Consider the following 72,089-nt stretch of genomic DNA (forward strand, 5'->3'; position numbering starts at 1 on the left):
TCTATCGCTTGTATTATAGAACATTTATATACAATATCTTTTAATATAAATGAAGGTTCATTTTTTGTAAAGGTATTCAAATTTGTTCTGCTACACTTGAAGACAACTTATATAAGTTAAGACCAACTAGAGAATTTTATTTTTTTAAAATACTGAAATGTTTAGAACATTAGAAACTTGGAATAAAAAACAAAAGGTTTCTTCCAACGCCTATCTATGACACCTAAGACTTGGTCACATAAATCTCAATAGGATTGGAAGATTGGCCAAGAGTGGACTTTTAAGTCAGTTAGAAGATAACTCTTTACCTCCATGTGAATCCTGTCTTGAAGGAAAGATGACCAAGAGATCTTTTACTGGAAAAGGTCTCAGAGCCAAAGTACCCTTAGAGCTCGTACATTCGAACCTTTGTGGACTAATGAATGTCAAGGCTCGAGATGGGTATGAATATTTCATCAGTTTTATTGATGATTATTCAGGGTATGGTCATGTTTACCTGCTTCATCAAAAGTCTGATTCTCTTGAAAAGTTCAAAGAATATAAGGCTGAAGTTGAGAATGAATTAGGTAAAACAATAAAGACACTTCGATCAAATCGAGGTGGAGAGTATATGGACATACGATTCCAAGACTATTTGATAGAAAACGGGATCCAGTCACAACTCTCTGTACCTAGTACGCCTCAGCAGAACGGTGTATCAGAAAGAAGAAACCGAACCTTATTAGATATGGTTCGCTCTATGATGAGCTATGCTCAATTGCTTGATTCCTTTTGGGGATATGCACTTGAATTTGCTGTCCATATTTTGAACAATATTCCCTCTAAAAGTATTTCAGAAACACCTTATGAACTATGGAAAGGGCGCAAAAGTAGTTTACTTCACTTTAGAATTTGGTACAAAATCCCAAGAAATTGGAACATCGTTCAAAATTTTGCCTATTTGTAGGTTATCCAAAGGAAACAAGGGGTGGTCTGTTTTACCATCCTCAAGAGAATAATGTTACTGCGTGACATTGTTCTTTACCTCGCTGCCCCAATGCTCCTGAGTTGTTGTGCTGCATACAAGGCGCATTCTTCTTTAATTCCCCCGTAAGCTGATCTATCTGATCTTCTAATTCTTTAAGGGAGTCAGCTTGCGATTGTCTCATTGCCTCACTTTTTTCAATGTAATGTTTTAACGATGATTCCAGAGACGAGGTGTTGCAAGAGGTATCATATAAGAACGGTTGGTCGCAGGGTGGTAGACCTTGAGAATAACCTAGGTTACAGTCTCGAGTAATGAAGACCGGAGGGTTGCCTCTATCCCCTTAATAACTGTTCTGATAGAAACTATGGCTCTCCTGGTTGTGATTCCCGTCCTAACTTGAAGTTGGGTGATCTCATCAACCAGGGTTATAGATGTTGCCAAACGATTCATCATAAATAGAATATACAGGTTGTTGATTCCATAGGCAGACTTCTACTGGATGTCCCTCCCCACATTGGACGCAATTCATTATAGCCACATGAGTCACCGCATTAACTTGCGCTGATCCTTGAGAGAGAGTTTTCTGTTGATTAGCCATCGTCTGGAGGAATGAAGTCACTGTGGTCATTTGATCGACCAGTGCGCTCATCGCATCAGTTGACACATCGGCACTTTCTACTCTTTCTTGCTCTAGACCTCTTACCTCAAGCTCGGTATCAATCCACTCATCAGAATGTCGAGAGATGCGATCCAAGATATTCTTTGCTTCCGTATATGATCTGTTCATTAATCCTCCTTTTGCAGAGGCATCGGCAACTGCTTGCATTGATTGGTCTAAGCCATTGTAAAAGGTTTCCATCATAATACTATTGGGAATCCCGATATGCGGATAGCTCTTCACTAATTGTCAGAATCGCACCTAGGCGGTGCTCAAGGTTTCATAACCCTTTTGCTCAAAATTCAACACATCCCTCCGTCTCCTTGCATTGATGGCAGGAGGGAAGAATCTGTTCATGAACCTATCCACCAACTGTTCTCATGCTTTGATCTCATTCGACACTAATGACGGAGCCCACCTCTTTGCTTCATCCCACAGTGTGTACGGGAAAAGATATAACCTAAGTCTTTCTTGAGTCACATCAGGCATGGAGAATGCGCTGCACATGTCTACAAAATTCATCAAATGCACATGTGGGTCTTCTCCTTGTAATCCTCCAAATTGACCCATATTCTGAATCATCTGCAGCATGATTGGTCTGATTTCAAAGCTTACATTCTCCTCAACCGTTGGGCTTGAGATTCCTAGTGAGAAGTTGTAAAAATCCGATGCTGCATAATCTTTCATTGGGACGTCATGATCAGTAGCAAGAAATATGGAGCCTTGCACTGGCCCATTTTCCCTTTGATTCCCTGCAGGAGCCTCGTTATTATTAGCCATGCTTCTTCACCACTTACTTCGGCCCTGATGAACTCTTGCGCGAATAATACACTTGATCTCTGGGTCCACTTAGAATTTTTGGATCACTCCAGCACTCATAAGCCGCCAGACTGCTCTTCGCGTTGAACAGCCAGTACAAAGAGATCTGTCCTACAAAATACCACAAACGTACTCAAACAATAAACCATTAACCAATCCCTGGCAACGGTGCCATAACTTGTTAATGCAAAAATTGATCTTATGTCACACAACGCATGGATGCATATGATGCAAGTTCATGTCCCCGTAACCAATTCCCTGGCAACGGTGCCATAAACTTGTTACTTAGAATTTGATGAATGAATGTTTCTTATCTTAGGCACACATAGATGCACGCAAGATACAAATCCATGTGATACTACTTCTAGATATGCGTTGATTAACAATGTTCTTGTAGTATGCTAAGTGTTGTCACAAGTTTCCTTGCGTTGAAACCAAGATAATTTCACCGCAAGTTTCTCGGTGTGATCCGAGGTCGAACACAGAGGCTGTTTGAAGTTATTGTGTTATGCTTGTGATACATGCGACCAGGGGTTTTCAATTAATAAAAGTTGTTGTGTACAAGAATATAAACATGCGATAAAGTAAAGTAAAGCGATAAAGATGCGATAATAAAATAAATTGCGTCAAAGTAAATCTAATCTAAGATGATACAAAATACAGGTTTCATGATACAAGATACTGAGGTCAAGGCTGACTGTGAAGATATACAAAAATCGTGTTATGCGGTGGCAAGTTTATGTGTGAAATAGAAAGAGAAAAGATAATTAGTACAAACATCGCAAGTTCCTTAATTGTGTTAAAGGCATAAATACGGTTCCACTTTTCCTTTAACGTACACCTCTCGATGATCGGTCGTGCTCCCACATCTCTGTGGTGAAATAGGGACAAACGTGATGAACACAAGGTTGCTTCTATCTCTAGAAGTACTTTTTTCTTTAGTTAACGCATTCTTCTAACCTTCTCTCGATAGATCAGAATGGCATCTTCACTTCTGCTCTCACAGGTGAAGATGTTGTCTAGCATGCTTTAGCTAAACGTTGTTATTTCTTTAGCACAGAGTAAGTTACTTATTTAATTCATATTAATTACCAAGGGATTAAGAAGACTTTATGAAGAAAGCGATAAACGGAGGAACGGAAATAGACAGAGAATGGGATATAAAAACGATTGAGACATTCAATATTTCTATTCAGCGTCTAATATATGATTTGTGAATGAAGAGATTAGGAAGATGAAATATAGTGATGAATAGAGTTAGAAACAAATACAAATAAATGCCAACGTCTTGGCGCCGATCTAGATGGAGATTTGCTTGCCAATGTTGATGGATCGTGCACATGGATGAGCTTCCCTCTCAGGTTTGCTCAACCGGTAGCAGGGATCTGAGTATAGAGCTTTACGGCGGGGATCTGGTAGAATAGCACTGAGACTCACCTCTCGATCTTGTCTCTTTTCTTCCCTAATTTCTTCCGATCAGTACTCAGCTCAGCCTCTCTCTCAGTAATTTAGCAGCAATTAGCCCTCGTATCAATTATTCCCATATCAAGTATATCTTCTCTGAATTCTATGGGGGTATTTATAGGTGAAAAGCTTTGACTCTTGGCTTGTGGACCCCACTTCTTGTTATGGAAATTCCGAATATGGAGGAATAAATATTCTTTCTATTATGCAATCAGACCGTCAAATCTGCACAAGGGCTAGTTGTACACGTGTCGCAATCCTCCGCCTTTGCATTGCTCAGCTGCATCTTTCGATCGGTTGCTCGCATGCGGTGTTGTTTTTATTACCACATGCGGTTGAAACTCAGCTCAAGATCGACTGTCGCATTGCGTCGTCATTGCGTTAATCGTCTCTTCATTGTTGATTGATGGGCGCAATGTCACAGAGATGCGTTGTTCAGTTTCTCGTTGAGCCTTGATCGCAAGCGGTGACTTGGTTTCCTGCAAAACTGAGTAAAAATATCCTCTTCTACCATTTTGACGATGTTAGTGGGTGTAATTGTGTTAATTATAATTATTGTATTTCTGAGCTAATTTTCATACAATCAACGCATATTCCTTCTCTTTTGGCCGCAATATCTAGATAAGGCAACATAAATAACTTGTATTTCTACAAGTTATCAGGTACTCAAAAAGCCTACCACCACACTCCTCACATTTATGAATTAGCAAAGAAGTATGTCCTTTCATCTGCTAAATCATCATTTCCTTGGAAGCCTAAACGATTGGACTACTCTATTTGCAAAAAGAATTTGTCTTTTGTATTTTATTCGGATGGGCGCAAGGTTAAGATTAATGCAATGCCTCCATCAACGCAAATGCATATTTGCAAAGGACGAGCAACAACGCATGTATCAGTGCAACACACCCCTCAACTCAATGCATTTCTGGAGGACGGGCGCATGGTATTTCTACTAGCACAACACTACCTTGACATAGTGCGTTTTCGCTAAGGCTGGGCAAAAAATACATACGAGTACAACACTCCCCTCAGCGCAATGCATTTATGAAAAATGAACGCAAAGTATATCTTGTTAGCACAAGACGCACCCATCATCGCAATGCATACCAGATGTTGATTTTTATTGTTATTTTATTATTATTGATTATTATATTTTTTTTCATCAACGCAAGCCGCTAGGACTTTGCGGTATTCATTTGTTTTTTTTTAAGCAATCATTCACAAAGAATTTAAAACAACGCAATTAATGCAGAAAGTAAGGAACTTGAAATAACGCATAGAAATTAACGTAATTGAATTAAATGAAAAGTAATTTCATAAAGCAATAAAAGCTAGTTTAAGGAAACAATAAATAAAGAAATTCATGAGGCAATAAAGGAAGCAATTAAAAAAGAAATTAAACATAGATTTTAGAAATGCGGATTGAAAGACAATTTTTTTCATGATTACCGCAATCCACACCTCTGTAGGCGATCAAGCTTGCCTGCACAATGTTATTAAGGACATTGTTCCTTCCCGTGAGATCCCGGGGCTTCTAAATTACTTGGCAGCGTTCCCGGTGTTCTGTTGCGAAGCTCGGCTGCAAGTTGCCCAAATTGGATCTCCAAGTTCCTGATTAAAGACGCCTGCGACTGCATGACAGCATCGTTTTTCTCAATATACTGCTTCATCAGGGACTCCAATGATGATGATTTTCCAGAGGTGTTTGAGGAGGACGGTTGGTTTTGCAGTTGTCTCTGATGACCCTGATTCTAATTCTGATGAAAAGGTGGAGGATTTCCTCGATTCCCGAAATTGTTGCTCTGATGGTTACTCAGCCCCCTTTGGTTGTGATTTCCTCCCCAACCAAAGTTAGGGTGATTCCGCCAACCGGGCTTGTAAGTGTTGCTGTAAGGATTATTTTGGATAGCAAACATTTGTTGCGGGTTTTATGGGCACATTTCTATAGCATGGCCCTCTTCATATTGGACGCAACTTATTGCGGCCACTTGTGCCGGTGCATTGGGTGGCGCTGAACTTTGAGAGAGGGCACCTTGATTAAGTGCCATCGTTTGGAGAAAAGAGGTCACCACGGCCATTTGTGCAGCCAAAGTTGTCATTGTATCTGCTGGTACAATAGCATTATCGTTTCTTCTTCTCTCGGAGCCTCTTCCCCCATACCCATCATCCACTCATTCATCCGTGTTTCGCGAAATGCGATCAAGGATGACCTTGGCTTCTGTGTAGGTCTTATCCATGAATCCTCCCGCTGCGGAGGCATCAACAATGGCTTGTGTTGATCTATTCAGGCCGTTATAAAATGTTTCCATCAGAATGCAATCGAGAATCCCGATATGCGGACAAATTTTCACCAACCTTCTGAAATGCACCCAAACGGTGCTCAAGGTCTCGTTCTCCATTTGCTCAAAATTCAACACATCCTTTCGTCTTCTTGCGTTGATTACTAGAGGGAAGAATTTCTTCATGAACCGTTCCACCAACTGGTCCCATGATGTGATTTCATTTGGCTCCAACGAATGAGCCCACCTCTTAGCCTTATCCCTTAATGTGTATGGGAAGAGGTAAAGTCTGATTTCTTCTAGGGTGATGCTAGGGATGGAGAAAGTACTGCACATTTCCACAAAGCTGGTAAGATGGGCATACATGTCTTCACCTTGTAGACCTTCAAATTGCCCCGTGTTTTGTATCATTTGGAGCATGACCAGCTTTATCTCAAAACGTGTGTTCTCCTCAACCATTGGTCGTGAAATTCCAGGCGAGAAGTCATAAAGATTGGGCGCCGCATAATTCCTTATGGGGATGTTGCAGTCAGCAGCAAGAAATACAGTGGCTTGGGCTGGCCGATTTTCCCCTTGATTTCCTTTAGCCCCCTCGTTATTGTTGTCTACCATATTGACTCTTCTTTGCCTAGCTCTGTTCTGGCATGCCCTTGTGCGAAAAGTACGCTCGATCTCGGGGTCAGCATCGAATTCTGGATCGGTTCCAGTACTCATAAACTGTTACCAATACAAAGTGATATGTCCTGCAAAATACCACAAAAGTATTCAGCACTAACCGTTACCAATCCCCGACAATGGCACCATAAACTTGTGAGGATACGAATGGACTGTTATGTTGTGTTATGTTATGTATCGTTTATACACACCACTGGTGATGAAAATGATTCAAGTTCATGTTGCCATAAACTTGATGACATAAATTTAATCTCTTTATCTACTCTAATGCATGGCTTGTGAGTGAAATGAATGATGTGCTAAATATGCTTAAGTGCTTGCGATAAAGAGAATTTTTATGCGATACTACATCCAAATATATGCGTTGTTAATCATATGCTCATAGTATGCGATGTAGTAGTGCGTGTCACAAGTTTCCTTGCACTGAAACCAAGTATAATTCCAACGCAAGTTTCTCAGAATGATCTGAGGTCGAACACAAGGATTGTTTTCGTTAATGCGTTACTTATGTGATAAATGCGACCGGTTTTTAATAATGAATAAAGAATGTTGATTTATATAGAAATGTAAATTGCGGTGAAAGTAAAAATGTGTTAATAAAATAAATCCTAAACTAATATGATACACGATACAAGATACATGATACATGATACTAAGGTCGAGAACTGACTGTGAAGTTGTACAAAGAATCGATGTATGCAATAGCAAGTCTTTGTGAATGAAGCAGAAAGAGAAAGAGTACGAGTAAAAACATCGCAAGTATGTCAATCATGTTAAGAACGTAAATAAGGTTCCGCTTTCCCTTGGCGTACACCTCTCGGTGATCGGCCGCGTTCCCATATCTCTATGGTGAAATAGGGATGAATGTGATGAATGCAAGGTTGTTTCCATCTCTGGAAGTACTTCTCATTTTAGTTAACGCATTGTTCCAACCTTCTCTCAATAGGTGGAATAACATCTTCACTTTTGCTCTCACAAGTGAAGATTCGTCGAGCATGCTTTAGCTAAACTTAATTATTTCCTTAGCGCAAATTAACTAACTCGTTTAATTCTTGCTATTTACCCAGGGGATTAAGAACACATCATGGAGAAAATAGATTATGGATGTACGGAAAAGGACAGAGAGATGACAATGGAAATTATCATAACATTTAATTCTAAAATTAAGCGTTTGATACATGTTGTGAATGAGAGATTAAAGAAGATGAATACAGATGATGAAAGAGAGATTAGAAAAAAATACAGAAAAAGTGTCAACATCTTGACACAGATCCCGATCAGAGATAGTGCTTGCCGGCGTGTGGAAGTGGTGGAGAGGAAAGCTTCCCTCTCAGGCTTGCTTTCTCGGTAGAATTGACCTTCGCACGGAGCTTCAACTACGGGAATTGGAAGAATTCTCTGCTCGGAGACTCACCTCTCGGCCTTGTCTCGTGGTTCTCCCAGATCTACTCTGGACAGTCGCTTCAGATAAGCCTCTCTCTCAAAATTAGTATATGCACGTCTCTATGTATTCATGTATATTTTTCAGTGAATTTGAAGAAGCTATTTATAGGCGAACTTGGCTCTTTGAATGTGTGGTCCCCACTGTATGGTTATGGTAGTTCTTGAAATGGCAGAATGAGAAATTCCTTCTGTTATGCAATCAACCCATCATAAATGCACAACTGAAAGCTGTACATTTGTCAGAATCTTCCGCAAATGCATTGCTCTTTACATCTTTGATCTATCGCTGCATGCGGTGTTATTTTTTATTACCGCATGCGGTTGAAATTTCGTTGATTGCTAGAGCTCTTGATCGATTGTCGCATGCCCCGTCATTGCATTGATCATCTCTTCGTTCTCGATTGATGGGTGCAATGCGACCTAGATGTGTTGTTCATTTTGTCTTTAAGCCATGAACGTATGCGGTGACTGATTTCCTACAAAACAGAAACTGAAACATTCTATTCTACCATCGCAATGGTGTTAATGGGTGTATTTACGACATTTCATAATTTTCGCATTTCTTAGCCAATTTGTATACTATCGATGCAACTTTCCTTTCTTTTTGCCGCAATATCTAAATAAAACAGTATAAATAACTTGTATTTCTACAAGTTATCAATCAACTGCCTCTTCACTGGGATGAGACATTCTCAACCATTAGGCAGAACCAACTCTTGGAACTGAACCTAACAGCCACCATTTTTCGGTCCAGAATCGTTAACTTTAACTATTCTGCGTAAGTGTAACCCCTCGCTTTCGGTATCAGAGTCCCGCCCTAATGCGCTTACCATAGGGAAAAGATGGATTAGGACAAGAGACTAAGTTACTTTATCCTCTTATAGGAGATCAAATAAAGAAATGCACAAAACTACCATCCTTTAGGGGGACACTCCCAAGGTGCCTCGAGGCGATGCGCAATAACTTTATTCAACATAACGAGGGAGACTGAGGGATATGTTGTCGCACTTCCCCCTCCCACTTACTATGAACATTCTCTCTATCCACCTTGATATTGACCTACCCAAACACCATCCGTTGGGGGGACACGCCAAAGGTGCCGCGAGGCCGAGGATAGATCTCACGGTGCGGACTATTTAGGAGAAAAGTGAAAGGTTTAAGTGAAGCATCTCATGCCCCAAGTGTAACACCCCCGGAGTTTTTTGTTTCAAGAATGAACTTTCGAGGACGAAAGTTCTTTGAGGAAGGAAGAATGTAACATCCCGCACATTTTTTTTCAGTAATAATTTAATTTCAGTAACTTTATTATTTGGAATTTCAGTAATTGTTAGTAGTTAGAGGGAATTTTTGGAATTTTGGACTTCAAGTGTAAGTGCGAGAATTTAATTGTTGGCGTGAAATTATTCAAATTGGAAATTAATGGCAGGAATTAATTTCCTTTTGAAATGGAAAGGAATTTAATAGTATAAAATAGAAAGAAATTAAATGTAATTATATTTATTTTCGTTTTTGTTTTATTATATTATTATCATTGTTTTTTTTTAATAAAAAGTCAAATCCACATTTCCCTTTCTTCCTCACGCATCCGTCGGCACCCCCCCCCCCCCCGCCCCAATTTCTTATTCCTCCAGTCGAGACCCTAGTCGCCGCCCAAAGCTGCCGCGTCAATTCCTTCTTCATGACATCCGTTCACCACTACTCAAACGTCGTTCGCTTTTGCCATCACTGGATCTATCGATTTGGTAAGATTTCTACCGTTTGGGTTTTTTTTCAGTTGATTCTTGAATACTCATTTACTTTTGGCATCAATTAGTTGATACCCATTGTGTTTCAACTTTGGATTCAAGTTTGTGAAGGTATTGAGGTGTTGTTTAGTGAAGTTGGAGTTTGTTTTAGCGATTTTTTGTAAGTTTTATGTTTTGATTACCCTTTTGTGGATTAATTTTGGCTGTTGAGAAATTTTGGTAAAGTCATTTGAAGTGATTTTTTTGACAAGATACATATGGATAATTTATTTGAGACATTGGTTGTGAAGTATGTATTTGATTCAAGCTTTAATCATGTAAGCCTAATTTCAAATTATGATTAGGGGGTTGATTCAAGAATTTCATTCAAGATGAAGAAGAGTTTGGTTTGCTAATTATTTGGGCTTAAAATTGGAGGTTTAGAAGGTGAATTCAAATTTGACCACATCTTAGGTAAGGTTATCTGGAAATATTTTGTAATATTTGGGTGTTTGGAATTTGGCCTTAACTATTAATTTTAAAACTTGGTTTATGTTTAGGCTTGATTAAGAATTCAAGAATTTCACAAAGATTCAATTGCTTTTTGGTTTGACCTAATATCAAGATAAGTAATCTTAGTACTGGAACTGCCCACGGGCCAGGCATTAGATGTATGCTAGTATGTTAAATGAAGGTTATGGCAGAATGACAACATAAAAGATTAATAGTATAACATGATTAAAGTATGTTCTGTTACGAGATCCGAATTATTTATTTATGCACATAAACACTTGAATGCTAGTATGAGATGGTATGTGCTTCCATGGTTGTATTTGATCTGATGATGTTGAGGTATACATGTATGTTGTAGAATCATGATGTTGAGGTATATGTGTATGTTGTAGAGCCATGATGTTGAGGTTTATATGTATGTCATAGATTCGTATAGTAATGATTATGATGTTGAGACTGTGCAAATGTCCTTACCGATTAGTTAGATGCCCATTAGATTTTGTGTTTCCTTCGGGATTCACAAGTTTGTGTTTCCTTCGGGATTCACCAGTTTGTGTCTCCTTCAGGATTCACCAGTTTGTATCTCCTTCAGGATTCACCAGTTTGTGTCTCCTTCGGGATTCACCAGAGGTAGTGGACATACTTAACTACAGTAGGAAAGGACTTGGTCTCCTTCTTGTTTCATGTGCATATGTGTCCCATGAGGACTAGAGCAATTTATATGTTTCACCAGAGGTGGGTATCTAGAGGACATAGATGCCCATCCTGACCCCAGTATTGGGGTTACTTACTGAGTATTTTATACTCATTCTTTCTCATGTTGTTGTTTCAGGTAAGGGTAGAGATGTACCAGCGATGGACTCGTGATCGAGCCACTGGGACTAGTTTTTACGCTTCCGCTCATGAGATTTAGAGTTCTTTTCATGTTTCTCTCAACTTTTAGTTTTGATGTTTAAAACTTAATTTTAAGAATCATTTTTCAGACTTATTTATTATCCTTTATGATTTATGGGTACCCTACTATTGTTTTAATATTTGAATTTAATGAAAGTATTTTGAACTTACGTTATTTAATTAGCATTTATTTCGTCATAACAGAGTATCGTTTTGAGTTTCATGCATGCATGTATTTAGTAACAGCCTAACTTAAGTCCTAGGGGGTCGGGTCGTTACACCAAGTACCTCCCACTGAATATTCTACCTAGGGATTCATTAACCTAGACAATCTGGCTACTGATTTTAGTCTAAGTCATCTTTTTAAACTCTACTCATAAACAACATTTGTCTATGAAATATGAACAAGTTCATGTAGTCACATTTAAACACTTTAATGGACTGTCCTTAACTTGCATGCATGCATCAAATCTATCTAATTCACCTTTCCAAGTAAGTTTCCAGGTAGGGGTGTTATGTTTCTGTCAACTTAAATACTCTAGCCTAGACAGAACTCGCCTTAAACAAAAGGTCCCTTATAGATAGATTTGCTACACTTTAACCTTTTATTAGCCAATTTAATCCTGTTAAACTGATTAAAAGATTAAATCCTTAGGGTTGCTAATCATATTAGAACCGTGATCTTAGGTCTATTTGATCCAAGTTTTAAACATCTTAAAACCATGAATTAAACCTAAGTGAGCATGCATGTCTTTCTTATTTCTTTTAGTTCTAGTTTCTCTTTAACTTTTAAAAAGAAACAACTAAAACCATTGCGCAAAACGAGGTGTTTATAACATTTATAAATTAACCTATGTGTCATGCTTCATGTAATGTCCGGTCATTACTATATATAACTTTTATATATATAACACGTAACAAATAGCAAACATGCTATCATTCACCCTTATACAATAACATTTATAATATAAAGATGATGCATGTCAATGCTTTTTATGCATGCATAAATATAACTCTTATATTATATGATGCATGAGTATGCTCTTACATAATTAAATCATGCTTCTCTAAATTATAACAATTACAATAAAGAGATGATGCATGACTCATAACGGGCAGAAATGCACGTTATCATAGTGCTAAGTTCTTAAACAATGTTGGATTGCATTGATGAAATATGTTAATTTGCGTCCATTAAGCATCGATTTCATAATATTGCGGTCGCATGCATTCAACACATTAGAACAGTTGATTTTTGTATTTTTGTGCAAAATATTTGTTGACGCAATGCAAGAATTGCGATCATAGGAAATCTTTGGTCGAGCGCAACTTCACCATAAGGCTTTGTGATGATTGTGTTCGCAAACATTCGCCCGAGAAGGATCGCCGCAACTTGGTCACCGCAACATGGTGGGTGCATCTAGGTGAAAGGCTAATCAATCACGATGGGACAGAAAGCTGATGACAATCGAATTCGAATTAAGTTGACAGCCGATAACGGTCACAAAATACATTTAGCTTTTCAGTGATAATTATTCGGTGCATCCGTCAGGAATTAAAGCTGTCCCATCTATACAACTATGAGAGAGAAGCCGCCTTTCACCATGGATGCTCTATAAATACCAAGGGCATTCTTCAGATAAGGGGTTGATGAATTAACGAGTTCAACTATTTTTTGTTCCACAAGTTTGCAGTTTTGTTTCATTTTAAGGTGGAGCAAGAGAATAATGGTGGTGCTAAAGATTGCTCAAGGCAACTCGAGAGAGAACCTTGAGGTGAAGAAGCAGAGAGCGGGCTGACTCTCGTGAGAGCGAGATTATCTTTTGAGCACGAGTAGAAATCAATGTAAAAGCCTGGACAACAAGAGATTGCTTCCAGGCCCTTTATTCTATACTTGCATTGTTATTTTGTACTTCATCTTCATATTTATACAATGGAAGTTCTATTTCTTCATCTATTCACTCTCTTAGTTCGCATGAGGAGTTAAACTAGTCGAATGGGTTGAGGAAAACTAAGCTAACATGACCTAGGAAGTTCATTGCTTGTGATTGTCTTGATTTATGTTGTGCCAAATACCCTTTAGAGCTACTCGAGAGAGAGTCTAAAGAAAGAACCTAATGACTCGAGAGAGCTAGGTTAGAATCTGGACTCGAGAGAGCAAGATTAGAACTACATCAACAAGAGATAAGGACTTAGAGATAAGCTCTATTTTTCAACTTGCGTCGCATGCATCCTAGAGATGGGAATGATATTATGTGGTCGCCTTATTTATGTGTGTGTATAAGAATAAAGGCTTATGTGTAGGTCCTATAGACTTAGTGCATATATCGCATGCGTTCTAACCTTAGAAGCCGTGGCATTCGCACCGAGAGGTGGTTTACTGTTGTATGCATGTTGCATGATCGCGTAGCATGAACACATCTTAGTAAGTGTTAGCCAAAACTTTTCTCAACCCGTTCACCGCATACTCATCGCATCTTCTGTTTACCAACTCTTTTCAAACTCCGTCGCATTTATTTATTTTTCATCAACGCAAACAAAAAACCCAACAATTTATTTATTTATCTGGTTACCGTAAAGTACTTCAGAAAAATTACCAACACAATCTGTTTTCACAAGTTCTTGTGTTCGACCTTGGACTTACTAGGAAAGTTAGAGGAATTTACACTTGGATTTCGCTAGGGAAACTTGAGTGCACAACGCAATTTCATCAACACATATCATCCACATTTCCATTTCATAAAATCAAGCATCAAGTTTTTGGCACCGTTGTCGGGGACCTTCGGCAAAATAGAGTGTTAACGGTAATTTTTCTGATTTCTTTGCAGACTCTCAATCTCTAGTGAATTACGACCCAGAGATTGAGAGGACTTTTAGACGAAGATTAAGAGACCGCCAATAGCAACCACAATCTGATAAAGAAGAGATGGCGGAGTAGCCTGTAAATGGAGCACCAAATGATAACAATGTCATGGCGAATCCAATTCTGTTGGAAAACGATCACAATAGGCCCATTAGGGACTATGTATTGCCAAACCTCTATGATTTCTCTCCAGGAATCATGAGGCCTGCCCTCGACGGAAGCAGATTCAAAATGAAACTGGTGATGCTACAGATGATGCAGACTGCAGGTCAATTCAGAGGAAGGCGTGGTGAGGACCCGCACGCCCACCTCCGAAGCTTTATTGAAATCTGCAATACTTTTGTGTTCCCAAATATCTCTAACAAGGAGGTTTGACTAACTTTATTTCCATTTTCTTTGTGTGATCAGGCAAAGAAATGGGCATATTCTCTCGAATCGGGAGAGATTACTTCGTGGGAACAAGTGGTGGAAAAGTTTATGAAGAAGTATTTTCCACCAACAGAGAACGCTAGGAGAAGGAAATTAATAACAAATTTTGAACAAGAAGATCGAATCGCTCAACAATGCTTGGGTGAGGTTTAAGCGGCTGGTAAGAGACTGTCCACACAATGGCTTACCAGATTTCCTACAAATGGAGATTTTCTACCAAGGATTGAATCCCTCTTCGCAGGCCGCTGCCAATGCGGCAGCCGCTGGTGGTCTGCTCGACAAAACATATGAGGAGGTAAAGAGTATACTTGATCGCATTTCTAAAAATCACGAGGATTTGAGGGAAAGCGATCAGAGATTAAGAATCAAAGAAAATGACGAAAACAATGAGGCCATCACATCCCTGCAAAATCAACTGACTGCGATGATGAGTCTGATACAAGGCATCGCAATTAATAATACGAGAGCGAAGAAAGGGCAGGTCAGCGAAATCACTCAAATGATCGCAAGTTGTGTCATTTGCGGAGATGCTCACCCGATGGAGGAATGCCCAACAAACCCGCAGTCGGTATGATTCATGAGAGATAATCCCTATTCCAATACATATAACCCCGGGTGGCGAAACCACCCAAATTTTGCATGGAAAAATCAACAACAAAGCTTTCAACCTGTGGCACAAAAAGGAGGGCCATCCGGATTTTTCCCGCAAAACAATGATCCAGTGCAAAGCCAAGCTAGCAGCTCATAACCACCGCAATCTTCGTCCTTAGAGAGCTTGCTAAAGCAATACATTGAGAAAAACGAATCAGTGCTTCAGAACCAAGCTACATCCATTAGAAATCTCGAAATCCAAATGGGACAAATTACGGGCGAGCTGAAAAACAGACCGCAAAGAGCATTGTCGAGCTCAATTGAGCTCCTTCACAATGCTAGGGGTAACGGGAAGGAACAATGCTTAGCAGTCTTCTTGCTAAGCGACAACATGATTGTGGAAGTAGGGGAAAAGCACATTGCGACCAACTTGAATGCGGCGACAACAGAAGGCCCATTGACCTATAGTTTGGAGAAGCCCGAGAAAATAGACCCTGAAGTTGCACCCACCCTTAAGCCTTTAGATCTTGGAATAGAAGAAGTCCAACCACCAACAACTCGGCAAAGACTGAAAGAGGAACAACATGAGGAAGAAAAGATCGCAATAGTGGCTGTAGCACAAAATGCTATGATCTCACCTAAAATGGGCGACCTAGGAATCTTCACGATCCCATGCTCTATCGGAGGGACCTTCAGTGGCCAAACACTATGCGATCTTGGGGCAAGTATAAACATAATGCCGCTATCAATCTTCAAACAATTGAATGCCAGCACACTTACGCCCACAAAGGAAACTTTCCTGCTCGCAAACAGATCTCGAATACAACCTGAAAGAGAGTTGAAAAATGCCGCAATTTCAATCGATAAATTCATCCTGCCGGCATTTTGGATTATAAAGCGGACGAAGATGCACCCATCATATTGGGACGACCATTCCTTTCAACCGAACGCACTCAAATTGATGTGCGCAAGGGGGAAATTTTAATGAGCATTCATGGGAAGAAACTTCGAATTAAGGCAGTAAAGATCCCAAAGGACAAGGAAAAGAGAGAAAAGCCACATGGATGTGAACAAACCAACCTGGAATAAGAGTCCCTGTGTATTATATGATTCAACCTCGTTAGGGACGCAATCCTTTTGAATATCCTTTTCCTGCATCAAATACTTCATGAACTTTTATCTTACTCGTTATTATCTATTATCGCAATTACTTTGTTTTACTGACTATCTATCTACACTGTTCTATTAAAAAAAAATGGAGATTACGATAACAAGTTTTGTCGTGTTTAAAATAATTTGACCCTCTCTTTGTTTTTCTTGCAACGATCAAGGCCCTGGATTGCGGAGATGATACGCGAAGAAGCCTCTTACCTTACTCCAGGACTGCAATCTAAAGAAGAGAGATCGCCGTAAAGATGGATGCGTCAATACACAATGTGGGCGACAGCGCAAAATTCGGGGGTGTACTCTTCCTTATCTTTATTTCAAATTTTGCACTATCACATTGCATTTTAGTTTTCAAAGTTTTATTACTGCATCCTCTTTGATCACCGCAATCATTTGACATAGATAAATTTAGTAGTTTACCACATTCTGTTTCTTTGTCGAGTATGATTTCAATGATGAAGAATATGCTTCTATTTCTTTCGTATATACTAGAGTCAACTTAGTCTTAAGATAGTCACCTTATGAAATATTTCTAGAAGTTAGGGGTCTGCTAGCTTTCTTTCAAACTTTCTTTACAACGCATTCTACGAACATCGCATGGCTCATTTCAATCTTTTGGCAATGAGGACATTGTCGCATTTTAAATTTGGGGGTAAGGTATTTATTTTCAACCTTGCTATTTTTTCTAAAAAAAAAAATGAGAATAACAACTCCACTGTCAACGCAATGGGAAACCTAAGTTGATGAGTTAAGTTGTGAAAGGCACTTACCCGTAGTTGGATGTCCGTATGACACACGTGGGGGTAAGCCAAAACGAAAGTAAGTCACCAGGATCAACGCATAAATAAATGACCGCAACTCCACTGCCAAATAGGTATAAGTTTAGTCTAAGAAAGAGTGTATTACTCGTAGTTGGATGTTCGCATGACACCCGTGAGGGCAAGCCAAAACGAAGGCAAGGCACTTGGATCAGCGCAAGGCCAGAAAAAATATATATGAAGAAAATTTTTATACAAGGATAAAATCATTTGACACCCTGGTAGAAAATTTTCTTTTTGAAATAAATTATGCGATGTTCTGGAATTTAGTAAGTCCTTTTGAAAGGTAAGCTTGCAGTCCCTAGGTCTTAGAAATATTTCAAGAAGAGACTTGAATAAGACTTGAGGAAATTTTGGTATATAGGATTTGAAGGAAGTATCCTTGAGAAATCTAGGAAAATAACTTTGCGGTTGACTTGCTAAAGGAATCTTTAGCTTATGCTTGAGGACAAGCATTGTTTAAATTAGGGGGTGTGATAATGCGAAGAAATGCACGTTATCATAGTGCTAAGTTCTTAAACAATGTTGGATTGTATTGATGAAATATGTAATTTGCGTCCATTAATCATCAATTTCATAATATTGCGGTCGCATGTGTTCAACGCATTAGAACAGTTAATTTTTGTATTTTTGTGCAGAATATGCGTTGACGCAATGCAAGAATTGCGATCATAGGAAATCTTTGGTCGAGCGTAACTTCACCGCAAGGCTTTGCGATGATCGTGTTCGCAAACATTCGTCCGAGAAGGATCACTGCAACTTGGTCAGCGCAACATGGTGGGTGCATCTGGGTGAAAGGCTAATCAATCGCGATGGGACAGAAAGCTGATGACAGTCGAATCCGAATTAAGTTGACAGACGATAACGGTCACAAAGTACATTCAGCTTTTCGATGACAATTATTCGGCGCATCAGTAAGGAATTAAAGCTGTCTTATTTGTACAACCATGAGAGAGAAGCCACCTTTCATCATGGATGCTCTATAAATACCAAGGGCATTCTTCAGAGAAGGGGTTGACAAATTAACGAGTTCAACTATTCTTTGCTTCACAAGTTCGTAGTTTTCTTTCATTTTAAGGCGGAGCAAGAGAATAGTGGTGACGCTGGAGATCGCTCAGGGAAATTCGAGAGAGAACCTTGAGGCGAAGAAGCAGAGAGCAGGCCGACTCTCGCGAGAGCGAGATTATCTTTTGAGCACGAGTAAAAATTAGTGTAAAAGCCTGGATAGCAAGAGATTGCTTCCAGGCCCTTTATTTTATACTTGCATTGTTATTTTGTACTTCATCTTCATATTTATACAATGGAAGTTCTATTTCTACATCTATTCACTCTCTTAGTTCGCATGAATAGCTAAACTAGTCGAATGGGTTGAGGAAAACTAAGCTAACATGACCTAGGAAGTATATTGCTTGTGATTGTCTTGATTTATGTTGTGCCAAATACCCTTTAGAGCTACTCGAGAGAGAGTCTAAAGAAAGAACCTAATGACTCAAGAGAGCTAGGTTAGAATCTGGACTTAAGAGAGCAAGATTAGAACTACATAAACAAGAGATAGGGACTTAGAGATAAGCTTTGTTTGTCAACTTGCATCGCATGCATCCTAGAGATGGGAATGATATTATGTGGTCGCCTTATTTGTGTGTGTCATTTCGTCATCGTATAAATAAGAATAAAAGCTTATGTGTAGGTCCTATAGAATTAGCGTATATATCGCATGCATTCTAACTTTAAAAGTCGTGGCATTCACACTGAGAGGTGGTTTACTATTGTATGCATGTTGCATGATCGCATAGCATGAACGCATCCTAGGAAGTGTTAGCCGAAACTTTTCTCAACCTGTTCACCGCATACTCATCGCATCTTTTGTTTACGAACTCTTTTCAAACACCGCTGCATTTATTTATTTTTCATCAACGCAAACAACAAACCCAACAATTTATTTATTTATCCGGTTATCGTAAAGTTCTTCACAAAAATTACCAACGCAATCTGTTTTCACTAGTCCCTATGTTCGACCCTGGACTTACCAAGAAACTCAGAGGAATTTACACTTGGATTCCGCTGGGGAAACTTGAGTGCACAACGCAATTTCATCAACGCATATCATCCACATTTCCATTTCATAAAATTAAGCATCAATGACCATTACATAACCTAAGATGGGATTTACTATATGTACATACCATATGACATATAAAAAACATACATCGCATGTAATAAACAAAGGGTTAATGGACCGGGATGAGCCTTTACAAAAATTGGAATGAAAAAACCTTATCTATTAAATTTTTCATCGAGCAAACCAGTTCACAGGTGAACCGAGTCTTGAACCGCCAAGAGGTCGTCATCGTGTAACAAACTCCAACAGGTAGACGATCGTTCAGCACACACTAGACGATAGAAGCATAAGAAAACGATTGTGTAGAAAACGACAAGGCTGCGAAGCCTGATCGTCCATGCGATCGTGTAGCACGACGATAGGTAAACAATTTACCTTGCGTAATGATCGTTTAGTCAGTTACTAAGCGATGAAGCTTGTTGACCTAAACAATCGTCTAGTGCGCCTGCGCGTTAAGCGATCCACGAGCATCTCATTGTCTACACGACACGATACTCAGCGATTGCATACTCGATCGTCAACCTGATGCGACCAACTCTCAATCACATTCACCATCGTTTAACCGATGCGTTCATCAGTGATCGCATACTCCTTCATCTTTACGATGCTATGGACAGCGATCACGTAGAACTTCTTCTGCACGATGCGATCAACCCTAGATCGCATCCTTCCTAGAAGAGCTGCAACGCTTGCCCAAAACTTCGACGAACTACTCAAAACTTCAAAAAAAACTTTGAATACAGACTCGATAACGATTATTAATGCCCTAAAACACAGGGGCCTTTACAAATAATCGCAAACGCAAATGTAAAAGGATCTTAGACAAATTGAGGCTAATCATCCCGAAAACATCCATTAATCCGGCACATCCACAGCAGATTTAACAATTAAACAATGTAGAAATACACCCACCATGAATGTAAAAGTCATTTCGTTGCAACAGATGAAATCGGAGTATCAGAACCTAGCTCTGATACCAACTCAAGGATCTCATACCGAGAGTTCCATGAGCGTGTCGGATCGCTCCGATCTCACCATGACCAAAATATAACATTATACATTCAACACATACAGTTATGCAATCAAAACTTAATTAACAGCATGCTACGAACAAAGATAAATAACAAGGAGACAGAGTTCTATACCAGTTGAAGACTATCTTCAATCTCCGGTACTCTAACGGAGCGGACCCTCCAAATGTTCTACCAACGCCTGGTGGAAAACGTCGACTGTAGCAACACGATCAACGCAAACATGAATGCCACAATGGGGACGACACCACCACTAATGAGCCCCGGGTATTCTTAGAGTGAAAACCCAAAAGGTGGGCTTTGGTGAATTTGGTAGAGGACAGAGGAAAAATGAGTCGTGTAGGCAATATGCAAGTGGGAGAGAAAACAACGCTATCGAATAGCAGAAGTGCTTATCACATAGAGGAGCTACACGATCATGTAGGATATGCTGAACGATCGTTTAGGAAAAGGTGTACGATCGTTTAGTTAAATCGTGAGGTTGACGATCGTTTAGGCGGAGAAGCTACTATCGTATAAGCTCTCGGGCGATTGTTTTAGAAAACACCAACGCGCTTTCACGAAATCTTTTGGGCGGAATCATGGAATATCGATTGCACGATCCAAAATGAAAACTTTTTTCATTTTTAACTCATCGATTACCATAATCGATGCTGTCCACTAACCCACGTCCAAACGTGGAAAAAGGATTAATTATCATATAATTAATTAATTAATCAATATAATCATTTATATTTATATCCTATAGTTTGATATCATATATCTACTATAGTATTTTCTCCTCTACTTGATATAAATCATATTTATATCTAATTTCCTCCATAATAATGTATCTCATATATTTAGCCAATTATATCATATATAATTAACCCGTTCAATTATATCATATATAATCGAACTTCCTCTTGTCAATTTGAATATTTCAAATTAACCCAAATATTGGTTCCCGACTTTATCCAAGCTATCCAAGGGACCTAATGGACCTATGGCTCGAAGCTCCAACGATACATGAATAGCTGACTAAACTCTCTAACCATGAGATCGACCATTCGTTAATTGTCAGGTATTCCACTAAAGACCAACAGTGTGTGAACACCTCTCAGGCGAAGAGAAGGTGTGTGGCACCACATCGTTCAAGCCCCAGAATCAACCCTTAAGGGAGCCATCTATCTACTTACCCCTACCTCAGGGAATGAGTGAATTCCATCTTGTGTAGCTGAGTTCCCAGCTCCCAAATCAAACGAATCTCTAAAATGGTAGGTTTGAATCGACGACCTGGCCACTCGCACCCATACAAATCAAAGGACCGCCCTCAATGGCAAGAGTTCCCAACTCACTCAGGATTGAGGTCATGTTACCTATGGTCATCCTAGTGAAGTGAAGTCTCTGTCATGAATGGTGTTATATAACGAGACGTTAACACTTCGTGGTCAGGTCTTATACAAACTCTTTATATAGGACGCCCATGTTCGCATGTCCCCAACACGAATGATCAGGATCAGACCATCTGTGACAAGTCACAACACTTGTGACCATTCCACAAAGTGGGCCGCATCCGTAGCGTTATCAAGATAAGGTTTCCCTCCTTTATCCATATACTACAGACCATTTTTTGTTATCACTTAAGACATGATCTACTTGTATGTCACCACATACATGCTTGAGTCACATACAAATAACCAGGATTTTATGTTTATTGGTTTGTGGTAAAGAAAATAAAACAATTAACAGAGCAAAATACAAGATGTGAAGCAAATATCATATATTAACAACACAAGTGTTTGTACATACTATTAACAAACTACGGGACACGAGACTTTAGGGCATCAACCCCAACAATTAATTCATCGCATAACAAGAACGCATCATCTTCCCTCTGGCATCTCGTTTATTTTTTAATTTTGCTCATCTTTACCTTGTGAATCAGAGTCTTTAATTTCAGAAGTGTCAATCCTTAAGTGTTTTATTTTATTTCCTTTTTCTTTTCTATATTAAAAAATATGGGAACCCTTATAGCCTTGTCAGGCTATATTGACTCATCTAAGTAGGGGCCAAAGAAATATGAAAATTTATTTGTGCCTTGACAGGGGACAAATCACATTGAGCAAACAACGTTAAAAATTTACGCTTTCTGAAGGTAGCTAGGTGATAAATTTTATATGCTTTATTTTCTTTACTTCTTTAGTTTTATTTTTGTTTTTCTTTTGCAGATTCCTCTCCTTAGTCCTAAAAATAAAAAAGACTAAATTGAAGTGAGTGGCAGCCTATCGACCACCCATGCACGATTATGTTATCAGGGGGTCTTTCTGTTCCCTTGTACCTTTTTATTTCATAGAGCTTATAATATAGACATTGAGGACAATGTATCATTTTAAGTTGGGGTGGGGTACCCGTTGGGTGGTATATTAGCTGGGGTACTTGAGCGTTGCGCTCAGACAATGTTGGGTGCTTAATCGTTTTATTTGCTCTGTTGCTTTGTTTATTACGATGATAGTTTATGATGCACTTTTGATGAAAATTGCATGAAATAATCTTGTCTCTCATGCATCTTTAAGTCATTTCTCTTACGAAATTAAAGTCTTGCGTGCTTAGAATTGTATTATATGGTCTGTACTTTTGTTGTCATCCCGAAAGGCCCACCTTTGACTTAGGAGTAATCCTACTAGTTTTAAAGCAAAACTATACAAAGTGGATAAAAAATTACCTATAGTATGTAATTAAAAAAAAATATAGCTATTATGAAAAAATAAATAAAATAATAATAAAACGAGGCAATTGCTAGCTTGCCTGCAAAAGTATATAGTGTGTGTGTGCGCGCGCATGGATATAGGTGAAAAGAGTTACACCTGCCCTGTCTAGTTAGGGCCCTGCAAGAAAAGAGTGGATAGGTTCTCAGGGGTTGAGTGTGAAAGCTAGTTCTCTATATAAAACAAATGCCTTCTATGTTTTGTGTGCATGAGTTTAGGCACCTTTTTCTTAGTTTTGCCTTTTTTTTTTTTTTTTTTTGCAAGTTTGGTATGTCCAAGGTCGATAACCATGTTAGAGTAAGTGAAAACAGATTGAGGACCCTATAAAACCTTTCCAGGTCCTTCAAGCTTAACTAACAAGGCTCTAGGCTCACTCATGCATGAATAGATTTATAATCATTCTTAGAAATGTGCTTCATTGATTGATTGTAATCGAATTTTATTGGTGATTACAAATTTCATCCAATTTGACTACTGAGACTAGAGTAACAATCTTAGCAATTTGAGCAAGCATGTTTTTGTAAGATTGAATGTATGGCTTGAATGTGTTTTTACCTTGCTAAGGACAAGTAAGAATTAAGTTGGAGGTGTTTGATAACTCTCAAAAAGAGTTATAATTCCTAGCTTAATTTAGGCTTATAAATAGATTTTTAATGATAATTATCCTATTTTGTTGGTGAATTCATCCCGAGAAGTAGCGAAACCAATTAGAAGAAAAGCAAGCCAAAATGAGCTAATTTTGAGGTTGGATGCACCAAATAGGAAAAAGGTTCAAAAATTACAAGTCAACAATAGATTGGAGCGTTGCAACCCTCATTCAACGTTCCCGTGCAATGCTGAAAGGTAGAATGTGTGGATGCAGGGTAGCGTTTCAACGCTACCCAAGAGCGCATGCAAGGCAGCATCGCACCAGAGCCTCAACCCTACTCCAACGCAAAGGGGTTGCAGTTAATAAGAGAGTTGCAATGCTCCCAAAAGCATTGCAACGCTACACCCAATTTCTATATATTCTTCTCTTTAATTTAGGTCAAAGGGGGATGCGGATTTTGATAAAGGCCTAGTTTTCTTCCTTTTCCTTTATCTTTTTTGCATCTTCAGGATGATTTTTATTTTTATTTGGGTTGTAAGTGATAGATTGAATTTTCTTCCTTAATTTGTCTATCAATTTAAGAGTTAATTCTATCTAATTTTTTGAGTAAGAGGTTTCTATATTTAATTTGTTGAGATTTCTTTAATTGGATTTAATGTTCTTCAATTGTATGATTTATCTGAATCTTTATCTAATTTAGATTTGCGTTTATGTGTTGGATTGATGACCCTATCATAATTGCATATCTTTGCAAGTTATTTCAAGCTCACGTGTTTTCTTTTGTTCGTTTATGCTTGAATTTACCCCGATAGCTTAGGATTGAATGCAAATGCTTTGATTTATATGCTGGACTAGAATCTTAGTAATGCATGTTCAACCTAGGTTCAAAGAACAATTTGATTAATTGAATAAGGTTGTTCAATCAATTAGTTAACACAATTGAATCCAAAATCTTCATGTATATGAACTTTATTTCTATATGGACGTTATCGAACCCAATAGAATTAAGAGCACATAGTTTAATTTAGGAATGGATTTTCAACCTTAATTAATGCATAGGACGCTTGAATGATTTGGTTTTAATTACACATTTGTAGAGACCAGTTAAATCAAATTGATTTAGTTTTTGTGCACGCATAGAATGGAATGTTTGTTTAATTAAAGAACTCCATGAGAGAAATTGCATAGAATTCTCCCTCTTACTCTTGAAATTAGATAGACCCCAATCCTAAATTACATTTCCCTTTTGCATTTTAATTTCTTGCATAATTTTCTTTTATCCAAAACTAAAACCATTTTTACTCGTTTCCACAGTCAAATTTAGCATAGGAGAGATTTAATCATTGGTCTCTCTGTGGTTCGATTCCGTGCTTGCCACTTGTGCTACCTAGTAGTATAAGTAGTAGTTCGATGATTTATAAACATTTTCTTTATTCGGTTTGAGGTCATGGGTGACGACGATTCTATAGCCCAGACACCGATTTTCAAAATTTATGGGCCCAACAAGAGCAGAAGGCCACACTGATGGATAAGAATAAAACCGTATTAATTATGGTACGTACTCAATTAAGGGACTTAATGGTGCCTAATTTCAAACCATCTTTCAAATTTGAATTTTTCACTGACTGAGTGTGTTAGTTGTCTTCTGAAAATCGTGGGAGGTTTTTCTCTTCAATTGTTCTGGTGTGGAAGCCTACTTGTGTTCAGAGTATTTCATTCCCTAATGGTGATTACAAGAACTGGTGCTCATATGTCGAGTAGCAAAATGGTGAGGTATAAGGAAAAAGGCAATCAGAACGAGTAGTTGAAGAGGATGTATCTCTGGATGCTACAAATAAGTACGGTGTCTGTGTACACGACATGTCTTCTACAAAGGAAGAAGTTGGTGTTCCTCCACCATCAACGAAACGGTGACGATTGATGCAAGTCAATCGATGGAAAGGAAAGAAAAAGAAAAGGTAAGTCCTTCATCTCTTACATTGACTGATTTAGTAGGAAAAGGTGTTGATATATACCCATGAAAGAATAAGTCATCTTCTAAAGGTTCACCTAGAAGCAAGCATGAGTTTTTTGTTTTACTAAAAACTCTAAGGTAGTTCCTAGTGAATCTGGTCAAGAACAAACTAATGGCGGAGTTTCAGAAGAACAGACTGTGAATGACATTAATCTTGACCCTGCTTTAGAGACTACTCTATTTGTTCCTGTTTTAACATTTGCTACTAATGTTGGTTCTACTTCAGTGGAGACGAAAAATGTTTTATTGTCAGACTCTAATGTTCATTCCTTGAATGGTTTTGTAAATAAAGTTATGTTTGAAACATTGGTTTCCACTGCTTCCTTGCCTGTTCATACTGATTTTGAAGTGTTCACTGATAATGTAGTTCAAGAAGTTGAAAACCCTAATGCTGTTGAAGAGGGTTTTAGTGTTTCTCCCTATGAAAGATGTTGTGAATGATTAAAGTGTTGAGGATGAAGGTCATCCTGTAGGTTCTCATGTTAGTAAGGATGTAGATGTTAATAAGGAGATTGACTCAAATGATCATGTACCTATGTCGGAAAATTATAGATGTCAAAAGTCTTAGTAGTGGGTCTTCACAGACATCTAATTCTATTTTTTGGCTAATTTTTAGAATGAAAAAAATAAAAAAAAATCTTATAACTAAATAATAAATTAATTATTAATAAAGAAGCTAAACTTTTTTCAATTAAGTAATAAATTAATTATTAATAGTTAATGTTAAAGGGCATTTTGTGAAGGTAAAAATTAAGCTGAAGAGTATAATGGTTTAAAAAGTCGTGGCTTTTTAATATAGTAGTGTTTTACCGCGTGTTTTAATTTTAAAAAATTAAAAATAGATATTTTTTAAATAAGTTAGATAAAATATTTTTAATAGACTTATTTTAAAAATGAGTTAGGATTCATTCTATATATTTTTATAATATATTACTATTTAATTGTTAATATATTATGACTTATGTGAATATAATCTTAATCTAACTAATTTATTACTAATTTTTTAATTAATTTAATAACTAAAATGGTAAGTTTTTTAGAATAAATATTAAATTCAGGTAAAAACTCTCATATTTTTAAATTACTAATTTTAGTTCATAAAAATATATTTATTATTTAAATTTCAAGTAGAACCTAAATGAATTTATTTATAACGATAGATACATCTAGGATATGTATTTTTTAAGTGGTCTTAAAAGAAAATACCCAATCATCAAAGTCATAGTTAGTTTATTAATTTTTCTATCACATGCTTTGATTTCATAATAACCTTAGAAAAAGTTTTCAACTTTTTGTAAAAATAAATGTTATAAAAAAAAAATAAAAACTTTTAACATACCAAAATTTTCCTGGGTTGAAATTAAATATAATTAGATTAAAAAAAATTAATTAATTATTAATTTATAATAACTTTTCACATTCTGTTCACTTAATCTTCTTTGGTTTATTAAAATCATATTAATTTATCTCATACTACATTCTTAATAAACTTTCAGTTACATTTTGTTGTTTCTAATGTAAATTAAAAAATATATATAGTTATCCTCATTTTTAAAAAAGAAAAAGAAAGAAAAAAAGAAAAAATCTTTGTAATGGTTTTTAAAGCTCACTTTTAAACATAAACTTTCTGATTACTTTGTTTGTCTATTAAAAATTCTATAGATTCTTGTGCTAATAATATAACTTTTCGAACTTAACAAAATTAATGTGATAGTTTCATTTCATATTATACTTAAAAGTTAATTCTTATAATTAAAAAAAATCTTTAAATTCTTTGTGAGTGAAGTAGTAAAATTTTGTGTGTTCCATAATTTTAATTCATAATTACAATCTTTTTTAGTTTTAATCTATTATTGATAATTAATTAATTTACTAATTATAATTTATTAAAATTTTCTTTGGACATAAAGGTTACATAATTTTTATTGAAAACAAAAGAAACAAAACATGTAAAAGACTGATCTATTGTTTTTTCAACCATCATTTTCAATAAAATAATAATATACTAGTGTCCCTAAAAAAAGTAACTAAGAAAATTCATACCCTAGCTATACACATTCCTCAAAATAGATAGACCATTAATTTTTTCACCAAATATTTTTCAAAAAATACTTTGAATATTAAAAACCCAAATAAAAAGCTAGGAACAAAAAAACCCTTAGTTATACCATTATTTCTTCATAACCATAGCTACCACTCTTATTTAAATCCATCAAAGTTGAGGTGTGCATCATTTGCAACTTGAATCTATCGACAGTTTTAGATATTTTGGAGATTGAAGAAATTTAGATAATAATGCATAGAGATAAGAAATAAGAAAGATTGAAACTTTAGGTGTTGATGGAAAATAATAATCAAGAAAACTTATTTTTATACTAGTAGAAGTTAAGAGTTATAAAACTTTTTAAATTCTAAAACTATTAAATTTTTATTTTTGAATTAAGTTAAAGAAAAAAAAATCAAGTGGGTAAAACTTCATATATTTCAACCTTTAAATTTCTCCTACACTTAATAATTAATAATTAATTGTGTACTATACTGATAATTAATAATTAATTATTTATAGTACTTATAATTATTCTTTAATTGCAACTTTTTGTAAATAAGTAAAATAAGGAAGGGACAAAAGTGTCCAAAAAAGTTTTTTCGAGTTCGACAGTAGTAATAGGGGCAAGTCCCCAAATGCCAAAGTGAATTAAATCAAAAGGTTGATCACATACAGAATTAAGTGAGAAAAGGATATGCAAATTGTTTTGTAAGTTTACAATTCAAACAATCAAATGGAACAACTTGTCAACACTATTTCTCTTACGAGTGATTTTTCGACTTTCAACCATAACCTACATAAATATAATAAAATGGTGAGCATGTCGAATAACAAATATGAGGAATGAGATTTTCCAATTACAGAAGGATCATACTAGTGGATCGAGATGTGTGGTGTCAGACTGTGCGATAGATGGACAACAGACATTGTTTCTCATGAAGTAGAGGTTCAATGTCCTCTCTACTCGTATCTAGAGGTGGAAGGATAGTGGGTAAGGCAACGGTAGAGGTATCGGGGTGAGAAATAGATGAGGATGTGATATCAGGCTATGTGGGTGAAAGAATGATAGGTAAGGTCGTGGTATCAAGCTTTGCGTGTGGAAGAGGAATGGTGAGGTGGATGTATTAGGCTCTACAGGTGAGGTAGGTGACCGAGGTAGAGTTGAGGTGGGTGATTTAGGTAGAAGCTAGATAGGTGAGATAGGTGATCTAGGTAGAGGCTATGTGGGTGACCTAGGTAGAAGGGGGGGTGGGTGACCGAGATAGAGAAGGGATGGGTGACCTAATGGCATTGTGGCTTGTCTATGAAGTGGGTAACCTCATCACTTCAAACACTGTGGAACCCTTCATATATTGTAGCAGAGACATAATGGTTGACGGTTGTGCTTTGATGTCTCTCGTGTCTCCCTCGAGGTTTGATACACGACCATCCAAACTTGATATTGAGCTATCAATACTCTGCAGATACGAATATACAAAAGGATCAACATTGGCTTCCTCCCTGTGGCCTGAAACCTCAGGCTCAGGATGCTCCCCACTAGGCTCAAGACGCTCCTCCTCAGACTCAGGACGTATGTGGCCCACCAACACATCATGAAACATATCTTCACTGGGGGTGTAAGTGGATTGGTGGATGTTTATGTCATTCTCATATTCGTCGTTCTTCACTCCACCTTCGGCATCTTCCTGCTCATCATCGTCCTCACCTTCTAAACTATCATCCCCATTCGAACTACCGCCACTTTCTAAACTACTAGAGCTTTCCAAACTCTCGGCGTTGGATCGTACTTTTCTTATGACCCATCTATCAACTGGGTGTCTCGAAACTCCTCAGCATTGACATGACAAGACCCTCTTTGACTTTTTTCTGTATTAATAGCCCAACTCACTAAGATGGCTAGTGTCAATTTAACAACCAAATAAACATATTGTGGCTAGATTATACTTACATTTTGAGACTAAAAAATGTCTCTCTTGAGTACTTTGAATGACATTGAATGGGAGCATGACCACCGTAATATACGAGGCACAACTATCTTGCTCTTTCGAGCAGCAACGTTCCCCGCTACTAATGATAGGATCTCTATGTCCATAATTAAATATGAAATAACACATATTTAACTATGTTAATGCTAAATCAAAGATAAACTTATGTTAAAGAACATCTACCTGGAATGTGTAGGAAAATCCACACAGCGAGTACTTCACAACATAATTTTTATTTTCTCTCACTTTCTCCTTGTATAGACCAACCTTATCATTTAATGCAGTCTTGAGGGTGTTGAGTATCCTCTCCCAAATAATTGTACCTCAATCTAGACTATTGTAATAATCTATGTCTTCAACATCTTTAAATAGTGCACGATCGGCTACACTCTTCTGCTTATTCTTTTACATCATTGCAACCTCCGTATAATACACTAAGGTGACCTTAATAGCATCGTCATCGTTTTCAAACTCCAACTTCTTGTATTCTTCTTCTATCAGGTGGAATGCGTCCGAAGTTGACTGATTACCAAAGTATTTCATTGCAAGTTCTTGTGAGGACTCCTCACCCCGAACAACTCGCATAGGGGACTGCCACAAACCAGTAATCAACAAAAAAAATATTCTTTTGAAAATGTGATGACCTTTTCTCTAACAAAGAAATTGATCAAGTCCGCTCTCTGCTTCTTCACTTCCCTCAACAACATATGGTGGATAAATGGGTTGTTGAATACGAGGTCAACGTCTAAAAAATTGCCCAAAAATTGTTCTCTTGAACATCTCTAACTACCCTCGGGTAAGTTTCTCCTTTAGAATCTTGTTGGTATTCACAATGTGGGTCAGACTCGTTACTTGCCCAAGAAATCGATCAACTTCACGTATTTTCAAAGTTTTTGGCATCTTAAATTACTCCTGCATGAAATGAACATTCAATCTATCAGTTAACGTGTTCTTAAAAAAAAAAAAAAAAGAAAGTCAGTAACAATACATACTATTAAAGTCTCTCTATACTCGCTCTCGCTTGTCTTGTTCTTGGGTGTCTCACTCTCGCCTATTATTCTCTCGTCGATCTCGCTCTCGCTTGTCTCGCTATCACTCTTGCCAGTCTCAATCTTGCTGATCTTGCTCTTGCCTATATTGTTCTCCCAAATCTCGCTCTCACTTTATCTAGCTCTAACTATATCGTCTTCATCCTTAACCCATGCAGAACACATCAAAACCCAAAATAAAAACAGGCGTAACCGATTACTAAACCTCGAAACCCACAGAACATGCCGACCGATTCTAACCCAACGAAACCTAAACAGACACAACATGCACGACAAAGATTAAATTCACTTACCCAAGAGCTACGAATGCGACAACAGATGGATAATGATTTTGCAAAGCGAGATTGAGCAACACTTGTGAAGAATATCAAGCGACACCTTCTAAAAGACCGTTACGTTTGGAGAGAGATATTTCATTTCGTATTGAGACAAAAGGAGGACAATTTTACGTCAGTGGAGGATGATTTGACTTGGGGGGGGGGGGGGGGGGGGGGGGGGGGGTCGTGGTGTTCATTTGGCGGGCCCAACTTTTCCTGCCAAAACCGATACTACTAAAAAAGAATCTCAAGTTCAGAGATTGAACCCTTCATCTTCTTTGATGTGGTAAATGCCCAAACCACAAGAAATCATCCCCTTCTACGCCGCTCTTCTTGAAGCTTGCTCCGCCACCAAGAACCTCCACACCCTCAAGCAAATCCACGCTCTAACTATAAGACACCGAATCTCTCACCATGATTTCATTCGAACCAAGCTCGCCTCCACCTACGCCGCCTGCGCCCAACTCCGACAAGCCACCACCATTTTCTCCTTCGCCACTCGCCGCCCCACCTTCCTCTTCAATGCACTCATCAGAGCCCACTCTTCTCTCCGTCTCTTCTCCCAGTCCCTCTCCATTTTCCGTCACATGCTTCTTTCTAGAAAATCCTTCGATCAGCATACTTTCCCGCCGGTGCTCAAGTCATGTACGGGCCTCTCGTCCTTACGACTCGGCCGCCAGGTTCATGGGGCTCTTCTGATTAATGGGTTCTCTGCAGATTTACCTAGTTTGAATGCTTTGATTACAATGTATTGCAAGTGTGGAGACTTGGGTGTTGCACGGAAGGTGTTCGATGAAATGCCTGAGAGGAATACGGTGTCGTGGTCGGCGTTGATGGCAGGTTATGGCGTTCATGGGATGTTTGGGGATGTGTTTGGGTTGTTTGAGAGGTTGGTGGAAGAAGGGCAAAAGCCGGATGAGCTCACTTTCACTGCTCTTCTCACGGCGTGTAGCCATGGAGGATTGATTGAGAGAGCGAAAGAGTATTTTGGTATGATGAGGATGAGATTTGATTTGAGGCCTGGGTTGGAACATTATACTTGTATGGTGGATTTGCTTGGTAGGGTGGGCCAAGTGGAAGAAGCAGAGAAGTTGATAATGGAGATGGAGATTGAGCCTGATGAGGCATTGTGGGGAGCTCTGTTGAGTGCTTGTAGGATTCATAGGAAGACTGAGGTGGCTCATAGGGTGCAAAAACGGTTTATCAACCAACAATGAGTGTATAAACTATGGTGTAATATATGTTTGGTGGTTGGTTTCACAAGTTTCCATTGATTCCATTTATAAAAAATGGTTTCAACATCAATTTGGCCAAAGAAATTACGCGAACTTGACTTGCGTACATTCTAGTACTGACGTTGTGGATTGCTGACGTAGTGTTGGTAATGTCTTTTCATGAATCAAGAATAAAAAATCGCCAATAGATCTTTTGTTGAAAGAAGAAAACATGATGTAACCTTCTAGTTGTACCTTGAACAAGATTTTTTTTTTTTTTTTTTTTTTTAAGGAAATAAGTGACAATGACAAGAGCTGAAGCGTTGAATGTTTACATCCATGCGAAGTTTTCAAGTCATGGTGAAAAAGTTGTAACCTTTTATGTTTCGAGGTCACATAAAAGACACAATGAATTTGAAAATACAAATTCATTCACATTTATTTTGAACTATGTACTAATTTATTTTTATGTATTTACATCTATGAAAGTTTGTGTACTGAGATAAAGAGTTTTAGCTGAACCTCCACAACATAGATGTAAGATTATGACCTTTCTTAATGCCTTGCATTTAGTATAAATAGTGTTGTAGTTTGATTCATTGAAATTTTGAATGAATTTATCCTAGAGTTTAAATCTCTCAAACTTTTATCAATAAATTCTTTCTTCTTGATATTTAATCATCAATTTTTCCAACCCAAAGCTATTTAAATTTTTTTTTCCTGGTTGTTCATCAATTCGTTATTGGGGACTATGCTTTATTATTGTTGTGGTGGTTGAACTTGAATAAGGAGAGTTCTCAAACGTAATTGAGGTAATTTCCATTATCGATTGTGCTTCCGTTTTCAAATGTGATGACAAATACGAATCAAGTAATATACCTTGTAGCCTGCAGAACCTAAGCATCCATTTACCTTTGTCTATTTCATAATTTCTCAGATTGCTATTGATCAAAGCTTTAGATGGATACATAATATAAGAGAATTACTAGATCGAATAAGCTTCAATGGTCTTTACTAAATTCTTTGGTATTCAGAATGATATTCGTATCAGGAACATAACCATATATCTTCAGTTCATGAAACAACAACTCTAACATTGAGTAAATATTGTCTGCATCAGCATGGTATTTATCACCAGCAACAAACTCATGAACCTTACCATCAATCTCAACAGAACTACAACCTGGTTTTTTCTGCACACCTCGGGCTTTCATTGTACGCCTGACCTTGTTAGCACCTTCCCACCTCCCAATTGCTGCATATATGTTTGAAAGGAGCACATAATTCGAATCGCCCCGTGGATCTAACTTAGAGAGATGTTTCATTAACTTTTCAGCCAGACTCACATCACCATAAGTCCTGCAAGCCGCTAGCAACGATCCCAGCACGACTTCATTCGGTTTCATGGGCATTTCCTCGATCACATTCAATGCATCCTCTAGCCTCCCTGCACGACCATAGAGGTCGACAATACATCCATAATGCTCAATCCTGGGAGTAATTTTGTGTATCCTCTTCATGTTATCGAATAATTCTAGACCTTTGTTCACTAAACCAGCATGACTACACGCAGTAAGAGCTCCCGTGTAGCTAACTCCATCTGGTTTGAATCCTTCGTTTTGCATTGCATCAAAAAACTCCAGAGATTCATCTGCAAATCCATTAACTGCAAACCCCACAATGATAGAGTTCCAAGATACCAAAGTTCGCTTGGGCATTTTCTCAAACACTTGGCGGGCAAACTCAATACATCCACATCGAGAATACATATCTACCAAAGAATTACTTATCCTAATATTATCCTTAAACTCCTGCTGCATAACAAACCGATTAACCCACAACCCCAAAGTAAGTGCGCCTAAATCAGCACACGCAGCAAGAACAGCAATTATAGACACATAATCAGGCTCGATACCTGAACATTGCATCTGATGGAAGCACTCCAATGCTTGTTCAGAGAACCCCTGTTTCAAAAGACCGTTAATCAAAGCCGTCCAAGAAATCGCATCTCTTGTAGGCATTTCATCAAACAGGTCAATGGCCAACTCAATTTCTCCATTCCTCGTGTAACCATCGAGCATCGTGTTCCAAGTGACAGAATTTTTCATACCCAGGTAATCAAAAACCTTCCTAGCAAGACGCGATTGAGCACATTTGGCATACATATCAACAAGAGCAGTCCCCACCATTACATGCCCTGTATCCAAACCAAGTTTACGGGCGTAGCCATGAAGAGAAGAGCCGAAGAAGAGGCTTTCTGAAGGAAAATCAGTACACCCGGAGAGAAGGGTAATGAATGTGACGTGATTCGGCTCAACTCCGGCGAGTCTCATGCGTGTAAACTCTGTGGCGGCTTCGGATAATTGGCCGTTTCGGCAGTAGCGAGCAAGAGAAGAGGTCCATAGAACAATGGGGTCAATAGAATTGGCGGGGAATTTGGAGGAGATATTGCGATGTGAGGAATTGGGAGATCGGGGGAAGTTGAGTTTTGTTGGGTTTGAAAGTGGGATTGAAGATGGCGGATTAGGATATTGTTGGAGTTGGGATGGAATGGCGGTGTACGAAGGACTGCTGCTCATCGTTCCAAGAACCGTTCGGGATAGAGCGGGAACAGATTTTTATGATCAATGACTCATTTAATATAAAAAATTGATGAGGAAGACATTTAATTAGGATACTTTTCAATTTAAAGAGTGATACTATTTTGAAAAAAAAAATCATTTAGATCTTCGATTGGACATGTTAATCAAATTGATAATTTTATCCTTTTGTATCAAGCTTTAATCTTTATGAGTAACATATTCGATTAAATTTTTGTTACAATCACTATTAGGAAGGATTTTGAGATATGTTCAAAAGTCATGTATTGCTCTATGACAGCTACTCGTTACTTTTTTAAAAGATAAAAATTTAAAAAAAAAACCAAACCATTCTAGATTGGATGACCACCATCATGAAAACCACAAATGACTCTTGATAAAGTTGGACCCACATAGAAACAAACATATTCTTGTATTTTTCCTCATATTCAGTGTCATTACTAGCAATGAAAAGTGTGTGAAAGATCGATGTGGCTTCATCTTTGATGGTTGCAATGAACATGACGATTTTTTGGTAAGAAATTTAGGCTCAACTAAAATAGGGGTAGGGGATATAGGAAAAATGTAGTAATAGACAAAGCGATGTATGTGACTACAACGAACTAGTCGTAGCTCACCTTGTCAATGGTCCTATGAAGAATAAAGTTGCCACTGATGTCAGAGAGAAATGAGGCAAATCGAGCTTGAATGGTTTATGAAGCACAAATCGAGCTCTAGGCCAACAAGAAATGAAAAGAACAACAAACCAATAACAGCCAACCATTTTGAGAATGAGTACTCCATTGAAGAAAAACTTGGTGCAAATAAACTTTATATCAAAAGTCAATGAATTGAGTCGAAAGTTGCTCTATTAAAAAACAACATAATCATAGCAAGATAAGAAGTGTAAGAAAAACTCTATCTTAAAATTAAAAAACACTCGGGCATGCAGAGATATATATATTACAAAATAACAAATAAGTTGTGTATATCACAAAACATCTATGGCTTTGGTATGTGTGAAAAGCCTTTTTGATCGGACATTAATACACTTTTAAAGTTTAAGTCGATGAAGTTGAAATTTTAGGGTTAGAAAGTTTAAGGTTACCATTGACATAATTGACCAAGTTTAAATTTTAAATTAATATAATCGAAAGCATAGTGTTAAAATTGATATAATCTAGTAGGGTATTCAAAAGAATCGATGACCCGAAAAAATCGATCAACCTAACTCATCCCGTATGGTTTGTGTTGGGTTATCCACTCTTTTGAGTTGAGTCCACTCTTTTGAGTTGAGTTGGGTTCAAATAAATGAAAAAATTATGGATTGGGTTGGTTCATAGGTTCACCTAAAAAATACAAACCAACTCGAACTTATTATAAACTTTAAAATGTAAATTTTTTAAGATACAATTAGATATACATATATTTATCTTAGTTTTATTTAATTTTCATTATTTTTTTTTGAATAATTCATTCTCCAACAACTCCTAAAAATAGTTTTTTTTAGCACTTTCAAAAGAGATTTTACATTATATAAATTGAAATTAAGTTGTTTATCTTATTTCAATATACGAAAATAATTAAATCAATTTTTTATGTATTAACATTTTATTTTCTTTTAGAAAAAAAATATAAATAAATAACTCGAGTAACTCGAACCAACTCAACCCAAATGTTTCTTGGTTGGGTTGAGTTTATTTTTTAATAAAAGATATTTGGATTGAAGAAATTTATAATTCGTACAATTGGGTTGGGTCTAAAAAGTCATTCAACCTAATTCAATCTAACCCACGAACACCCTTATAATCTAATAGGTTATAGTAAAAAATCTAGAATTTTTCAAAACGGTGAAATATCATATTTATCGCTCTTAAAATAACCCTAGTTGTTCATGATCCCCTACCACGCAGGACCCTCTCAGCCACAAAAGTCTTCAGTTAACTATGATTTCATGATGATGCAACAACTTCACAGCGACTGCCACAAGAAGTTCATTATGACTTCAAAGAGTAGTTTATTATGAGAACTTGACAAACATCATTTTTAAGCAATTTCTCTTCAAGGATAGGCTTTTTTCCCACTCTTTAGACTTTTTTTAGGGTCATTTGGACCTATTTGATAATCATTTTATTTTTTATTTTTTGTTTTTAAAAAATAAACCTATTTTTGTCAATATCTTACAATTATTTGCATCTTTCTTAAATATAATAGTTGAATTCTTAGCCACCTTTCAAAAATAAAACAAGTTTTAAAAGCTACTTTTTTTTTTTAGTTTTTAAAATATGGTTTTTTAAATCATTGGTAAAAAATAGATAATAAAAGAAGAAATTTGGATGTGAAAGTAATGTCTATAAGCTTAATTTTCAAAAACAAAAACCAAAAGCCAAATGAGTCTTCATAATTAGTTTTTAAGTTTTTTTTTTTTTTTTTTTTTTTTTTTTTTTTTTTTTTTTTTTTTTTTTTTTTTTTTTTTTTTTAGTTTTAAGTTTTCTTTAAAAAAAGTTCTATTTGATATCTAACTATGTTTTAGAAAAAAATTCAATTCAAGAAGTGTTTATTTTTTTTTAAAATTATCTTCAAAAAATAGTTTTCGTTAGAAAATGCTTAAAGTTATTGAATTCTCTTTGTTGTCCGGGAAATTTGGGCCGATGACCTAAAATCTGGGCCCATAATGCTAAACGACCCTTTTTTTTAGAAAAAAATGTCAACTGACTCTCTGTTGACGTCATCACGATATGAGATTACTGATTTGAGCCTTTTTAGTGTCGGTCCCAAAAGACTAAATATCAAAAGAAAATTTATAATATCAAACTACTCCTATCAATACAAAAATGTAACAACAGTGGTAAGTCCGAGTCGATTCGCAGGAAGCGCATTTTGTTTCGTTAAGCTAATTTCCTAACTAGAGTTGTAAATGGGAGATTTTGGTGTGAAAGAGATAAAACGTGAAACATAAAATGCAAAGGCAAATGTAAACTAAGGATAGGAATTATCTAGTTTGCCAATATGAGCGTAGCTCAACTAGCATAGTGCTCGTACTATCGACCTTGAGGTTAAAGGTTCGATTCCTCTACTCTACACTTTAATTTCAATACCTTTGCAAAAAAAAAAAAAAAAAAAAAATCCAGTTTCGAGAGCAAGAGAGATCCTATATAATTTCAATCATCGAAATCCGTTAATTGGACATGTAATAGATTTATGCGTTCACAACATTCGCTTGACTCAACAAAGCTAGCCTCTACAAAGGCAGACAACTAGCTAGCACCAAACCAAGAAACCATCCTAAGTAAACTATATGTATTAAATCCTAATTGGGTTCAATAGTGATCAATTAAGACTAGCGCATTAAGCTTTAGGATTTCATTATGTCTATTAACTAATGGGAAAGCCCTAACTCAATCAACCAAGTATACACAATCAACCATTTGCTACCAAGGTGATTTTAAGCATAGACGAACATTAGAGAAATGTGTGAGCCCAAATCAACTAGCAAAGACATACATTCATGATAGGGGTGTCAATCCAACACACACATATATATCAAAATCAAGCAAGATTCAAGAAAACATAAATTCATTATGCATTAAATCCAAAGAACAGAAATCTCAAGAAAAACACATAGGGTTCTTGCTCCAAAAATTAGATAGAAGTTACCTCAACATCCCATAGACAAGAGGAAGAGGAAAAGTCCAATCTGTCATTTACAACACAAAAAAAATGTAAATACGAAGCTAAGATGCTAAAACCTGATGGAGAAGAAAGAAATTGAAGTTCCACTTTGGCCTCCATCAAATCAGCCTCCAAAAGATAGCATAAATGACCTAACATTGAAGAGAAATTATATAAAAATCTGTCAAGCATTGCAACGCACTTGCCCTGTACATTCAGCTTCTGTCAAGCCAGATAAGGCGAGAGCGATATAGGTGAAAGAAAGATTAGTGAGATGGACATTGGCTCGGCTCTTCATTGCAACAGGCATACGCGCGCAACTGTTGGGCATTCCATCAATCATCGTAGCATTGCAACGCTAAGGGTAGCGTTGCAATGCTACCCTGTACATTCAGCTTCTGTTGCTCAACGTTAGGCGAGTGTTGGACCTATGCATGTGATGAGCGTTGCGAAGCTCTAATAGGGGCAGTTTGTGTTGGGTTTTATGTCCTAAAAGTTGCAGTTTGTAAAATGATAAATATTTTCTATAATCAATATACTTATTATCGATTTCATAAGTCTAAATCCAATAAATTAAGACCCATGACTATTGTATGAGTACTTGAACTTTATGTGAAGACATAAGAGTGGATCAGGTTCAAGTAAATAGTCAAAATGATCTATGGTACATGAGTAAGATTGGGTACCTTATTCTGGTAGCCACATTGGATGCGACCTACTTTGTAGTTGTTACAAAGAGTTGTAAAGTGCTACATACGATGTGATCCTAATTTGTACATGTTATGACATGAGGGGCATCCTATGCAATGAGTTTGCATAAGATCAGACCAAGAAATAAGTCACTCTTACTTTATAATGTTGTTTACTGTTTAAAACTGACTATTTCACCTAGATGACCTAGGTAACTCTATCTTAATCCTGAGCTAACTATAAACTCTTGTTTATTGGAGATTACCCTTAGATTTGCATAGGTGAGGGTTGGCTCAACAGTGATGGCTTAATAAGACTCCCATTTCAAGAGTAAGACCTAATAGATAGCTGGAGATATAGGGTAAAAGACGGAGTTCACGCCTACCCGATTTAGAGATAGGGGAAAGGTTGTTCTCTCAAGTACTGAATCCAAGTCTTGAACGAGGGGCCCCATTCTCTCACTGGACTAAGAGAGTTTGGTTTAGTGATTGGATCACAAACCAGTTGTGAAGGAAATTGAACACAAGGATTTCCATGAGCAGCAGAATAGATCATTCCAAATTACAATCATGTATGAACATTACAAATTACAGTCGTAAACAAAGACGAATGGTTATGCATTCATTACAGAAATTACAGCATGATACAACAAGAACGCTCTATGCACGTTTGTAGACTCGTCTCCACGCTCCTTGCTCACGAACGCTCGAACACAACAACCTCGAATGCTCGTCCAACATGATCGCTACACAGCACGAACAGTGCGCACTCGTCCTTAGCGATTGCCTCGATCACGAACACCCCAACAACACGAATGACCTCCACAGAACCTCGACGGTGTCGAGTTGAGTATGACACCACCAAGAAGGCTACCTTGGTATTCTTGGTGTGAGAATCTAGAGGGTGGGATCTGTATGGACTTGGTTTGAGGCAGAAGAATGAAGGAATTAACAATCGTGTAAATGATTGAGCAAGTGGGAGAAGACTGAACCTATCGTATAGGTCGATGCCCAATCGTTTAGCAAAAGCTAAGCGATCGTCTAGCAAAAGCTAAGCGATCGTTTAGCTCATCGCTTAGCAGCATGTCTATCGCCTACAAACACTACACGATCGTTTACCTATGTCAAGTTATCGCTTAGTAAATCCAACTTCTTAAGTACAGCTCACAGATCGCTCATAAGTACAGCTCGACCAATAACCGTTATGCCCCTATAGTTACATCTAACTTTTTAAGTACCACTGATCCCTCTAATGAACATAAGTCATAGTCCTACTATGATTGAGTCCTCTCTTCCAAAGTGAAGTTATGGCCACTATGTTCAAGCCCTGGAATCAGCCCTTAAGAGAGCAATCTCTCTACTTATCCCTGCTTTGAGAAAGGAGGGAATTCTATCTTATGGATTGAGTTCCCAGCTCCCAGACCAAACAAGTCCCCAAAAAGGTAGGCATGTGGATTTGGCAATCTGGCCACTCTCACCCATACTAATCAAAAGACCACCCTCAAAGGCAGGAGTTCCCAAAACACTTAGGATTGAGGTCGTGTCTCCTATGATTGTTTAGGTGAGATGTAAGTCTCTAGTATCAACGGCGTTATATACAGAGTCTAGTCATCTTGTGGTCCTGGTCTTATACAAACTCTTTGTATAGGACAGCCCCGCTCGCACGTCTCCATATGAATGGTCAAGATCTACCATCTGTAGTAGTTTACAACACATGTAAATCTCTACAAAGCGGGCCGAATCCGTAGTGTCACCATGATCAAATATCTGATAACTTGTAGAAATACAAGTTATTTATGCCACCTTATCTAGATATTGTGGCCAAAAGTTAGTGAATATGCGCCGATTGTATGAAAATTAGCCTAGTATTACAATAATTATAAATGTTTGCAATTACACCCACTAATACCATAAAGATGGAAGACAAGCCGAATTTTACTCTGTTTTGCAGGAGACCAAGTCACCGCTTGCGCTCAAGGCTCACGAGAAATTGATCAACGCATCTCTATCACATTGAGCCTGTCAGTCAAGAATGAAGAGACGATTATCGCAATGACGGCGCAATGCGATAGTCGATCCAGAGCTGTGTTTCAATCACATGCGGTAATAAAAACAACACCCCATGCGAATCGATGATCGAAAGATGCAGCTGAGCAACGCAAAAGCGGAGGATTGAGATACGTGTACAACTAATGGTTGTGCAGAATTGACGGTCTGATTGTATAACAGAAGGAATAATATCCCTCCATCTTCGGAATTAACATGACAATCAAGTGGGGACCACAAAGCCGGAGTCAAAGATCTGCACCTATAAATACCCCATTGATTTCAGAGAAAAAAGAAAGCTACGGGATACAGGGTAAATGCTGCAAAACTGTTGAGAGAAAAGGATGAGCTGAATGCTTAAGTGAAGAAATCCGGGAAGAAGACGAGATAAGGCCGAGAGGTGAATCTCAGATCTAATCTGCGAAACACCTGATTGAAAGCTCTGTGCAAAGATCCCTGCTACCGGTGGAGCAAGCCTAAGAGGGAAGCTCTTCCTACCATCAAATCCATCCTATCCGACAAGCAGATCTCCATCGAATTAGTGCCAAGACATTGGCACTTGTTTGTATCTGTTCTATCTCTTTCATCGTTGTATTTCATGTTTCCTTTATCTTTTCATTCACACACCATGTATCAAACGCTTAATAGAGATATTAAATGTTTCAATAGCTTTCATTTATCATTTTCTGTCTATTTCCATTCACCCGTCAATCACTTTCTTCATGATGTCTTCTTAATTCCCTGATAAGAAATATGAATTAACCAAGTACTTAATCTATGTTAAAGATATAAAATGCGTTTAGCTAAGGCATGCTAGACGACATCTTCATCTGTGAGAGCAGAAGTGAAGATGCCATTATGATCTATCGAGAGAAGGTCAGAAGAATGTGTTAACTAAAGCGAGTAGTACTTCCAGACATGGAAGCAACCTTGCTTTCATTACGTTAGTCTCTGTTTCACCACAGACATATGAGAGCACGACCAATCATTGAAAGGTGTACGCCAAGAGAAGAACGGAACAACATTTGTAGATTCAATGCAATTGAGAACTTGCGTTGTTTTTATTATTTGTCTTTCTCTTTCTATTCTGTTCATAAGACTTACTGCCACATTCTACGTCCTTGCACAACTTTCACAGCCATCCTTGACCCCAACATCTTGTATATGAAGCCTATATCTTGTATCATCTAGCTTAGGTTTATTGTATTTCATTTTATTATTTCATCTTTACTGCTTTACTTTATTTTATCGCAATTTATATGCCTGTACAAACACATTTTTAAAGATTGAAAACCTGGTCGCATATATCATGAACATACCACAAGAACCTAAATCAGTCCCCGTGTTCGACCTCGGATCACATCGAGAAACTTGCGGTGGAATTACACTTGGTTCTATCATAAGGAAACTTGTGACAACGCATGGCATACTACATGAACACCCATCATTAACGCATATCTAGCGGTAGTATCGCATCATTTCGATCATAGAACATCATCAATCATATCTATCAAAAAACTGCGTTACAAGTTTATGGTGTCGTTGCCGGGGACTTGGTTAACGATTTATTGTTTGAGTGTGTTTTTGGTATTTTGCAGGACAGATCTCATTGTACTGGCTGTTCAACATGGAGAGCAATCTAACGGTTTATGAGTCCTAGTACTGAACCAAAATTTGTAACTGACCTTGAGATCGAGCGAACTTTCCATGCAAGGTACGTCGAAACCGAATTAGGTGAAAGAAGGCAGCCAACATGGCGAACAATAACGATAACATGGTGTCAGTTGTGAACCAAGGGGTTGTTAGACCGGCTCAGGATCCTGTCTTCCTGGCGGCTAATTGTAACATCCCGATGCGTAATTATGAGGCACCCAATTTGTATGATTTTTCGCCTGGATTCTTGAGGCCAACTGTGGAGGAGAATGCGCGTTTTTTAGATTAAGTCGGTCATGTTGCAGATGATTCAAAATGCCGGGCAGTTCGGGGGTCTGCAAGGTGAAGACCCACATGCCCATCTGACCAGCTTTGTCGAGATGTGCGGCGATTTTTCCTTACCTGGTGTGACCCCATAAAATATAAGATTGTATTTGTTCCCTTACACCTTAAGGGACGAGGCTAAAAGGTGGGCTTACTCATTGGAGCCAAATGAGATCACTTCATGGGAGCAATTGGTGGAACGGTTCATGTAGAAGTTCTTCCCACCTGCTGTCAACGTAAGGCGATGAAAGGATATGTTAAACTTTGAACAGAAGGAGAATGAGACCCTGAGCACCGCCTGGGTGCGATTCAGGAGACTGGTGAAAAACTGCCCGCATATCGGGATTCCCGATTGCGTCTTGATGGAAACATTTTACAATGGCCTGAACAGAGCAACGTAGGCTGTTGCTGATGCCTCCGCGACAGGAGGTTTTATGGATAAGACATACACGTAGGCCAAAGTCATCCTCGACCGCATCTTGCGGAATATGGATGATTGGATTGACGATGGTTATGGAGGCCGAGGCACCGATAGAAAGAAAACTGAAACAGCCATTGTCCCTATGGAGACAATGGCCACATTGGCCGTGCAGATGGCCACAGTGACCTTGATCCTTCAGTCAATGGCAATCAACCAAGGAGCCATTGCTCCACAATCAGTACAACCCACTGCACCGGCTCAAGTGGTCGCAATCAGTTGCGTCAATTGTGGAGGGGCTCACGGAGCTGATGTGTGTCCATTGAACCTTCAGCAAGTGTGTGCTATCCAGAACAACCCCTTTAGCAACACCTATAATCCAAGCTGGAGGAGCCATCCTAACTTCGGTTGGGGAGGAAATCCCAACCTAGGGGGGCCAGTGAACCATTAAGGGGGTAGTAGAGGAAATCCTCATTTTCACCACAACCAAGGGCAATCAAGATCGCATAACCAACAACCATCATCGTCTAACACCTCGGGAGGTTCGTTAGAGACGCCGCTGAAGCAGTATATGGATAAAAATGATGCAGTGATGTAAGCACAAGTGTCCTCTATAAGAAATTTGGAGATCGAAGTGAGCCAGTTGGCCTCTGAGCTAAGAAGTCGAACACTAGGAACATTGCCCAGCAATTCAGAAGCCCCGGGATCTATAGGGAAGGAGCAATATCCTTAAGACATTAAGCAGGCAAGCCTGACCACCTGTGGAGATGTGGATTGCGATTGCCCAGGACAATGAAATTTTCGGTCCATATCTCAATACTGTGTTTATTGCTTTATTGAATTTCTGTCTCTTTAAATTATGAATTCTGTCTTCAATTCTTCATTTAATTCAATTTTGACTTTATGAATTTATTTCCTCATTCACTTCTCTGCATTTAATTCTATCTCGTCTTTAATTCTTTGACTTTTTTGTAATCAATGCTTTGTGCTTTAAATTGTGAATGATTGAGTAATAAAGGAAAATCTATTGTCGCAAGCCACAACACTTGCGTTGATGAAAAAGATATAATAAAAATAAAAATAATAATAATAAAACAATTAACAACAAGAAAACAAGACGACAATGGATGCATCCCAACCTAATTAGGAATGCTTTGCGTTCACCTAACTCAACTGTATTAAGTTGAAGGGTGTGTTGCGCTTGCATATGTTTTTTGCCCGTCCTTAGCCAAATGTACTATGTTGAGGTATCCTCCAGAAATGCGTTGGTTAAGGGGTTTGTTGCGGGGATATATGTGCTGTTGCCCGTCCTCTGCAAAGATACAGTTGCGTTGGTGAGCACAATGCGTTATTCTTTTTCATACGTCCATTCAAATAAAATATTTAAAAAAAATTCGTTTGGAAATTTGGGAAGAAGTCCAATCGATTCATATCCCCAAGAAATTATGACTTGGCAGATGAAAGGACACTTTTTTTTGAAATTCCATAAATGAGGGAGTTGGAACAACGCGCCTGTTGAGCTGTTCGAGGCCAGTCGTCGCAAAAATTGCGTTGGGCCCCACCACGGCCCAACCTATAAATACGACCTTCTCCTTCATTGGAAACCCTTTACCTCACTTTGGCAAACCAGAAACCCTAAGTGTCTTGCATCCCAAACCTTTCTTTCTCCTCAGTAGCTCGATTTTTTATCAGGCCTTCCAAGCTCGTATCCATGGCTAACAAAACCCCAAACCAATTCGCTTCACCTTCCACCCCTGATCAAGTAGCCATACGAGAGGTAGCATTCCTGGCTGCTAGTCACAGGCTTGCCGCCCAAGCCACAATGTCCCTAGACTCGCCGAAAGATCCCAGAGAAATCCTTTGGCCGGTAGGCCTCCTATGTTTAAGAGAGGAGGAAGCACCGAGAGCATGCCTACGCCAACACCTGCCATCTCCACTGAAAGCGAAAGGAACAGACGAGATGATACAGAGGTGTTTGGCAACATCCTAAGTACCTTGGAGCAAGGAGGTGGACTCCCGAGGCAGGGGTTGTAAACCAACCACTGCCTATGGAGGAGGAGGCGGCGGTAGTGACAAATGAACTAGTGAAGGATGGAGTAGTGGTGGTGAAAGAAGTGGTGGTTGAAGAAGAAGGAAAGGAGAATGATGTTTTAGTCCCAGAGACTCAGGAGGCAACTGTCATCGCAGAAATTTATGACAAAACTCTAAGAAGAAAAAAAGAGGAAATTGCGATCAAGGAAAGAGAAGAAGAAGAGATCGCAGTCGAGGAGGCCAAGGAAGCGGAGGTTGCATTAGTGACCCCTGACATTGCGATGGGGGAGGTTGTAGGGGATGTGCGACCAGAAGAGGCTGAGAAGGAAGATAAGAAGAGAGAGAAGCAGCCAGAAGAGGTTGAGAAGGAAGATAAGAAGAAAAAGAATAAGGGAAAGAAGGCTGGAGAGGCGGAGTCTTCACATCATCGCAAGGCAAGAAAGAGCAAAGAGCAAAAGGATGATGATGAAGATGAAGAGGCCAAGAAGAAGAGGAAGAAGAAGGAGAAAGAGGAGAGAAGATTGCGTCGACATGAGAAGAGGCACCTAAGAGAGAAGAAGAAGCAGGGCAGAGGGTTGCGAGTCCTGAGAAGGATGGAGAATCAAACTCCGTAAGGGAGGATAGGGGGGAAACGGCGTAGTTGGTTGCAATGGATGAAGGAGAAGAAGTAGAGAGAACCCCTCTAATGCGGCGTCGTAGGGAAAATGCGCCGCAAGGGTCCACAATTGACCCTCAAAGATTAATTTTAGCATTGTAAGAGAAAGAGAGAAAAAGAAAAGAACAATAAGAGAAGCAAGAAAAGATGGAGAGGGGCAAGCTTATAATTGCAGAAGAGGATAGAAGAAGAAGATTGGAGTTTGTAGAAATGTGACGCAACAATGAGCTTTCCAGACTTGAAGGGATCCGAAAGCGCGAGGAGGAACAACACCTGTTGTTGGCCTCTAATCAATTCGAAGAAGAGTTTGCGAGAAAAGAAAGAGAAGAAGAAGAAGAAGAAGAAGAAGAAGAAGAAGAAGAAGAAGAAGAAGAAGAAGAGAGGAGGAAAGAAGAAGAGGGCAAATTGTTGTTGGAGGAGAAGATGAGGAAGCGCGAAGCCAATAAGAAGCGCTTATATAAGAGCAAGGGCAAAGAGCTCGTTGAGTGCGAGAAAGAAGAGCAACGCAGAGAGAGGGAAAAGAGAGAACGACAAGTAGCCCGCCTTGCGTTGGCAAAAGGCAAGGCCATAGCAGAAAGCAGTGAACCTGCAGTGGCCAAGAAGCGATCATTAAAGAAAAAAGAGAACGATGATATGTTGATCGAGATGGGCTTCTATCCTGCACCGAATCCACTACCTGACCTCATCACGAGTGTAATTATGGAGGGGACACATTCTACCAGTGCCCATCCATCATAGTGCCTCAGGTAGTGTGAAGCTTTTACCGTGGGCGCTTACATGAAAATAGGGATGCGGTGACCTTTAAGGGAGAGACAGTATCCTTCAACGCAAGGGACATCAATGAAATTGATCAAATGAAGGACAACCCTGATGCACCAGGGAATAAGATTATTAATGATCTCATAGAAGAACAGATGGAGGAAATGTTGAAGTTACTAACGCAACCGGGCACGAAGTGGTCGATCTCACCCAAAGGCATCCATACCTTAGAGACCAAGTCCTTGCTGCCGGAGGGAAGGCTCTGGGTTTATTTGGTCAAGAAGCGGCTGATCCCAACAATGCACGATAAAACTGTATCAAGGGATCGAGTTATGGCCGCATACTGTATAGCCCACGACATTCCTATCGACATAGGGCAGTTGATCGCGAGGCAGATCAGAGCATTAGTGGGGCATGTTCGAGAGCAGTACTTCTTCTCGTGAATCATTTCAAGTCTATGCCTGTCTATGGGTGTAGGCATTGATGAGGAGCCCATGCCAGAAGTCCATGACCTCATCAACATAAAAATCTTGAGGATGCTCCTCAAAGATTCTCCACACTGCCCCGAGTTGCTAGCAAAGAGGCCTGCGATCGATTTGAATGCGCCGCTGAAACCCAGACCAAAAAGAAGACGAAGGGAGGATAAGGGAAAAGAGAAGGTCCAGGAATCACCAACGCAAAATCCGGAACCTATGGACCCTCTTGCCTTAGTCATCTGGCCTCCAAGCCCTCTGAGCCCGCCAGTGCAACCCTCTTCCCCCTTACACGAGCATTTTACAAACATTCTTCTTGTCCCCAACTCTTCTGTTTACCCAGCAGCCCCACCTTCACCATTGGCATCATCACCGCAACCCACCATTCCACTGCCGTAAGTTGATGACCCATACGGTTTGGGTGAAGGCATCTTTGCCCAACCCCAAAACAATGTTGGCGAGACATCGCAGGCGCAACCCTCCATCACCTCTATGGCTGTTGAGTTAGCAGAAATGAGATCCCTCTTCTCCCAACAACAACAACTCTTCTCTCAACAACAACACTTCTTCAATCAACGATTTGAAGTAGTACTGGAGCGCATTGATGATATTTAACGTAGTGCCGCCACATCAAGAGAGGCACTGATCAACATGCAGCGCAACATCTATAAAGTCCATATGCACTAGAGAATGATTGTGAAGCGTAATCAAGAGTACTTCAACTTTCTTACCGCATATCTTCATGGTCTAATGGTGCCCTTACATCCCCGGTAGCACTTAAATTTTGAAGAAGCGCCTCTTGCACCACCTCAAAATCTGCCTGATCCTCCTACTCCTCAACCTTAATATTTACACTTTCTTCCAATACGATTTTTTTTATGCAGCCATTCTTTATTTGTATTCAATTCATTTATTATTTGTAAAGTAATCAAATTCTTTGACTCTTGTATAGGCAGTAGAAAATTTTGTAATGCGTTCATTTGTAATTTATTTGTATACTTTGTTAATATTCAATACAATCAGAGTATATATTCACTCCACTTTTTTCCTGTGCCTTTTTCTTTATCTTCCTTTGTCAATTATTTTTGTAATGTTGTAAATCTTTTATTTTTACGATCTTCATTGCGTTACTATGATGTATTACATGTTTATACTTAGAACATTTCCCATACTTAGTAAATTCTGACAATTGCATTGCTATGATGTATTACATGTTTATAATTAGAACATTTCCCATACTTAGTAAATTTTGACTAACACTTAGTTAATTCTTACTTTAGCAGTACTTTACCTTTTATCTTTCAAAGTTTTGCTCAAACCTTCTTTTTGAAATTTTCTTCTAAGTGTTTGTCTAGTCTCTCCAAACAACGCAATGAGGACCTTGCTCATCTTTAAATTTGGGGGTGGGGAAGGTTTGAGAAGACGAGATCAAAATTATGTTGTATCTAAAAAAATGTGTCCATTTTCATTTATATATATATATATATATATATATATATATATATATATATATATATATATATATATATATTATGCAAAACTCCAATGTCAGCGCAAGGGAAAACCTCAAAACTGTCCCAACCTGATAAGAGTTTAGTTGTGAAAGGAGCCTGCTTGTAGTTGGATGTTCGTATGACACCCGTAGGAGCAAGCCAAAACGAAGGTGGGTTTCCAAGAACAACACATAAAAAAAAAAAAAAAAAAGAAACAAAAACAAAAACAAAAATAAAAGAATGCAAGAGACATCTCCTCTGATTATCATGAGTTAAAATGGAAATTGGCACACAACCGTAGTTGGATGTCCGCATGACACCCGTGGAGATAAGCAAGAATGAAGGGTGTAACCATGATCAACAGTCTCTAAATAAATAAATGACGCAAAGTTTTGCTCACCGCATATAGACACACCAAGTTATTTTGAAAAAGAAGAGATAAACATTCTATTTTGAAAACTAGAAAAGCATCTTTGAGCAGAATTTTGTCATGTAGAAGAATAAAGTAGGGCTTGCTAAGAATTAGCAAGGATAGAAGGAAATTGCAATTTCAAGTAATGTGCCTAAGTGTAACATTCGGAGCAACCAATCGTCGCAAAAATAGAGGATAGGAATTGGGCATGATTGCCTTAGTAGAAGATATGCTTGAAGACAAACATATATCTAAATTTGGGGGTGTGATGACTTGTAGAAATACAAGTTATTTATGCCACCCTATCTAGATATTGTGGCCAAAAGTTAGTGAATATGCGCCGATTGTATGAAAATTAGCCTAGTATTACAATAATTATAAATGTTTGCAATTACACTATCACACCCCACCCCAGACCACCTTCTTAGCCTAGAGAAAGGCGTGACTGCAGTAATTACCAACCCTTGGGCTGACACTTACTGCCTAATAACTCTTGCGGGGTGAGCTTACGCCCAGTGAGTGACCGAGAAAACATAGTAAATTCTCATGCATAATTTCAGAAGATAGTTTTATCTGAAATATAATTTAATGCAGCATAAACAATTTCCAAGCATAATGTATATAAAACAGTAAAATCATTTCTCAAATCAAAGTATTGTATAACTGGTAAAATAATCCCAACACCAACTACTAGTCCAGAGAGAACCCTTTTGCTCAATCTCTGACTTTATTCACCTGTGGACACATTAGGTACTACTGCTCAGATACCTTCTCCTTGTACTTCAGTATCGAGCTACTAGGATACCTTTTCCAACATACTTCAGTATCCCATTGGCTTGGTACCTTCTCAAACGTACTTCAGTACCAATAGATACCTTCTCCTTGTACTTTAGTATCTAGTTGGGTGGATGCCTTCTCCTTGTACTTCGACACTGCATTTTACCAAAACTATTTATAAACAACTTTTCTCATTAAAGCATGTACAGTATAACACAAATACAACATGCCTTTAAAGATGGTAATGCATGCTAGATAAAATCAATACATATACATATGTAAATAGTTTTTCAACAATATGCATGCGTTCAAATCACAATTCCAACTTGCTTGGAAACCACTTTATAAAACTAGTAGGCATGAGAATATTTTCGCAAACATGCTTTCTATAAAACGTTTGTAATCAAACCAGTTTAAAACGTTTTAGTTCAAAAACATTTTAGCCACTCACCTCGATTTCTTAGGAGCTTTTCACTCTAGTAGCTCCTCGGGCTCCTTTTCACCCCTAGAATCCAGATTCAACTTACAACTTAGATTACTCATAGTTCTAAACCTTATTTTGAAATACTTCCTTCTACTAACTTATTCTAAAATGTCTTAGGAATCTTACCCTAAACTTTCAGCTCAGAATTCCTCGTGGTTCGGTCGTAATCTCCAAATCTTCAAGATTGGCTCAGACTGATTCGACAGTCTGACTCTTCTGCTTTCTTCTCAACCTCCAGCCCAGTTCCTTTGAGCTTTTTCCTCCAAGCCCTACTCTGAAAACTAGACTTTCAGAACTTTTAGATGGATTTAGAATCACTCCAAATGCACGAGTATATTGGAAGATCTCCTCGTCCAAAGTTGACACATTCCTCTGAACCCTCACTGCCCTCTACTTTCTCTACGAAATTTATGATTTTTGTGTGATTTGAAAATGAAATCCCAACTCCCTATTTATAGGCATTCAAATTGCTCATGGGATTGACCGCACCTACTTGGCTGCATGGCCAAATGTTTAATCCTCCCTTTATCAACGTAATCTAACTTCACCTTAGTTCAATGTGTTCTTCCCAAACGCATCCAACACAATTTCTTAGGGTTTAAGAATTTCTCTTAATCGGACACCTAAATTTTAATTGACGTTTGCCCTTACGTCTTCAAGCTTTATTTGTATTCAAATTAGGGTTTTTAAATGCATAATCCAACCCAATGCGTCCAAATACATCGCCCAGAAGCTTGCTCGGCCGTTCAATGCATAGACGAGGCGTGGGCGTGACGTTCAAATCGGAAAAAGCAAGGCTAACGCATAAGCGCTCTCGCTCTTTCCACTCTTGGCAGTGTCGCTCTCTCCACTCTCGGTAGTGTCACTCTCTCCCACTTTCTCGTTCAAAATCTTGCTCTCTCCAAGTTTCTCTCCAACCTTTCTCTCCACTCTCGCTCTCTCTAGCTTTCTCGCTGGTCTTGCTCTCTCCAATCTCGCTCTCTCCCAGTTTCTCTCCAACTTTTCTCTCCACTCTCGCTCTCTCCATCTTTCTCTCCAAATTTCTCTCCACTCTCGCTCTCTCCAGCTTTCTCTCCAATCTTGCTCTCTCCAACTTTCTAGCTCAAAATCTTGCTCTCTCTACTCTCGCTCTCTCCCTCTTTCTCGCTGGTCTCGATCTCAACGATCTCGCTCTCAACGATCTCGCTCTTAGCTACTACGAACATTGTTTGTCTCCGTGAAATTTCTACACAATTGTGCCACTAGTCACTTGCCTTCCAGTGCTTTGTGCACAACACACATTTCACATAACTTCCATATTTTCCTCAGTCCTTCAGCCATAACGCACTTCACCTAATTTTTCCATACTTACAAACTTAATTTCCATATTATTCCACACTAGCTCAACCTACTTATTATTTTTCCCCAACTTTCCCAACTTAATTCCATATTTTTTCTTTTTGAATACCCATTCCACACTAGTTGTTTCATCATCCTTCTTATTATACAAATTTCATCACAATTTTACCAATTAAAGCTCAACTTAATTTATTCAAAGAAAAATCTACTTAACACTTAGAAATTTCCTTCCCCTTAACTTAGGATTTAAATTTCACTTAGTTAATTCCTTTTATCACTTGCTTAAGTAAGGAAAATAGAAATCCGGGTTTCACATACACCCAATAACACCATAAAGATAGAAGACAAGCCGAATTTTACTTTGTTTTGCAGGAGACCAAGTCATCGCTTGCGCTCAAGGCTCACGAGAAATTGATCAACGCATCTCTGTCACATTGCGCCCGTCAATCAACAATGAAGAGACGATTACCGCAATGATGGTGCAATGCGATAGTCGATCTAGAGCTGTGTTTCAACAACATGCGGTAATAAAAAAAACAACGCATGCGAATCCATGATCGAAAGATGCAGCTGAGCAATGCAAAAGCGGAGGATTGAAACACATGTACAACTAACGGTTGTGCAGAATTGACGGTCTGATTGCATAACAAAAGGAATAATATCCATCCATCTTCGAAATTACCATGACAATCAAGTGGGGACCATATGGTCAGAGTCAAAGATCTACACCTATAAATACCCCATTGATTTCAGAGAAAAAGGAATGCTACAAGATACGGGGTAAATGCTGCAAAACTGTTGAGAGAAAAGGCTGAGCTGAGTGCTTAAGTGAAGAAATCTGGGAAGAAGACGAGATAAGACCGAGAGGTGAATCTCAGATCTAATCTGCCAAACACCCGATTGAAAGCTCTGTGCAAAGATCCCTGCTACCGGTGGAGAAATCCTAAGAGGGAAGCTCTTCCTACCATCAAATCCATCCTATCCGGCAAGCAGATCTCCATCGAATCAGTTCCAAGACATTGGCACTTGTTTGTATCTATTCTATCTCTTTCATCGTTGTTTTTCATGTTTCCTTTATCTTTTCATTCACACACCATGTATCAAACGCTTAATAGAGATATTAAATATTTCGATAGCTTTCATTTATCATTTTCTGTCTATTTCCATTCACCCGTCAATCACTTTCTTCATGTTGTCTTCTTAATTCCCTGACAAGCAATATGAATTAACCAAGTACTTAATCTGTTATAAAGATATAAAATGCGTTTAGCTAAGGCATGCTAGACGGCATCTTCACCTGTGAGAGCAGAAGTGAAGATGCCATTCTGATCTATCGAGAGAAGGTTAGAAGAATGCGTTAACTAAAGCGAGTAGTACTTCCAGACATGGAAGAGACCTTGCATTCATTACGTTAGTCTCTGTTTCACTACAGACATGTGGGAGTGTGGCCGATCACTGAAAGGTGTACGCCAAGAGAAGAGCGGAACAACATTTGTAGCTTCAACGCAATTGAGAACTTGCATTGTTTATATTATTTGTCTTTCTCTTTCTATTCTGTTCATAAGACTTGCTGCCGCATTCCACGTCTTTGCACAACTTTCACAGCCAGCTTTGACCCCAGCATCTTGTACATGAAGCCTGTATCTTGTATCATCTAGCTTAGGTTTATTGTATTTCATTTTATTATAGCATCTTTACTGCTTTACTTTATTTTATCACAATTTATATACCTTTACAAACACATTTTTAAAGATTGAAAACCTGGTCGCATATATCATGAACATACCACAATAACCTAAATCAGTCCCCATGTTCGACCTCGGATCACACCGAAAAACCTGCGGTGGAATTACACTTGGTTCTATCGTAAGGAAACTTATGACAACGCATGGCATACTACGTGAACACCCATCATTAATGTATATCTAGCGGTAGTATTGCATCATTTTGAGCATAGAACATCATCAATCATATCTATCAAACAACTGCATTACAATATCCCACCTTAATCCTTATTCTACAGACCTATTTAGGTTATCACTTAAGGCATGATCCACTTGTATATCACATATACATGCTTAAGTTTACATAAGATAACCAAGGAGCTTTGTTTATTGGATATGAGTAAATGCCATAATTAAATAATACTTATTTTATTCATCAAACAATGTGTATCATTACAAACAACGAAACTCCAGGAGAATTAGGATACCAATCCCAACAATCTCCCACTTGTCCTAATGACTCGAGAGACTAATGTACAATACAATATAAAAATGTACAATATACAATAAACTAGGGCATACCCCAGTATCATCTCCTACTTGCCCTAGACAAGATGCCGCATGTCTCGCAGACCCAGACTCTCCAGATGACCCTCGTACACTTTAGCTGTGAGGGCCTTTGTAAAGGGATCAGTAACGTTGTGCTCCGATGCAATCTTCGTGACTATCACGTCACCGCGATGCACAATCTCCTTGATCAGGTGATATTTTCGTTCGATGTGCTTACCCCGACAATGACTCTGAGCCTCCTTCGAATTTGCCACAGCCCTGCTGTTATCACAATAAAGAGTGATAGACAAATTCATATTTGGAACAACTTCCAAATCTGAAAGGAATTTCCTTATCCAAACAACCTTCTTAGCTGCTTCACAAGCGGTTACGTATTCGAATCCCTAGAACATACTGTGCCTCACCCAAATCTTTCATTAAGAACTGGACAACTAGCCATTTCTTAATGTCAATCAGATACCCTACATCATTCCCAATGAGTAGGATATCATCCACATACAGTACTAGGAAAGCTACTGAGCTATTAATGATCTTCTTGTATACACAAGGCTCATCAATGTTCTGATCAAAGCCAAACGACTTGACAGTAGTGTCAAATATGATGTTCCAAGATCTAGATGCTTGTTTCAGCCCATAAATGAACCTATTAAGCTTGCAAACTCTTTTCTTTTGATCTGGAACTATGAACCCCTCTGGTTGAGTCATATAGACGGTCTCCTCAAGATTACCATTAAGAACGGAAGTCTTGACATCCATTTGCCATATTTCATAATCATAAAATGTGGCTATGGACAGGAGAATCCAGATAGACTTCAGCATGACAACAGGTGAGGAAGTTTCCTCATAGTCAACTCCCTCAACCTGGGTATAACCCTTTTCCACGAGTCTAGCCTTAAAGGTTTGCACCTTTCCATCTACACCTCTCTTTCGCTTATAGATCCATTTACACCCAATAGGTCTTACCCCATCAGGTGGATCAACAAGCTCCCAGACGTTATTGAAGTACATATACTCCATTTCCTGGTTCATGGCCTTAACTCATTCATCTTTGTCAACATCCTTCATTGCTTTCTTAAAAGAAAATGGATCCTTGACCTCATCATTCGTAATGACATTTTGGGCTTCAGTTAAATCTATGTAGCAATCCGGTGGATTCATAACCCTCCCACTACATTGAGGCAGTCTCAACTCTTGAGCTCGTTGACTAGATGTATCGACCTCAACAACTCTTGTTGATCTGTCAGTCTGTTCAACAACTCTTGTTGAACCCTTAACAGTCTCAGTCTCACTAGAGATCTCACGCAAAACGAGCTTACTTCGTGGCTTATGATCCCTCATGTGGTCTTCTTCCAAGAAGATAGCATTTATAGAAACAAACACTTTGTTCTCACTCGGATTATAGAAGTATCCACCTCTCATTTCCTTGGGGTAGCCAACAAAGAGGCAAACCTTTGAACTCGGTTCCAACTTCTTTGGGTTAGTCACTAGCACATGTGCCGGATAGCCCCAAATCTTAAAGTGGCATAAACTACCTTTACGGTCTCTCCATAACTAAAAAGGTGTTTCAGAAACATTTTTCGAGGGAACATTGTTCAGGATATAACATGCAGTCTGTACTGCAAAAGCCCAAAACGAGTCTGAAAGATGAGCATAACTCATCATAGACCGAACCATGTCTAACAAGGTTCTATTTCTCCTTTCAGATACACCATTCTGCTGAGGTGTACCTGGGGTCGAGAGTTGGGACACAATTCCATGTTCTATCATATAGTCCTGGAATTGGAGGTCCATATACTCTCTACCATGATCAGATCGTAGTGTTTTTATCTTTTTACCTAACAAGTTTTCAACTTCAGCTTTATACTCCTTGAACTTGTCAAGAGCTTCAGACTTACATTGCATTAGGTAGAGATACCCGAACCTTGAATAATCATCTATGAAAGAGATGAAATATTCATACCCACCCCGAGCTCTAACATTCATCGAACCATAGAGGTTTGAATGTACCGGTTCCAAGGCTTCCTTAGCTCTGTAACCTTTTCCAGTAAAAGGTCGTTTGGTCATCTTGCCTTCTAGGCATGATTCACATACCGGCAAGAAGTTTTCTTCTAAACTCTTTAGAAATCCACTTTGCATCAACTTCTCAATCCTATTGAGGTTGATGTGACCTAACCTAAGATGCCAAAGATGGGCGTTTTCCTTAGGAGAAACCTTTGGTCTTTTAGTTGTTGTTGTCATACTGAACATTTCAGTGTTAAACAAGGCTTTTATGACTAATGGCCTTAGTACATATAAGTTAATTTCCATTGAACCATAACCAATCTCCGTTCCATTCTGAAAATAAACACTTTATTCTTAGAAAAGGAGACTGTATACCCTTGTTCAATGAGACAAGAAACTGAATTTAAGTTCCTCTTAATATAAGGAACTACAAAAACATTATCCAGTAACAGATAATGTTTCTTGTCAACAAATAACTTCCACCTGCCTATAGCAACAGCTGAAACAACCTCACCATTACCGACTCGAAGAGTCATCTCTTCATGTGGCAACGTTTTCCAGGAGCTGAATCCTTGGTAAAAGGAACTAACATGATTGGTAGCACCTGAATCAAGTATCCAGGTAGAATCATCATTCTCTACTAGATACGTCTCCAAGACCAATAAATCAGATTTACTGTCATGTCTCCTCTTTTGGAAAGTAATGGGATTGAGGTCGTTTTCCATGAAATACATTTCACACGATTCTTTCCACTGTAAGTAATCGGTCATATTAAAAGCACTAAATGGAAATACTAACGAGTTGCTGAAAAGAAAAACATATTGACCTACGTTAGATTTTAAGCAAATACCCGTTGTAAGACAAAACAACATCCAATAAGGTTTTAGCAAAACTAATATGAACCCTGTGTGATATTTAGTTTCGCAATGATGCTTCAAAGGTTTAGGACAAAAGCCACCGAAGGGAGGTCAGTTATCCCTCCTCTGAATTGAGAAGTTCTCAACCAGCCATTAATACCAGAACAACTCTTGCTCCTATAACGATTAGCCATCATTGATTTGGCCAAGAGATCACTAACTTACTTAACAATCTCCCGTAAGTGTGACTTGCCATTTTAGGCCCTAGAGATTTGCCTCAAAAAGTAAATTCGAAGGGAAAAAATCTGATTGGGGCAAAACCTAAAGTGACCTTATCCATTTATGGAGTTCACCTTGATCTTCACCTACTGCACAAAACCCATCCGAAGGGGGACGCTCTCAGGGTGCTGTGAGGGAGTACAGTATGATCTCATGGTATGAACCAATGATAGAGACCATAGGACGTGTTGACACACACCCTTCACACACTTACTATAAACACTCTCTCCATTCACCTTGATATTGACTCATGCAAATACCATCTAAAGGGGGATGCTCCCAATGCACCACGAGGCCAAGCATGAATCTCATGGTGTGAACATACAGGGAGAAACGTGAGTGGAATCATAGACATATCAGATACAACTCTTCCTCCCACTGAGTATTTTATAACCTAGGGTTTAGCTTAGAAAAAACACGGCTAAGGATTTTAACTAAGTGACTTTTAGGTTTGCCCAAGAGTAACTTTTACCTTGGAAAGTTAAACAACTTTTGATCATCATCCATTAAACTCTTTAATGGAGTCTTTGACCAAATCGTCGCATGCTTGTTGAAAATCTATCTAATTCACCTTTCCAGGTAGGTTCCCAAGTAGGGGTGTTACGTTTCCATCAACTTAAGAACCCCAGCCTAGCCAAAACCCGCTTTAGGCAAAAGGTCCCTTATAAATAGATTTAAAACAAATTTAATCTTTTATGCCAACCAATTTAATCCTATTAAACCGATTTTAAAAGATTAATCTAGGTTGCTAAACACTTTAGAACCAATTGAACTTAGTTCTATCTCAATCCAATTTTAAAACCATTTTTAAAAACTTGAGTTCATCCTAAGCTTGCATGCAACTCTTTCTTATTGATTTTAGGTCTAATTTCCTTTATAACACTTATAAACGGAAACCATAACCACAATGCTAAGCTAACACATGAAGGCATTCATAATGCTTATAAACAACCTAAGTGTCATGCTCAATGCATTGTCCATTCATTGCTACTTCTTTTATATAACACTTATACAACAATGAAACAAGCAAAACATGCTTCCATTCACCCTTAGACTATAACATTTATAATAAAAGGATGATGCATGATAATGCTTACTGTATGAAAATATAACTCTTATATTTCATGATGCATGCGCATGCTTTCAGGTAATTTCTTCATGCTCAATTATAACATTTATAATACGTGATGCATGAATAATTGCACAACCTAAGGTGGGTTTCACTTTGGCATATAAGTACCATACATCACATGTATAAACAACAAATGTTGATGAACCGGGTAAAATTGCCTTAAAAACATAAAATTAAAGCTAACTATTACAAAAAACAAAGAGTCTCCAGTTCAAACAGGCGAATCGGGTCTTAAACCACTCGGGCAAAGCATCGCGTCTCCAACCATCGTGTAGTAAACTCCCCTCGATCGTCTACACGATAAAACAAACGCTTCGTTCTATCGCTTACCAACACTTCCATAGCTAAACGATCGTTTAGCAAATCCTACACGATCGTGTACCTTTTACTAAGCAAAAAAGCTTGACGTACGCGATCGCTTAGTGTGCTCCGCACAACGCCTGCATTTCGCGATCATCTAAATGACTATGATGCTGCAAAGCACCATCGTCTAAGCGATCGCTTAGCTAGCACCTTTGTATCGTATACGGGCGATCGTGTACGTAGTAACTAAGCGATGAGGCTTGCTAACTACACGATCGTCTAGCGTGCGCCTTTTACTAAACGATGTGCATCACATGCTTCCACTACGATCGTCTACCTCCAACGCCTACGCAATCGGGCAACCAATGCTATGCGATAGAGTAAATGATTTACCCATCGATTAACATTAGCTAAACGATCATTTAGTAAATACTACACGAATGTTTAGAAAAATCTAAACGATCGCTTAGTTAAATCCCAACGATTGTTTACCTTAGGCTACACGATACGACCAATGCTTGGACTTCTTCTTCATTGAGAACCGCATCTCTATGCTTTGAAACTTCATCACGAACGACTCAACTAACTTAAACTCTTTGAATTACAGACTCGATTTGCAAGTTAATTATGCCAAAAAACACAGGGGCCCTTACAATTAACACTTTGTAATTGAAGAAAGATTTAACTAAAAGGTAATTAAACCCGAAGCATTCATCAACTTCATCCACAAATACACTTAACGATTAAACATAAATGCAGAAACCCACCGCGACTGTAAAATGAGTTCAATATACACTTGTAATTTGGAATATCATAACAACCTGGCACTGATACCAATTGAAGGAAATCGATCACGAGGATTTCCATGAGCAGCGGAATAGATCATTCCAAATTACAATCATGTATGAACATTAAAATTTACAATCGTAAACAAAGACAAATGGTTATGCATTCATTACAGAAATTACAGCATGATACAACAAGAAATCAAGGAGAAATCTCTACACACGTTTGTAGACTCGTCTCTACGCTTCTTGCTCACGAACGCTCGAACACAGCAACCTCGAACGCTCGTCCAACATGACTGCTACACAGCACGAACACCACACACTTGTCCTCAGTGATTGCCTCGATCACGAACACCACAATAGCACGAATGGCCTCCACAGAACCTCGACGGTGTCGAGTTGAGTATGACACCACCAAGAAGGCTACCTTGGTATTCTTGGTGTGAGAATCTAGAGGGTGGGATCTGTATGGACTTGGTTTGAGGCAGAAGAATGGAGGAATCAACAATCGTGTAAACGATTGAGCAAGTGGGAGAAGACTGAACCTATCGTATAGGTCAATGCCCAATCATTCAGCAAAAGCTAAGCGATCGTCTAGCAAAAGCTAAGCGATCGTTTAGCTCATCGCTTAGCAGTGTGTTTGTCGCTTACAAACACTACACGATCGTTTACCTATGTCAAGTTGTCGCTTAGTAAATCCATGTTTACTTGAAAACTTCCGTGAGATTCCTTTTGCGAGAGAGAAAATCTCAATCAATTTTGACAAAAACTTACTGAAATTAGGAAAACAATTTTCCTTTTATCTCACGATTACCATGAACCACCAATAACCTCCAACTCAATTGATTATTAGAGAAAAATATTTATATATCCAATAATTAATATTATTATGAATAAATAATAACCAGCTTGTCATACTATATTTATAACCTGTAGTTTTAATATTTCATCTCATAAAATATATAAACTATAGTTATTTTTCTATTCCATGGCACTTAATGTAAATCTCATTTACATTAATCCTCCACTAGATGTATCTTATACATCATACTGATCATATCATATATAATCAAATTACCTCTTGTCAATTTGAACATTTCAAATCAACACCAAGAACTGATCCTCAACTGAATCCATTGAGCTACCAAGGGGACCTTATGGACCTGTTGCTCGAAGCTCCAACGATACGTGAATAACTGACTAAACTCTTTAGTCACAGGATCCACCATCCATTAACTGCCATGCACTCCACTAAAGACTGACAGCTGAACTCTCCTTACCATATATATATTATGTGTCCATCTTAACCAATCAGCAGTGCGAGAACCCACAGATCGCTCGTAAATACAGCTCGGCCAATAACCATTATGCCCCTGTAATTACATCTAATTTCTTAAGTACCACTGATCTCTCTAATGAACATAAGTCATAGTCCTACTATGACTGAGTCCTCTCTTCCAAAGAGAAGCTGTGGCCACTATGTTCAAGCCCTGGAATCAACCCTTAATGGAGCAATCTCTCTACTTATCCCTGCTTTGGGAAAAGAGTGAATTCCATCTTATGGATTGAGTTCCCAGCCCTCAAATCAGACAAGTCCCCAAAAAGGTAGGCATGTTGAGTTGGCAATCTGGCCACTCTCACCCATACTAATCAAAGGACCATCCTCAAAGGTAGGAGTTCCCAAAATACTCAGGATTGAGGTTGTGTCACCTATGGTTGTTTAGGTGAGATGTAAGTCTCTAGTATCAACGACGTTATATTCAAAGTCTAGTCGTCTCGTGGTCTGGGTCTTATACAAACTCTTTGTATAGGACACCCCCACTCGCACGTCTCCATATGAATGGTCAGGATCTACTATCTGTAGTTGTTTACAATACTTGCAAACCTCTACAAAGCGGGTCGTATCCGTATTGTCAGAAGGATCGGCTATCCCACTTATTTTATTCATCAAACAATGTGTATCATTACAAATAACGAGACTCTGGGAGAATTAGGACACCAATCCCAACAAGTTATTCATTAGAGGATCAATAGGGACTTGAGGAATAAGACGTAAGCTAGGGAGTAAAATAGATATTTGACCCAGCCGTTATTACGAACAATCTGTGAAGGGTCGACTTGCTGATTATGGTTAAATCATGTGGACATAATATATCTACAGTGAGGGAAGTGCAACTATGGGCTTTGGTGGAGTGACCCATTAATTAACGAATGGAGATTAATCTGGTCTAATGAGTTTAGCCAATTAATCTCGGATCGTTAGAGCCCATGATCTATAGGTCCGCGAGGTCCCCCTGCTAGCTCGTAACGGACTAGCTCTAGAATAGCGTGATAAGTTAATTTGTAATGTTCAAATTAGAATTAAGAAAATTAGTAATTATATAGATATAATTACGTGTTTAATTTGAGAATTAAACGGAATAGGAGAATTTATATTTAAATATGATTTAAATATATAAAGATGGATGTGTTAAAATTAATATAATATTTGATATTAAATTAATTAAGTTTTATTTAATAATTAATTTATGAAATTAATTAATTTTTTTCAGTTTTAAAATCAAAATAGATTTTATAAAATCATTTTTTATTTTATGGTAAAATTGGAAATTTAGAAAAGCAAAACACAAATGGAAAAAGTTGATTTTCCATTATTCATCTTTAACTTGCTCACACAAAAGCTTTCATCTTTGCCTTGTCTTCTCCAAGAATGAGCTGTAACTCATGCAACTCTCTCCTTTGCATGTTGATTTGCAATATAATGAAGAGATTGGAGTGAAATTCAGGCATGCAATCTATAGAGAATTTTAGAGAAAATTCGGGATGAAGAAAGGGTTCTTCACCAAGACTGCTGCTGTGAGCTTTCCTTCTTCATCCCTTGATTCAAGCTTGTTTTGAGTCCCACAACTCAATCTAGAGTACCAAAAGAATAGTGGGGTAGGTCTTGAGGTGGTTTTGCAACAAGATCTGGAGAAGATAGCAGCTGGAGAAGGAGCTTTGAAGAAGTTCTACAAGAGGTATGTCTTGAAACTCACTTATTTTCTGGAAGAGCATGCTTTATATTTTGCCAAAATTAGTGAATTAGAGTATTTAGATGATTCTTGTGCTTTCGTTGTTGCTAATACAATCCTACAATTTGGTCATTTCAACTCATTTGAAGCAGGATACTCAAATCACCTCCAAATTGCCTCAAATTAACCTTGATTCTCATCAAATGGCTAATTCTACCTCTTGATTGCTCGGTACCTACAAAATAACAATTAACACATAAAATCCACTAATGAGCCTAAATTAATCAAGGAAATATAGCTCTTTTCGAGAGCTATCAATTACAAAATTACCCCTTCATTTGTCTCCCATACGATACCCTTCCCTCTTTTCAAACGTAATGGTTGTTCTAGAAGGTGTCACTCAAAATTATCATGTGGAAATGCCACTCAATCTCATTGCAAAATCATTGTCCATCTGTTACCACAATCGAAGTTCTTGGGTAAGTGAATTTAAACTTTGTCATGCATGTTGTGTTGTGTCTGTTTAGGTTTGTAGAGTTAGAATCGGCTGGCACGTTCTATGTGTTTTGGGGTTTAGTAATCGGTCACGTCTTTTTTTATTTTGGGTTTTGATGTATTCTGCATGGGTTGAGGATGAAGAAGATATAGTGAGAGTCAGATAAGGTGAGATCGAGTTTTGCAAGAGCGATATAGGTGAAAGCGAGATCATTAAGATGGACATTGAGGAGAGCTAGATCAGCGGAGTAAGATGGGCGAGTGCATAATAGGCGAGAGCGATATGTGTGAGAGCGAGACAAGCTAAAGCAAGATCGATAAAAGAATAATAGGCTAGAGCGAGACAATCGAGAACAATTATAGCAAGACTTTAATAGTATGTATAGTTACTGATTTTTTTTAAGAACCCGTTAACTGATAGATTGAATGTTCATATCATGCAGGAATAATTTAAGATGTCAAAAGCTTTGAAAATACGTGAAGTTGATAGGTTTCTCGAGCAAATAATGAGCCGAGCCCACATTGTGAATGCCAACATGTGAAGGAGAAGCTTAACAGAGGGCAGTTAGAGATGTTCAAGAGAACGATTTTTGGGCAATTTTTAGACATTGACCTAGTATTCAATAGCCCACTTATCCACCATATGTTGTTGAGGGAAGTGAAGAAATAGAGAGCGGACTCGATTAGCTTCTTTGTTAGAGGAAAGGTCGTCACATTTTTGAAAGATTATTTTTTTATTGATTATTGGTTTGTGGCGGTCCCCTACGCAAGTTGTTAGAAGTGAGGAGTCCTCACAAGAACTTGTAATGAGGTACTTTGGTAATCAGTTGACTTCAGACACATTCCACCTGAATTTACTGGAAGAAGAATACAAGAATTTAGAGTTTAAAAACGACGGTGATGCTGTTAAAATCACCCAAGTGTATTACACGGAGGTTGCAATGATGGGAAAGAATAAGCAAAAGAGTATAGTCGATCATACTTTATTTGAAGATGTAGAGGACATAGATTATTACAATAGTCTAGATTGGGGTACAATTAGTTGAGAGAGGACACTTGACACCCTCAAGACTACATTGAATGATATGATTGATCTATACAAGGAGAATGTGAGAGGAAATAAAAATTATGTTGTAAAGTACTTGCTGGGTGGATTTGCCCAAGCATTCCAAGTAGATGTTCCATAACATATGTTTATCTCTGGTTTAATAATAACATAGCTATAAATATATGTTGTTTCATATTTAGGTGTGGACGTACGAGATCCTATCATCGGTAACGGGGAACATCGCCATTCGAAAGTGTAAGGTAGTTGTGCCTCGTATATTACGGTGGTCATGTTCCCACTCGATGTCATTCAAAGTACTCAAGAGAGACATTTTTGAGTCTTAAAATGTAATGAATTGATGCCTAATGAAAGAAATTGCATAGGAAACTCTCTATTGCTCTAGAAATTAGATAGACTTCTATTCTAGATTACATTTATCCCTTTTATTTTAATTTCATGCATTTATCTTTTTCACACCAAAACCCTCCATTCACCGCTCTAGTTAGGAAATTAACTTAACAAAACAAATCGCGCTTCCCTTTGGATCGACTTGGACTTACCACTGTTGCTACGTTTCAGTAGTAATAGAAGTAGTTCGGTATTTACAAATTTTCTTTTGCAAGTTTGAATCTTATTAATGACGTAATTTTCGGGCCTGTCAGACACTAAGAAAGAGCGAGACATTTACAGAAATGATGATAAGGATATATAAACATGTAAAGTAACATTACTAGATAGATTGAGATTAGCAAGAGCAACACTAAGAGAGAGTGAGACATTTACAGAACAAGTCATAAACTATAAACATGTTAAGTAATGTTACTTGAGAGAGGAGGTTAGCGAGAGCGACTCTAAAAGAGAGCAAGACATTTACAGAATGAGTCATAAAGAGATATAAACATGTTAACTAACATTACTAGAGGGAGCGAAATTAGCAAGAGTGATACTAGGCGAGAGCGAAACATTTACAAAAAGAGCCATAAAGAGTTATAAACATGTTAAGTAACATTACTCAGTGAGATAAGCGAGAGCGATACTAGAAGAGAGCGAGAAATTTAGAGTAAGAGTGATAAAGAGTTATAAACATGTTAAGTAACATTACTAGAGAGAGTGAGATTAGTGAGAGCGATACTAAGAGAGAGCGAGACATCTACAGAAAGAGTCATAAAGAGATATAAACATTTGAATCATTTCGACTATGTTGAATACATAGAGCATACAATGAGGATTAAAAGTGGCACATAGAAAATCACACTCGACCGACATTTGAATTATTTTGACTATGTTCCATAGGTCACCCGGACGTGAGTAGTTCACTATAGTTTTGTTGATTATGCCCATAATTCCTACACCTACCACATTTTATTTGTCTGTGATGTTCTCCTTTCGATAGTATTCTTCATACTCTTCGTGGCCTGACCTGTACCCCTCTTTTAGGAGGTGAAATATTCTTTTCCACATATCTCGAAGGTTTCTTCCATCCGGATATGTGACCGAACGAATTTATAGGCTCTGCATAAGTAGCCATGAAGGAGTAAATGCTATAAAATTGACTACAAGGACTTCGGATGGGGATATTTGTCCTGGTAGCCACAATTGCATGCGAACATGGGATACCAAGTGAGTCAAATTCCTTACATGTGCATTCCTTCGTATGGACCCTATGGAGATTCATAATATTATCCAATCGATTGTCCCACATATGGACCCTATAAAAATCAATCGGCTCAATTTGATATCATCTGCCTTTATCACACTTACTTGCTAATCGGTTTTCACAGTAGTCCGAGTGTAATGTCACTCGAGATGCCCAATAATTTCTCTGTTCATAAAACCATGACTGGATGAGGCCTCGAACATGTTCCATTAAGCACATTATGGGCAGTTGTCAATATTCTTTGGTCAAGGAATTGAAACACTCTACACTGTTAGACAACATGTTGTCGTATCTTCATTCTATTTGGTAAACATGTGCCCACCTTTCAAGACCGATATCCTCCAAATATATCGTTACAACACCATCTCAAAAACTACGAAGTTGGTCCCAATGTGCTTGGAACTCTGACATGCGGTATGCCCTAGCTGCATCCTTGAACATCTCAACAACCATACTGTCCTTGAAGTTCGAAACAATGTTATGTTCTATGAGGTACAAGCACAATCCATGAAATGCTGTAGGAAAAACTACACGAATGGCATTGCCAATAGATACTAGTCGATCAGACACGAACACCAAGTTAGGGGGTCTCCAATGGAATACTTCAAATTTGACATAAACCATTTCCATGCTCGATCAGTTTTGTTATCCACTATGGCATATGCTAGTGGGTATACTTGGTTGTTACTATCAATGGAAATGCCGACCAACATGGTCCCTTTGTATTTTCCTTTCAAATGCGATCCATCAACAATTATCATAGGCGGCCAACTTGCAAAAACTCTAATACAAGACCCTAATGCCATAAACATGTACTTGAAATGCACATTATTTTCAAATTCGATTTCAAACTTTGTACCTGGATTCTCCATTTTTAACGCTTCATTATAAGCCTGTAAAACAACGTACGACTCTTCTAGAGTACCTCTAGTGAGAGCATAAGTGGTTTCCTTTGCACACCACGCTTTATCATAACTTATGTTTATGTCATACTCTTTCCTCATATCCTCAATGATGTGACAAGGTTTATAAACACGTCTTATGCCTGTAAAATTGTCTTTGATTAGCTGGCCAACTATCATAGTTGTTGCTTGTTGTTGAATGAATTTTAATTGCGACGGACGAAATGTAATGTGATGCAATGTAATGCTGCCGTAAGGATGGGAAAATGGAATAATGGTGATGTGGTGGATGATGTGTATGCGGTGATGAATCATGCTTCTCGATAATAAATGCAATACTACGTTTTAAAGTAATGTATGCGATGCTACTTAGATGCTCTCGTAGTATGCGTTAATGTAGTACGTGCATGTCACAAGTTTTCTTGTGTTGGAACCAAGTATAATTCCAACACAAGTTTCTCAGAGTGATCTGAGGTCGAAAACGGGGATTGCGATGATCAATCCGATATTAATGTGATATATGCGACCGAAAACAAAATAATAATGGATTGTATTGGAAAAGTAAAATGCGATGACAAAATAAAATGCGGTGATAAAATAAAATGCGGTGACAAATAAATAAATAAACAAATAAATGGCTGACTGTGAAGATGTGCAAGTATCTGATGGAATGTGATGGCAAGTCTTGTGAAATGTGTCAGAAAGAGAATGGGCTGGGGGAAAGGACATCGCAAGTTCGTCAATCCTGTTGAGGACGCAACTAAGGTTCCACTTTCCCTTGGCTTACACCTCTCAGTGATCGGCCGCGTTCCCATATGTCTATGGTGAATCAAGGATGAATGTTTCGAACACAAGGTTGTTTCCATCTCTGGAAATACTTCTTGCTTTTGTTAACGTATTCTTCCAACCTTCTTTCGAGAGGTGGATTAACATCTTCACTTCTGCTCTCACAGGTGAAGATGCTGTTGAGCATGCGTTAGCAAAACTTAGCTAATTTCTTCAACATGGATTAACTTACTGGCTTAATCCTTCCTCCTCACCCTAGGGGATTAGTTACACATAGTGAGAGAAGTGGAAGATGGATGTATGGTGGTGAACAGAGAAATGACGATAAATATGATAATGATATTAAAAGATAACGATAAAGCGTTTGTTACAGATGGATGAATGAAGGATTAGAAATGAATAGCAGTTGATGAATAGAAAGTGAGAACAAACAAGGAAAGCGTGTCAATGTCTTGACACGAATCCCAATCGGAGACAATTTGCTTGCCAGCATGTAGGAGGAGTGAGGTGGAAAACTTCATTCTCAGGATAGTTTCCCAGGTAGAATTGATCTTTGCACAGAGCTTCCCTTCGAGCTTGTGGATGAATTTCTGGCTCCCAAGACTTCCCTTTTGGACTTGTCTCTTCTTTCTTCCGGATTTTCTCTAGATGTCTCTTCAGACCAGCCTCCCTTCTTTGGAATTAATGTAGCTATTTATAGACCTTGGCACCTCCTTCGTCAGTGGTCTCGCTCTGAAAAGCTGCTTTTTTTCTGACATGGCTTGGTGGAAACGTTCGCATTGCTGCACATTCAATTTGTCAGATCGTACAATAGAAAAGCTGTACAATTTCAGAAATCCCCGCGAATGCGTCACTCTTTTCATCCAGGATCAATCGCCGCATGCAGTGCAAATGCGTTGATCTTTTTGTCCAGGATCGATCGCCGCATGTGGTGCAAATGCGTTGATCTTTCCGTCCACGAGTGGTTGTCGCATGCGGTGACTTGTTTCCTACAAAACAAAGACTTAGACATCCCTTTTTGCCATCGCAATGGGGTTAGCGAGGTGTTCTCAACACTTTACAACTTTTTCGTTTCAAAGCCAATTTCTATACGTTCGACACAACTTTTTCCTTCTTTTTGCCGCATATTCTAAATAAGATGGTATAAATAACTTGTATTTCTACAAGTTATCACACCCCCAAATTTAGATATATGCTTGTCCTCAAGCATATCCTCCACTAAGGCAATTCAGCTCAAGTCCCATCCTAACTTTACATCCATCGGCTACTCTGAATGCTCCACCTCTACATAATTTCTCAAAATTACTGGTTCCTTCTATCCTTTGAACAATTCTTCAGCTGATGGAACACGATATATACGCAGTAGAATAAGGATCTAATTACACTCTAATTGCTTTTAATTAAAAGGAAACTAGTATGCAAATCAAGGAAAAAACAGTAAATTAATAGGATAGGATACAACCTTTGTAGCTCCCGAAAACTGCTTTTCGTCGCTGAATCTCGACCCGAACTCTTCTGGACCACCACTAGAGTTGACCTACTATCCTCTGGACTCAGAGCCGGATTGTAGGACCAGGAAGATGAAGAAAATGAGAGAGAGAAAAAGATGGAAAAAAAGATGGAATTTGGGTAGAGTTTGGGTTTTTTTTTCTCATCCCAATTTTAGAAAAAAATTTGGCAAAATTGGCAAAAATTTTTTCAACCAAATTGAAAAGCCCAATTTATAGAAAAAAGCCATGCAACAATTGCATGAACCAAATCCATAAAAACCCAACACCTATAATCCACTATCTTAGTGGGCTTAATGTCTCCACTATAAGCCAACACCTAGCCCACTATTTTGTTAGTGGAATTATCCAACAAAAGTTTGGATTTTCCCACTAACTTTAGTCAAAGGGCAAAATAGTCATTTGGTCAAAGTCAAACTTTGGCCAAAAAGTCAACATTTGAACTTTTTATGATTTTTTCCTTGTTGACTAATTTTGACCCCCCGAGCATGAATTTGCATTCATTTTCTCGAAATTCAAATCACATTTGAATATAAGGTCTGTCAAAGTTCGACTTTTCAAAGTCAAAAGTCAACTCTTTGACTTTTTACATCTTTGACCATTTCCATTATTTCCAGAGCTTCCGAATATGAACATATTCATATTCTTGATATTTAAATCACATTTAAATATTTAAGTTGTATCTCTAAACTGAAAACTAACCACTATATCACATATACTTGTCGGTTTCTCTCTCTTCACCTAATTCGAACAATTCAAATCATTCTATCATACTGTTATAAGTTTATTCCATATGAGCTAGTAGGGGAACCTAATGAACCTATAGATCATGGGCTCCAACGATCCGAGATTAGCTGGCTAAACTCTTTAGACGGAGCTAATCAACATTCGTTAACTAACGGGTCATTCCACTATAGTCCCGTAGTTGCACTTCTCTTACTATAGATATATTTGTGTCCATTTGATATAACCATGATTAGTAAGCTAATCCTTCACAGGTTGTTCGTAATCTCAGCTGGGTCATAAAAACCATTTTACCGCCGAGACTACATCTTATTTCTTAAGTTCCACTGATCCTCTAATGAACAATTGGTTTAAGGTCCAACCTATAAATCGAATCCCTCTCGGGCCAAGGAGAGGGTGGGGCCCCTTGTTCAAGACCTGGATTCAGTACTAAAGGGAACAACCTATCTACTATCCCCATAACTGGTAGGAGTGAATTCCATCCTGCACCCTATGTTCCCAGCTATCCACCTGATCTTACCCCTGAAATGGGAGGCTTATTGGGCTAGCAATGATGAGCTGCCCTCATCTATGCAGATCTAAGGATAATTCCGAGTGAACAGGAGTTTATAGTTAGCTCAGGATTAAGATTAAGTTACCTACGTCATCAATTAACGAAATAGTCAGTTTTATACATAAAACGACATTTAAAACGTAAAAAGTGACCATTTCATGGTTCAACCTTATGCAAACTCATTGCATAGGATGCCCCCACTCACATATCTCTATATGAACGAATTCAGGATCACATCGTTTGTACTAACTACAAAGTGGGCTGCATCCATAGTGTCTCCAGAATAAGGCGCTCAACCTTATTCATATACTATAGACCATTTTGGCTATATATTTGAACTTGATCCACATTTATGTCACTACATAAAGTTCAAACTACATTAAATAGCCTCAGGACCTTAGTTTATTGGATTCAAGATTACAATTTCAATAACGACTTTATCGAAAAACAAAACAGAATATGTTTATTAATTTAAAAACTACGAGTTTTAGGACATAAAATCCCACATGCTCTACTTTATTCTTACCTAAGACAAACCTCTGCTCAAAGTTCTCTTCTTGTTTTGAAAAGAATGTTTTTCCTATTCTTGTAAAAACAACGAAGTGTGCCTTTTATGCGATGGCCTGGTTTGCATCTTCCTATAGAGAGCGTGATCATGGTTACACCCTTTGTTTTGGCTTGCTCCCATGGGTGTCATATGAGCATCCAACTTCGGTTGTGTGCCAAACTCAAGTTCAACTCTTGATCCTTAGCCAAGTTTTCACATTAGCTGGTCAGTGGAGTTGCCTCTTTTATTTTTATTTTATTTTTGTATTGTATTGATCCTGGTAACCTACCTTCGTTTTGGCTTGCTCCCACGAGTGTCATGCGAACATCCAACTACGAGCAGGTTTCTTTCACGACTTAACTCTTATCAGGTTGGGATTTTCCCTTGCACTGACAGTGGAGTTTTTTTTTTCATTTTTTTTAAGAACGCATTTTCCTGATATGAACGCATTCGCTCAGACCTTTCCCACTCCCAAATTTAGAGAGTCGCAAGGTCCTCATTGCATTGTTTTGGACAGAAAAGGAAAACACTTAGTCAAAATTTTAAAAGAAGGTTTGAGTAGAGTCTTGTAATAGAGAAGGTAAAGTAGAGCTATTGCGATGAATTGTCTAAGTGTTAGGCAGAAAATGCAATGTATAAAGAAATTGCGCTAAGGTTACTTATAATACTCGTCATGGTAGCACAAATAAACAATGCAAAAGAAAAGAAAGGAAATACCGCAAAAAATTGACAAAAGATGATATAAATAAAGAGGCCAAGGCATAGGGAAAGAATAATCACTCAATGTATATAAAAATTGCCTAAGGACACAAAGAATTATAATGATCGCAAACACAAAATTTTAAGCATGTACAGGAGAATACAAAGGTATAGCTATATATATTAAAAAATTGGAATAACCACAAAAAGAATTCAAAAATGTGAAGGAGAAGGTGGTACACCCCCAAATTTAACTTTGTGGTGGA

At 38.2% G+C, this 72,089-nt stretch overlaps 1 protein-coding gene and 1 pseudogene across 2 annotated transcripts; one reads left to right on the top strand and one right to left on the bottom strand.

Annotated features, from left to right (window-relative positions):
* The first annotated feature begins 31,372 nt into the window (after positions 1–31,372).
* On the top strand, positions 31,373–35,028 carry LOC120069520 (pentatricopeptide repeat-containing protein CRR2, chloroplastic pseudogene; annotated as a pseudogene). The gene has a single exon (XR_016531020.1). The product of XR_016531020.1 is annotated as a pentatricopeptide repeat-containing protein CRR2, chloroplastic pseudogene (transcript).
* Positions 33,403–34,995, bottom strand: PDE247 (Tetratricopeptide repeat (TPR)-like superfamily protein). Its single transcript, XM_039021300.2, has one exon. It carries the CDS (start codon positions 34,993–34,995, stop codon positions 33,418–33,420), a length of 1,578 nt encoding a protein of 525 aa, XP_038877228.1. The 3' UTR covers positions 33,403–33,417.
* Positions 35,029–72,089: the final 37,061 nt, after the last annotated feature.

This window comes from Benincasa hispida, chromosome 8, assembly GCF_027475165.1.
Source record: "Benincasa hispida cultivar pf3 chromosome 8, pf3_genome.v1.1, whole genome shotgun sequence".
NCBI lineage: Eukaryota > Viridiplantae > Streptophyta > Magnoliopsida > Cucurbitales > Cucurbitaceae > Benincasa > Benincasa hispida.

What these genes read in the sequence shown, in the direction of transcription:
- PDE247 (XM_039021300.2), bottom strand. Translation starts at nt 34,995, where the DNA reads ATGAGCAGCAGTCCTTCGTACACCGCCATTCCATCCCAACTCCAACAA.